Here is a 72089-nt window from a genome sequence, read left to right on the forward strand (position 1 = left end):
ATGCGTAATCCTAGGTGGAGTTTTTTCTATATGAATGTTTGTGTGTGTGTGCCTGGCTTCCTTTGACTGGTGAGTTCAGTGGGGGCAATTACTACGGGTGATCAGTTTGGCTGGGATCTGTACTGTGCCTCACTTTTCCATCTGAGATATTGTCATGATTCCTCTTTTCTCTGCTTTTCAGAGTGAAGGTAAAAGGGATTAAGGTATGAGAACTTTAAAAGTGAAGCTACCTGCCTTTGTATTCCTGAGGAGACTTCTCTGGGCTAGGTCATTTTTTATGTAGCCCATCATTCCAAATATTCCTCTTGAATCATCTTGCTTCAAAACAGCTGTCACTGATATTTCTCAAACTTTCTGAAAAAAGGGAAAATTGGGTGTTCCTCCTGAGGCTTCGCTGAAGACCAGCTGCCTGCTGGCGTCCTTTCCAGCTGCTCAGGCCCTTCACTTTAAGTGCACTCTGGGGCTTAAAAAGGACAGACCCTCCCATTCTGAATTTTCCTCTGAGAGCCACCCAGTGCTGCTGGAAAATTTATAGCTGGCTGGCTTGGTTAATTAGAAAAAAGTCTGATGCTGGAATATTATATAAGTCATCAAGTACTGTAAAATAAGCACCTATCAAGTTTCACAGTCAACTCAGGGAAGCATGTCACTTCTCCTTAAAATGGTTGGCACAGTCATTTTATGCTATGAATTTGAAGTTTGGGATATATCATGGTAATTTCCTGCTGTTCATTTAGGTAAAGATACAATGGTACTCAACCCATGACACGACCAGTCTTATTATAGGCGTGGCTCTGGTGTTTTCAACAGAGTGAACAATTCTGATTCATTTTCTCATTGCGATGCAAAAGATACTTGCAACTTTAATGCTGTCTCTGCTGCCTTTTGGAGCCCTTTTTAGGACTAATCATTTGACTTTGCACTAATGAGATTATACCCAGCAGGGGCAGATATTTTCCTTTTTAATTTTCATTCCTGTTATTTAATTGGCATTACACACACATAATGAGACCAGAAAAAAACACCCTGTAGCAATCTGTTCAATACAAATAACTCAGGCAGATGCAGCCAGATGTATCCATGGTGACCTCCCCGACTTCACACTACCCACACATTAGGGAAGATGGCCCAGAAAACTTAACTCCCTGTTTGCTGAGTATGTCAGAGGTCTACTTTGTCTCTTCCTTCTCCCACAGAAAGGGCATTTACCCAAATCCATGTGTTTCTCCATATTGGGATTTGTCTGCTCAGCACCTGTATTATTTATATAGCCTGGGGTTCTGAGTAGGTACGGGTCCCTGGTATTAGCGCTGACTGCCTGTGGCCCCAGTGTCATAGACAAAGACATTTCTCCATTTATCTCCAGCACCCTTCTTACAATATTCTGAATGGAAAAGGAATATTGGACTTAACGGAAAGCCATCAGAATGGGGGACAAACACGAAAACTTCCTTCTTTTATACCAGATTTCTATATTAAAACCAGACTTCTATTTTCTGAAAAAAGGTATTTTAGGTCATTAGGAGTTTAAGGAGGTCCTCTCTGATCAATCACATGGTAACAACCCTGGAGCTTCCTTCCATGCACTGTACATACCTCCTTTTTCCCAAAGCAGGTCGAGTGACCATCATTCCAATTTCCGTATCCCATGGAGCAAACTGGGTGATTCTACAATGTATCCTAGAACTTTCCTTTGTTTATATAACAAGTGGAACATGAAAGTTTCCATGCCTGAAATATCCATGGCATGAACATGATGTTGTCAATTTTGCCATTGAAAGAGAAATGCACACAGGTGTCACTCTACCTCATTTATGCTGTGTCCAGTCCTGTGTTTCTCTACACCTCAAAGCTTGTTCTTTCTCAGTGTTTTCCATCACAGTGAAATATACAGCATCCTGGTAATACAGAAGCCTAGCAGACATCTTTGAAACGCCCCCACTTTTGTCAGTGTGTTTACTTGTTTTCATTTCCACTGCTACCACCATGACCAAGCTCTCATCTGTAATAGAGGGTCAGGATAATTACCACCCAATTGTCCTCCCTTTAAAAATTCTTGCTATTTCACTATTCATTTCAGCAACTAGATTGTTATTGTAGAAATATCTTCAAAGATCATTTTGCTCTTGTATTTACAAATTTTTCCATTGTACTTTAGCAAAACAAAACAAAAAACCAAACCAAACCAAAACCAAAATCCATGAAATCTTGCCATGGTCTGCACGGGTCTCTGTGACCTGGGATCTGGCCATTGCCTGTGAAGATGCCAACATCTCTTGTTTGGATTACTGCAATAGCTGCTTATTTGGCTTCATTTCACTCTTAGACGGAAACAAAGTGATTAGCATCCCTGCCTGGCTGTGCCTTGGGTCCCTTTTGACTCTCCAGCCACATCTTGCTCTATACTTTCCTTTATTCCCTCTCATCAGCCACAGTGTTTTTTCAGTGTTTCAGCATTTTTCAGCCCTGGAGATTATGTACCTGTGTGTGACTTGATCTGGAACACCCTTCCTCCCCTTCCTCCCCCTTTATCTTGACAGCAGCTTAAACAGTGTTTCTCCAGAGCAGTCTTCCTGGCTTTCAGGGTCACATCATATGCTCTGTTATACAAACTTTTAAGACTGTGGCCCTTGCCTATGTACCTCTTGCTGTAAACATCCACCTGTCAAATGACTCCAATTCTCTATTTTCTCAGTGAGAAGATCCAAAATTTTTTTTTCAAACATGAATCAGTAAACTTTAACAGATATATATGAAACAGTCAATAATCTAGTTATTATATTTAATTTCCATGTGCTACATGTTTAAAATCATATTATATAAAATAATGTGACTTTAGAGACATGTTTTTTGTACTTTCATTTTTTTCCATGCACTTCACATTCATCTTTGACATCGTGTCTTTATCATCACTAAAGCTACTCTTTGAATTCTCTAATGCAGTTCTGTGAGGCTTGTCACCTTCACTTTTATCTAAGTTGTTTGAGATACAGCACTTTTTGAATCATGCATGATGCTGTCACTGGAAATTTATCCCAAGCCACTGGAATCCATTTGTGTAACATTAGAACAGTTTTTATTTTCATTTGTCCCGTGAGTATGTATTTATGATTGCCACACTGTAACCACTCACTGTATTCCTTTAAAAGTGATCTTTAAAAGGCTTGTTTACAATGACATCCAATGTTTGCAATTGTTAGGTCATCCCCCAGGGACAACTACTAAACCTTCATTAAATTCCATTCCTTCTTTATTACCAATTATGTCCATTCTAGGTTAATTTGCGAGAAGACAATTCAGTGAACAGCCAATTTGCTTAATTTACCTGTTTCTTTTCACTATTTAATTTTAGTCGACAGGCTTTTCTTTTGTCTTCCTAACAGCATTTAAGGAATGTTAAACTTGTCTCTGCCTTAGTTCCCTGCTACTTGAACTGGACACTGTTTGCCAATTCCACACCTAACCTCCTTTGTCCCACACCATATCTTTCCTTATGGAACCTCCATTTTCTTTAGGTATCTACTCTCCTCACAGCCATGGGACCCAGGAAACCTGATCCCATCTCTGTTTTAACCATATATCCTTGGGTGAGGTAGGGTGAGGCCAGTTGCAGATCATAAAAAAGAAAGGAGAATTTTACAATTTTGTTATTACCTGGAGAGAACATACCACACCACATAAGGACACTCAGGGGAAGCACTGAGGTCCTTCTTGAGATAGAGAGGGGGAGCAGAACTGTGGTTTCCATGGGAAGGAGTGGGGAGGACAGGGGAGGCCGTCTAAGATTGGCCACCTACATTTGAAAGTGGCCCTCATGAAATTCATGTTCACTGTGATTGCTAAAATACATTATTTGGGGCTGGCTCAGATGGTAATCCGTGCTGGCTCAGACAGTAAAGCGTCTGCCTACAATGCGGGAGACCCGGGTTTAATCCCTGGGTCGGGAAGATCCCCTGAAGGAAATGGCAACCCACTCCAGTATTCGTGCCTGGAAAATCCCATGGACAGAGGAGCCTGGTAGGCTACAGTCAGTCTGTGGGGTTGGCAAAGAGCCGGACACAACTGAGCGACTTCACTTTCACAGGTGGTAATACGTGAACTGTGAACTTTTAGATGTTCAAGCTGGTTTTAGAAAAGGCAGAGGAACCAGAACTCAAATTGCCAACATCCGCTGAATCATTGAAAAAGCAAGAGAGTTCCAGAAAAACATCTATTTCTGCCTTATTGACTATGCCAAAGCCTTTGACTGTGTGGATCACAATAAACTGTGGAAAATGCTGAAAGAGATGGGAATACCAGACCACCTGACCTTCCTTTTGAGAAACCTGTATGCAGGTCAGGAAGCAACAGTTAGAGCTGGACATGGAACAATAGACTGGTTCATCAACAGGAGTTCATCAAGGCTGTATATTGTCACCCTGCTTATTTACCTTATATGCAGAGTATATCATGAGAAACACTGGGCTGGAAGAAACACAAGCTGGAATCAAGATTGCCGGGAGAAATATCAGTAACCTCAGATATGCAGATGACACCACCCTTATGGCAGATAGCCATGATATTTCAGCCTCCTGATGAGTGTCAGAGATGGCCTTTCACTCACCTTGCAGAAATGGAAGCTTGTAAGCTTGTTTTCTCTCTGTCTCCATCTCTCTGTCTCTGTCTCTCAGATACTAGGTAGTATGTGACAATATTCTAATTTTTAAGTTGTCACTTAAAATTTTTCATTCTGTATTCAAATATTCCAAAGGATATAATTTTCAGTATTTGGTAAATGTTGACATCTTAAAAACAAAACTTTCAGATGGCTCTTTTAAAAGTATCCAACAAACATAAATTCCATAATAATTTGATTCTCACTATCATCTTGTTCAAAAATACATGAAGAAACTTTTTTAACAGCAGAAAATCATACATCATTTCTTCTTGTCCTGGTGATCAGGTCTCTATTTCACTTCCTATATTGAAATATAATCTAATGTAATATATTGTTATGTTTGAAAGTCTTCAACCTCATATATTTCTCTAGGACAGAAATAACTATATAAATTTAACTTTAAAAATTTCCTATACTCTTGTGGCCAGCAATTTTGGAAAACTCAGCAGTGGCCACAGTACTGGAAAAGATCAGTTTTCATTCCAATCCCAAAGAAAGGCAATGCTAAAGAATGTTCAAACTACCACACAATTGCACTCATCTCACACACTAGCAAAGTAATGCTCAAAATTCTCCAAGCTAGGCTTCAGCAGTATGTGAACTGAGAACTCTCAAATGTTCAAGCTGGATTTAGAAAAGGCAGAGGAACCAGAGATCAAATTACCAACATCCATTGGATCATCGAAAAAGGAAGAGTATTCCAAAAAACATACTTCTGCTTTATTGACTATGCCCAAACCTTTGTGTGGATCACAACAAACTGTGGAACATTCTGAAAGAGATATGAATACCAGACCACCTGACCTGCCTCTTGAGAAATACATATTCAGGTCAGGAAGCAACAGTTAGAACTGGACATGGAACAATGCACTGATTTCAAATTGGGAAAGGAGTATTTCAAGGTTGTATTTTGTCACCCTGCTTATTTAACTTATATGCACAGTACCTCATGTGAAATGCTGGGCTGGATAAAACACAAGTTGGAATCAAGATTGCCAGGAGAAATATCAATAACCTCTGATAAGCAGATGACATCACCCTTATGGCAGAAAGTGAAGAGATACTTAAGAGCCTTTTGATGAAAGTGAAAGAAGAAAGTGAAAAAGTTGACTTAAAACTTGACATTCAAAAAACTAAGATCATGGCATCTGGTCCCATCACTTCATGGCAAGTAGATGGGGAAACAATGGAAACAGTGACAGACTTTATTTTCTTGGCCTCCAAAATCACTGCAGATAATGACTCCAGCCATGAAGTTAGAAGACACCTGCTCCTTGAAAGAAAAGCTATGACCAACCTAGATAGCACATTAAAAAGCAGAGAATTACTTTGCCAACAAAGTAGTCCATCTAGTCGAAGCTATGGTTTTTCCAGTAGTCATGTATGGATGTGAGAGTTGGACCACAAAGAAAGTTAAGCACCAAAGAATTGATGGTTTTGAACCATGGTTTTGGAGAAGACTCTTGAGAGTCCCCTGGATTGCAAGGAGATCAAACCAGTCAATCCTAGAGATCAGTCCTGAATGTTTATTGAAAGACTGATGTTGAAGCTAGAGTACTTTGGCTACCTGATGTGAAAAACTGACTCATTAGAAAACACCCTGATTTTGGGAAAGATTGAAGTAAGGAGGAAAAGGGGATGACAGAGAATGAGATGGTTGGATGGTATCACTGACTCAATAGGCATAAGTATGAGCAAGCTTCAGGAGTTGGTGATGGACAGAGAAGCCTAGCGTGCTGCAGTCCATGGGGTCACAAAGAGTCGGACATGACTGAGTGACTGAACTGACTGGTAGACCTGTGGCTCTAAAGTGTGAATATATTTCTTTAAGATTATTATTAGGTTAATTTGCTAAAAGACAATTCAGTGAAGAACCAATTTGCTTAATTTACCTGTTTCTTTTCACTGTTCAATTTCATTCGACTGGCTTTTATTTAGGTATCTGCTCTCCTCACAGTCACAGGAGCTGGGAAACCTGATCCCACTGGGTGGTGTGTGGGTGTGTGTGTGGTGATATTTATAGCCTATCTGTAACAGTACGGTCTAAAATAATAGGTCCATGGACATGAACTTAGGCAAACTCAGGGAGATACTGAGGGACAGGGAGGCTTGGCGTGCTGCAGTCCATGGGGTCGCAAAGAGTCGGACACGACTTGGTGATTAAGCAACGGCAATTGTAGACCAAACAACATGCGTTAACTATAAATTATGACCAGTTATTATGCACAAAAGTAGAATTTTATTGGGAATGCATCCCATGATAAAAGTGGTTTGGGAAGATTGTTAAAATGGCTGGCTTAAAAGAACATTCATCCTGTTCCTTTGTTGTGCCAAGGGAAGATTTTCCAAGGATATTTCTCTTTTGTTAAGTAACAAAAGGTATATTGTGAAAGGGGTGAGGACCAGTGTGACTTCCAGACCTGTCTGTCTTGAGAACAGTCTTAGGAATGTACACAGCGAAGTTGTGGATCATACTCCTTAGAATGTCTCTGTGGTACCCTCAGGAGTAGCCATACCTTCCTTTGAAGACCACTGTCATTCAATATGAGGAATGTGGCAAAGGTGTATTTCAACAAAATATCACCCCACTTTCAGGCTCACCCTCAGGAAAAAGGGATGCCAGAACATATTGTGGTCTACTCTGCCCACATCTTCTAGTCTGAAGATGCCCACTATGGCAATTAGGTACCTGAAGCAAAGTGATGATTCTGCCATGGCTGGGAAAGTAGACTCATATATTTTTAACATGGAAAATATCTGAAAAGCAAGTTAAACATGATAGATGACCATTTCTTGGAGAACAACCAAAATTCTCAGGTGCTAGGGAATTAGCATAACTCAGTGACTGCAAAAGTGAACTTATTTTTAGAAATCTATAGAGATTTGTTCTGATACAAAGCAACTGCATTATTATGAAGGGTAAAATGACTCCAGAAATCACAAGATATTCTGAGGTCCAAATGAACACAATATCAGAGCAGATATCAAAGAGAAATCTGAAACAATTTATTATAGCAAGCAGGAATACCTTCAGGAAAGGTTTCTTCCCCCCAGGTTAGCTAATATACAAGCCAAGTGGATATGTCAAATGTAAGACAAATAATGGTCTTAATAGAATTGCACAACTGAACTGTTTTGATGGAATTGGATCAAGGGAACACAGGAGAAGGAATACATTTGTACAGGGTGAAGTATTGTCTTGGAATGCAGTGTGTCCTGAAATTCGGCTTTCAAAATGAGCTCAATTTAATTTTGAGAATAGCCATTTGAATTGAAAATAAGCCTTTAGAACTTGAAGAGGAATAATAATAGCACTGGGTTGAGCTGCAGACAGTCTGGGGCTTTACTGAGGTTCGATGGCAAACTTGGTTTAACCTGCGCTTTTCCAGTTTCCTAAGCTGATCTGGTGTCCCTCCTTGCAACTTGACAGGTCATGCTGGTCTACACTGCCAGACCTCTTCCGCCAGGTCTTCAATTGCAGGACCCACTTCTTGATAACTCTGCTATCAGGCAAACAATTACACAACAGCAAAGATCTCCAGTGACCTTCTGCTTTCACCTTGGTCTTTTGGCAGGTGTGATATACTATTTTAATATAGAAACTGTTACAGAGTGGTGCAGTTCTGGACACTTCAGCAAAATTTTTTGAGGGCAAGGGCAAGGGTTTTTCCTCTGCTTTTATTTATGCTCTGGGTTTCTGATGATACACTTTTATTGAGGAGATGTAAATATCTTTGTTTCTGTTCATTTATTTTCTGACATCTCTGGTGGTGGCGATTTTTTTTTTTTTTTTGGATTCTGCCTCTAAGGAAGATAATTGTCTTGAGACTCTGTTATTTTCTATCCTTGGGGGTCTCTGATAATTGCAAATGATGTCATTAAAAACTTGGAAGGAAAGTAGGTCATTATTTACATTTAAAGGGATATACTTTAAAAAAATAGTAATTATATTTAATAACTTTATGCAGGTTTTAAAATTGAACCAAAATTAAATGAAAGCAGTTTAAAATTCTGAAGTTAACAAGCAAGGGAAAATGGGTTATCTTACCCTAATATGGTTGTATTTTGCAGAATCCAGGCTCTTTTTTGTCAAGGCTGTAAATACTACATGAAAATATCATTGATACAAGTATATTTACCATTTAATTTCATGAATAGTCTAGCTATATGCATGACAAATATATAGTGTCATCATATTTATATTCAAAGTAATTAGGAGTTGTAAATATATGACCTGAATTTTTCCCCTCAAAATTTTGCATGTTCATACCAACAAATCACTTTGAGCAATATTTATTAGAACCTTTCTGTTGCTCCTGCAATAGGTACAGATGAGAATCTCAAGGTACACTGAAAAAACATGAAGAGAGTGGGGGAAGGAGTGGTGAAGATGAGTGAGCAAAACGCTTACTTGGGATTAAATGACCTTCCCTATAAATCAGGAGGGAAGTTGTCAGCTGGGTACTTTCTCATTTGCAGCATGTATAAGTAGCAGGAAAATGAGGCAACGCACCCTTTGAAGCAAAACATTACCTACGATGTAATTCATTCTCACCATAGTGTCTCTTCTAGAAGCTATTATTGAAGATAAATCAAATGAGGCCCCGTCCAGGCCACTCCTCCACAGGCACTTCATATTAGTGGCATCTTTATTTCCCTACCTGAAGCACTCTTGCCTTCCAAGCACCAGGGGTCAGATGAAGTAAGTGTATGCTGAATTAACTCTTCATAGGAAAAGGAAGGCTTTGCAATGTTTAAAACAGAGTGTTTGGGTCATGTCATTCCTGAGGATGGTTGTGAGATAGTTTCAGATTATTCTGGACCCGTGGTTAAATAATCATGCTCTCCTGTTCCTGGAAATCTGATGTATTGGTCTGGAGTCATGGGAACTTTCCCATGGCACTCAGGAAGTCACACCAGTTCTGGCCACCTTTTTGGTCTCATAGCAAAATGTCAGCAAAATGCAGTCCCAAGGACCACATGAAAAATGCCCAGAATGTCAGACTGTCTTAACTTCTGTGAAAGAAAAAATGATAATTTACTGCTAATTTTCAGCTGGCCCTCCCTATCTGTCCAAGATTATTTCCCCTGACATCAAAATGTTTTCTTTCTTACCAGTCAGGCCGTCTTTTCCAGGCAGTCCCCTTGTCATGCCCTTCCCCACTGTAGCCTCTGTTCATTTTTCCCTTCTTGACCCCTGATCCCTTCAGCTGTCCAACTTTGATGGTCCCCACCCATTGCAGGTCAATGCCCAGGGTTTATATTTTACCTCCAACCCTTGGACTGTTCGTAATGCTTACTGACTTCCCCACTGTGTCTCAGTTCAGGATTTCAGGGGAGAAAATATTCCTAGAGAGTTGCAGGTAAATCTTACCATAAGGGGCCAGTAATGAGATGTCATGGTAGTGGCCAAAATTAGATTTTTCACTTCCCTTCCCTTGGTGTCCATTCTGTCTTTTCAATTAGGTCCTTGAATCCTTGTGGTCCTGCTTTGGTAATCCATGAATAGTAGGAAGAGCATCTGAATGACACCTTTCTTCTAATAACCCTTAATACCTAGTCATCTTGCTTGTGTTTTTCTGGTCCTAATTACTGGATAATATATAGTAAGAGCACTCAGGTCCTGAGATGAACAAGATGCTCAGCAATAGAAGAAAATTAAGCACTGGACTTGCCTCCTAGGAACTTTCTCACCCCATTCCTGTGAGTATATGTTTGTGGTTGGGGAAAAATAAGAGAGGGTTTTCATGGGCCCCAACTGTGTTCTAGGTGGCACATGGAGGTCTCGGTGCTGTTCTAAGCATATGGTTGGGTGGGCAGCAGAACAGTATCATTGCTCTGCTACAGGCAGAAAACATTACTGTCCCTCCAGGTCAGCTGCTGGTAGCAGGACCTCTGTGATTTCATGTACTCTTTGGCTCCCTTTGTCCATGGTCAGGCCCATAGGACTCAAGTTTCTGGACCACGTGTTTTGATAGAAGATGATATTAATTGTAAATTCCCTTCTGAATAAGGAATTGGTACAATGTTTGGAAAGGGTGAGGTTAAAATAATACCACAGCTAACACTTATCAAGTGCTTGTGGTGTACTAGCATTTGCATTATCTCATATATAATTTTCATGATGACAGAAGGGAGTGATGAAGTACAGAGTGATTTGTCAAAGGTCACTTAACTGTTGCGAAATGGGATTGGGGTCTGTCACTATCAGCCTAACCCCAGAGTCTGTGCTGTCACTCAGTCACTTCCTGTCCGGTGTACTTAGTTAAGTGGTTGGTCCGGTGTTAAGTACTTAGTTAAGTACTTAGTCCTGTGGTTGGAATTAGTTAAGTGACTCAGACATGTCAGGGCCAACACCTCTGATAGTCTCCTGAGCTTTCCTTCCAAGGTGGCTTCTGTAGTCTTGGCTATCATAGTCTACCTTCAAGGCCGGCAAGGAAAGGGAAGGATGCTTTCATGAGATTTTCACTTGGGTTTTCCTGCCTGACACTCTGCCACATGACTATCTCTAGCTACAGAGGGAGCTGGCATACTGAGTATTTAGTTTTGTAACCTTTATAGTTGAACAAGTGGAAGAGCAGTAGCTTGGGCTTGGTTGTGGGGTGAGACAGTCGACAGTATCTTCTATGAGGCCTGATTTTGTGGAGGGCTCTCTTACTTGGCTTTGGGGCAAGTACCAGGAAGAGGAGTCTTTCTTTCCATGAACATTATTATTCCTTTGGAAGGCTGAATAATGTCCCCACAGATAACCAGGTCCTAGGCTCAGCAGCTTGAACTTGAATCTTTATAGCCCTTATATGGTGAAAGGGGTTCTGAAGATGTGATGAAGGACCCTGAGATGTGGAGACCACCTGGATTATCCACATGGGACCTAAATGTAATTACAAACATTCATTTAAGGGGGAACACAGGGAGCTTTGACTGGAAATAGAGGTGGTGTGATGACCGAAGTAAGATAATTTTTCTAGTCTTTAAGATAGAAGAAGCCACCGTAATTCAACAACTGCAGCTCCCAAAGATAGACAAGGTGGGAAAAGCAGAGTCTCCCCGCCTCTGGAAGGAGTGCAGCGTTGCCTGCATTTTGACTTTGGCCCAGCGAAAATGATACTGGGCTTCCGACCTCCTAACTGTTAGGGAATACATGTGTGTGTGAAGGTACTCAGTTTGTGGTAAGTTGTTTTGGCAGCTCCTGTGTCTGTGTGTGTGAGCGAGAGAGAGAGAGAGACGGACAGACAGAGACACAGAGAGAGAGGAAGAAAGAGAGAAGGTGAGAGAGTGTGACATTCGACAGGCCGTATCTATTGGCATTTCTCTGCACTCAGAACGTGGGTTGGTTGGTGCCTTTGTTTACAGCTCTGGTCCTTAGCTACTAAAGGTGGGAAAGCAGTGGGAAAATTCCATTAGATTCCATTAGGCACCCGAAGCTTCCTGTGACATCTGTAATGGTATAGTCTAAAATAATAGGTCCTGGAACCCTTTCAAAAGCAAGAACTCTCGTAGGTAAGTAGAAGGGATTGGTTATATAAGGTTTTTCCTTTATGCTCCACCTTGGCTCAAGAAGAGATCCATTTGACACCAGGGCAGTACCATGACTGTGTAATCAGTTGTCAGAATGGGACTTTTTTTTTTTTCTCTCACTTTTGCTGAGGTCTTAAAACCTGAGAACAAAACTATAGAACCCATATTTCAAAGTGAGTGTCAGGTCTCCTGTGCAGGACTGGCATAAGAGGTTGACCCAAATCAGTTCTGTAGTTTTATCTGGAGGATACCTAAGTGGGGGCGGGGAGCAGAGAAAAAGGACAGAACGCTTCAGGAGAAAGCTTGTCGGAGAGCTGCGACTCGCTCTCCCATGACCCATGCTGTTCTCACCTCAAGCAGGAGAGAGGGGCTTCAAGAAGTCCATTTACAGGATTTCTAACTCTCCTGTGGAATTTGAGGGGCATAAGGGACACATTTCTGATGTCTGACTCATTTCTGAGGAGGTGGCTGGAGCTGTGTGCTGGCTGTCATGACAGACACGAAAAACTACACGGAAGCCAGTTCTCACTTCTTCCATATCAGAACCAAAAAAATAGCCTGTGTTTTCCTGTGGGGTGTGTGGCCCTCTAATGACGGTGGTGGAGGGGAGCTGACCTGGGCTCAGTTTAGCAAGCCCACATGGATGTGACAGCATAGTGGAGTCTATTCAGGGAATCTTCTAGGGGTCCAGGAGCTGAGAGGGTGGGGACTGGCCTGATGAGGGAGTGTCATCCACGTCCAGGGAACCTTGGCGAGAGGTCACCAGAAGGGGGTCTCCATGTTACACTCCAGGTGCCTCAACTTATAAAGAGCTGGGTCAATATTTGTCCAATGTCAGATCACAAAATAAAAAAAAACCAGCCATGCTAAGATTGTCCTTTCGCCTACTGTCTTCCTCCCTTGGGCCCAGTCCTAGAGGATCAAACACCTTGACTATGGCTGAGAGGTGAACTAGAACAAAGCTGGGGAAAAGAGAGGCAGCCCAGCTGGCCTGCTTTGCCCCACCCCTGGTTTCTAGGCCTTAAAATAGTAATGTGCTAGAGAAGGAAAGGGACTCTAAATTAAAGCAGAGCTTGGGGTTTTGATTTTCATATTAGACTGGGCAATTATTTCCCAAATAAAACTGTTCTTGTGCCTAAAACAAACTGAAAAAAAAATGAAGGGATCTGCCAGAGATTTCATCCAATAGTCAGGGAAGAATGAGTCTGTAGATGAGCTTTGAATAGGTAGTAAATGAAAGGTTCAGTTGTTTTCTGCTTGTACCCTATGGTGTGTGGCTGTTTCATTAAACAGCAGAGCTGTTCCTGTCCAATTTCTGGTATTCCACTGCACGGTAGCTGGGTTGCTTTAGATAGAGACCTACGTAATCTTTGTCTGTGCTGGCTCTTTGTTGCTGCACGTGGGCTTTCCCTAGTTGTGGCGAGTGGGGTCTACTCTTTATTATAGTGTGCGGCTTTTCATTGTGATGGCTTCTCTTGCAGGCTTAGTTGCTCTGTGGCATGTAGGATCTTCCCAGACCAGGGGTTGAATCCGTGTCCCCTACATTGGCAAGGGGATTCTTATTCGCTGCACCACCAGGGAAGTCCTTAGGTAATCTTTTAAAATACGCTTAGCCAATCTTAGGAAAGGTAAGACTTCCATGCACTATAAGGGTGCTCCAGCTTAGCAAGGGTGCACCCCTCCCCTTGTTAGAGTAGACCAGCCCGTAATGCAGGGGTATCCTGACCTGACTCCCTCACCCACATCAGGCTGCTTTCTTCCTAGTTTAGTGGAATGCAGGCTCAAGGCCTTGGAGTGCTTTTCCTCTGATTCCATTAGCGTTTTCAAGGCTAAATTTTCTAAACATTACTTCTGTTCCCCTTTCCACTCTAACTCCATTTTCCTCTCCTTTCTCTCAAATCTCTCTTCCAGTCATTGCCCAAAGTGTTCTTCAGATACAGTAAGGACTTCAGGAAGAATTGGGGATGGGGCAGGGGTCATTTTCAAAGCCACAGCCGGGGTGGAAGATGAATTTCCTTTTTTCACTGTAGTTATAAGGGCTCTTGCTGAAATATAGAATGCACGGTACAGGGTGGAATTGAGAAGGTGGTCTTTGGAAAAGGAGGATCAGTTTTTGGCTCAGCTGGTCTGTGTGTCTCAGAAAAAGACTGACTCCTCTGTTTTCTAGCTGTACTTTTTTTGAGGAAGAAAGATTGATTTAGTGAGTCATGTCTGAAATCCACTGAAACATGCATTTGTAGGCTCAGAACTGTGCGCTGGATTGATCCCGACTTAATGCAGTTCAGCAATGCTTGTTGAAGCAATCATGGTTAAAAGGATACACCAGCAGGGCTGAAAGGCAGAGGGTTGAATGGGTTTCAGCTTTCTTTAGCACTGAGCCAGAAACTCCTCATTTGTTTTCTTTTTCTGAGAATCACCTCATGCTATTCAGACAAGGTGACAACCATGCCTGAAGAAGCTCTGTTAAGCCAATTTACCTCAGGCATGTGGCTGTAGATTTTAGAGGAAAGCAGTGAGTGATGAGAGATTGTTTTCCCAGCTCAGCAGAGCTTTCCAGTGACCAAATAACTGAGCTATTCTCTCAAAAAAGTCCCTGGGTTAACCCAGAAACTCTAGTTGTTCTTCTACCACTCAAGGTTGTGTGACCCTGGCAAGTCATTTAACCTGACAAGCCTTTAGCTGCTTCACTTAAAAATGGTGGAAGGAGGCCCGCATGAGCTACAATCCTGTAGTTTTCTGGCTTTGTTTCTCTTGATGGCCAGTTGGTGTGAATCTGTGGGTGATTTTAACCCTACTGTGAGTCAGGCCTTGTGATGTCACAGACAAACCTTGATGGCTGAGGTGATCTGACCAGCAGGATCTGGCTTTGGCATCTGAAAACATATCAGGGTTTCAGCATCTTTGCTATCCTGCATATAACTGGCAATAAATGACCAAAACTGCATGCAAATTCAAAGAAAGAGAGCTAAAATACTTTCTTTTAGAGTAAAAAAAAAAAGATCTGAACTTCTTGTTTCTATGTATTGAATATTTCAATACAATATTATAGTAGTTCTATTAATTCTTAGTAGAATTATATAATCAGATTCAACTGATTACTTCTAGATAAAATATCAAGGCTGTGTGTATAATTGGCTCTGTTTAATGTACCTTTTGTTGTTTTCAAACATGATTTTGGGTGGAGGTGGATAAGGAAGACTATTTTTTGCCTCTTTTCTTGTGCTGGGTTTTCGGGCATGTGGCAAGAGAGATAAAACGTGACTCCTGTTCTAAAAGAGAGACAAGAGTTGTAGATAATACATGAATGAGAAAGAGTTAGGTGATACAGAAAGGAGATTCTGTCCTAATAAATATGCAGTTCTCAGGTGTGGAAGACCCAGGTGAGGACTGGGTGGTATGTGCCTGGGTGGCAATGTTTAAAGTCTGTCTTACTGCATATGGTAGGGAATTTGTCTTCAGAGCTCTGGTCCTCCACCACTCTGCCTACCAAGAGTATCCATTCAAGTTGGCTCAGTTTGGTCTGAGTCTCTGCATTTTGATTCTCCATGACCCTCTCTGGGTGATATGAGGTGCCCTTTTATGTGTTCTGTATCACTCTGTACTTCCCGAGGGGAGTTGCTATATTCTGATTCTTGATTCAATTCTCTCTTTTCCTAAGTTTTTCTGAGCTCTATCCTGTTTGTTGTTGTTTTCCCAATGACTGGCGTTCATTGACTGAAAAAATTCATCAGCAATTAAAATAATAATCTGCTACTCTTGAAAGACTAACGTTTCCAGGGTAGGTTTAATGATGTTCTCCTACTTGGCCTCTCTGTGGTTATATTCTACTTCTCTCATGGAATCTATTAGATGTTAGATTGAACATATTTGATGTTATTTATTAATTCAGCAGCAAATGATTTTGCATCATCAAGTTGATACATCATTATCAGGATGATTCTGGGATCAGGGTTTAAAGGGATAAACAAGATAGGCCAGGCTCTTGCTGTCCGGGAGAGCAGGAGGAGAGAGACAGAAACTAAATGGCAAGCAAGGACATTTTAGACAGTGCTTTGTGCATGGTGTTCTGGAGATTGACAGGGTTGGTGGTAAGGGTAGGCCTGAGTGGGGAATGTTTGAACCAGTCTGGAAAGATGGGAAGGCTCCAAGCCTTGTGGTGGTAGTGAGAAGCAGGGACAGTTGAGGCAAAGACAAAGGTCCAGAGATAGGGACAGGCTTAGAGTATTTAAGGACCAGAGAGAAGCACTGAGCGGTTGGGGACAAGTGAGTAAGGATGAGTTTAATAACGTGAAGCTGGAGTGGGAGTCAAAGGTGAGGTCATTTAGGGCATTGTAGGCCACGTGGATCAGCCAGAGTTCTGGCAGGAAACGAAAAGCATAATTAAATTGAGTTATGTGGAGAGAGTTTTGATGTGGGCCAGGCATCGGAAAAGCAACAAGGTTAGTGCAGTATGCTGGGGCTGGTAAAGGAGGTTAGCAAGGGGAGAGGACAGCTCCTGACTCTGGAGGGATGCAACCAGATCACAGTGACCCAGCCAAGAAAAAGTTGGGGGAAAGCCGTGTCTTCACTGCCCTCCATGTTTCAGAGTTCCCATAGGTGCCTCCCACTGGCCAACTGAACCAGAAGCAGGCCAGCGAGCCCACTGATACAGGTCTAAGAGTGATCATGCCAGGGCATGGAGAAGAGTCTAGCTCACCCTGCTGACAAATTTGTCTTGTAATCCTCTGGATAATGGAAAGCATTAGGGGATTTTGACAAGGAGAGTGACTGCTTTGAAGAGCTTACTTAGGCTGCTGTGTGGAGACTTGACTGTAGGAGGCAGATATGGGGGCAGACAACTGTTAGGAGACCCATGCTATTACTCATGGCTGCCACCCAACCTCTGCCTAGTAAGATTCAGTCACTATAAACTGGCTCCTGGCCCTTCCTGATGTGGTAAAGCTGGCCGATCATTTGTCCTGGGCCACACTGAAATGTCCCATGCTGGTGTTTTCTGAGGTTCCTGGTCTGTCATGGTGGTCTGGGGTGGCAGTCTGGCAGCTCTGCGGGATGCTGACCATGGCACTATTTCTAGTCTTTAGTTGGTGTGAAACTTGACATGAGTGTCTAGCTAAGGCTGGTCCTCCTCATATAAAACTGTCCCACCGCCGTCCCTGTGCTGTGTGTGGCTCAGTGAGGGGGTATCTGTGGGAGAAGCTTCCTCTTGTTTCTCTTTTAAGGCATCGTGATAATCCTGGCCATTCCTAGGGGCTGTCTCTTTAAATTGGACTTTAGTGAAGGAAAATTGGATTTGAAGAAATTTTCTGAGAAACTTCCATAATAGGGTTGTCATTCTGGGAGGAAGACATATGTGCAAGTGTGTGTGCACATGTGGGTTTGTGGGCAGTAGGGAGGACAAAAGAAGGAGTGACAGAGGGCGAGGCAGTGAAAGGACTCCTTTGATGTGCTCAGCTTATTTTCCAGAATGTTTTGTAGAAAATGTTCTAAGGTGTGCCTTGCCTGAGTTGAGGATAAAAGTGAAATTCCTGAAAAATTAAAAAAAAACCAAAAGACTCACAAAACTCTCGTTCCCGTTTGTGTTTCAGGTGTTGGACTTATCAGTCTGAGACACTGAGATGCTGTCTATGATTTCTGAGGTTGTCTGTAGTTCCGATTTTAAAGAGGATTACCCTAAAAATCTAGAGAAAGAATATTGTTGAGTTGAAAACCAATCTAACTTTTGACTGCATCTTAAGTCTGGGCTATATAGTTGACTGGATGCTTAAAGTCTGAATAGTGTATTTCTATTGCCAAATAGGATTTTGATAGCATGGTAAGGAATGGAAAAGAATGATTTTGGTTTCCCAGTAATTTTAAGAGGATGTTTTTAAAAAATAGGTTACAGTTTTTCAGCTTGAAATTGCTAGTGAATAAATCAAATGCTAATGATGGATATTTTAATACTCTGTTAAAGGAATATTGATCTAAATTGTTCAAGAATCTTTGAATCATTAGTTAGTATTCAAGAGATGGCTATCATGTAATGAGATGGCTTTTAACAAACTCATTAAAACTCATTCAATTGACTAAAAAGAAATTGAATGTGGACTATTCATAAGGCAAGTGAGGGAAACTAAAATGCATAAGATGTAGTCTCTGCCCCCAAGGAGGTTGTATACTGTAATAATCTTGCACTTCAATGTAATCACCTTGGGAATGTATTGTCTTTTTTCAATGAGATCACTCTTGCTAAACATTTAAGAACTACTTTGAAATTGTCTTTGGAGGCATCTTAACACATTTGCACATGTGCACACACACACACACACACACACACACACACACACACACACACAGGCGCAATCATTGTGTGTTTCATTTCTGTAGAACTGTGGTCCGCAAAGTATGGCCTGCCGGTTAAAATCCAGCCTGCTGCCTGTTTGGCATGGCCCTAGAGCTAAGAATGGTTTTGACATTTTTAAATGGTTGAAACAATCAAAACAAGAATAATATATTGTGACACATGAAACTTGTATGAAATTCAAATTTCAGCGTTCATAAATAACATTTTTATTGGAACACAGCAATGTTTATCCATTTATGTGCTGTCAATGGCTACTTGCATGCTACAATGGCAGAGCTGAGTAGTTTTGACAGATTCCATATGGCCTTCAAAGCCTAAAATATTTACTATTTGGTCCTTTAGAGAATCATGTCTTTAGAATCAGATATCTATATATTTATATATTAATATTATTTATAAAGAGCCTTCAGTTAGATCCCCTACATTCTTCCACACATTTGGCTCTGAATAACTTTTTCCAAGTTTTCAAAATTCACACTTTTCATTCATCAGAGGTAAAATATTTTACTACACTTTATGGGCATTCAAGGGAAACTTTTTCAGGCTTTGAAGTAAACCCCAAAGAGTCCCCCAGTTCTTTGGGCAGTGGTGATGTTGTTCCTACAATGAATTGGGAGATCCCTGAGTTTGTTAGGATGTAAGAAGTAGGAAGAAGGAAAAACCACCTTAGTCACAGCTCAGGAGGTCTCAGAGAGGAGTGGAGCAGTGTTGAGGCACAGCAGAAGCGGAGGGGCACACTCTTTGCTCACATGTCTTGCCTTTGTGTCCCTGCTCTCTGCTGTGTTCATTGGGACTCTGCTTCTGAGGCTGTTGACTGTTATCTCTCACTTCTAATATTCCCTGATCTGGGGCTTCTCTTTACTGGTGGTTTCCGTGGTCTCGTTGCTGCTTCTGCTTCTCTGTGGGTCTTGGTTTCCAACATTCAGACATCTTGGAAGGAGGATTTTATTGGGTCTGTCTGTCACTACCCAGAGAAATATGCCTTTGATGTGCAGAGGGCTTCACCTAGGTTTAGACGACTATGAGGGCAAGGAGAGAAAGCAAGCATTTACGCTAATTTGGAAGTGTTTGCCATTGGTCATCTGTTCATTCCTTGGTCCATAAACATACACTGGTATATAGATGTCCACAGAACTATACAAAAAGATCTTAATGACCCAGGTAAACACGATGGTGTGACCACTCACCTAGAGCCAGGCATCCTGGAATGTGAAGTCAAGTGGGCCTTAGGAAGCATCGCTATGAACAAAGCTAGTGGAGGTGATGGAATTCCAGTTGAGCTATTTCAAATCCCAAAAGATGATGTTGTTAAAGTGCTGCACTCAATATGCCAGCAAATTTGGAAAACTCAGCAGTGGCCACAGGACTGGAAAAGGTCAGTTTTCATTCCAATCCCAAAGAAAGGCAATGCCCAAGAATGCTCAAACTACCACACAATTGCATTCATCTCACATGCTAGCAAAGTAATGCTCAAAATTCTCCAAGCGAATCTTCAGCAGTATGTGAACAATGAACTTCCAGATGTTCAAGCTGGACTTAGAAAAGACAGAGGAACCAGAGATTAAATTGCCAACAACCGTTGGATCATCAAAAAAGCAAGAGAGTTCCAGAAAAACATCTACTTCTGCTTTATTGACTATGCCAAAGCCTTTGATTATGTGGATCACAACAAACAGTGGGAAATTCTTTAACTGATAGGAATACCAGACCACCTGACCTGCCACTTGAGAAATCTGTATGCAGGTCAGGAAGCAACAGTTAGAACCATACATGGGACAATGCACTGATTCCAAGTTGGGAAAGGAGTACATCAAAGCTGCATATGCCACCCTGCTTATTTAACTTGAACGCAGAGTACATCATGTGAAATGCTGGGCTGGCTGAAGCAGAAGCTGGAATCAAGATTGCCGGGAAAAATATCAATAACCTCAGATATGCAGATGACACCACCCTTATGGCAGAAAGTGAAGAGAAACTAAAGAGCCTCTTGGTGAAAGTGAAGGAAAAGAGTGTAAAAGCTGTCTTAAAAACTCAACATTCTGAAAGCTAAGATCATGGCATCTGGTCCCATCACTTCATGTCAAATAGATGGGGAAACAATGAAACAGTGAAAGACTATTTTCTTGGGTTCCACAAACCACTGCAGATGGTTGCTGTAGTCATGAAATTAAAAGACACTTGCTCCTTGGAAGAAATGCTATGACCAACGTAGACAGACTATTAAAAAGCAGAGACATTACTTTGCCAACAAAGGTCCAACTAGTTAAAGCTATGATTTTTCCAGTGGTCATGTATGGATGTGAGAGTTGGACTATAAAGAAAGCCAAGTGCCAAAGAATTTACGCTTTTGAACTGTGGTGTTGGAGAAGACCCCTGAGAGTCCCTTGGACTGCAGGGAGATCAAACCCGTTAAATCTAAGGGAAATCAGTCCTGAATATTCATTGGAAGGACTGATGCTGAAGCTGAAGCTCCAATACTTTGGCTAGATGATGTGAAGAACTGACTCATTTGAAAAGACTCTGATGATGGGAAAGATTTAAGGAAGGAGGAGAAGGGGATGACAAAGGGTGAGATGGTTGGATGGCATCACTGACTCGGTGGACATGAGTTTGAGCAAGCTCTGGGGGTTGGTGTTGGATAGAGAAGCCTGGCATGCTGCAGTCCTTGGGCTCCCAAACAGCTGGACATGACTGAATGACTGAGCTGAACTAAACTGATAGATATCCAGGCATCAGAGATTCTGCTCAAACTATAGGTGTCCTGTCCATGATTGAGGTAAACAGACAAATGGTATCAACTTGGCAAATCAATATGGTGAGGAAATGCTAGCAGTGGCCACTCACTGGGGCTGAGTGCAAAGTGTTCTGTAAGGAAGAGAAATGCAGGTGTTATCAGGCATTATCCAGATAGACTGAAAGGAGGAGAGCCAGCCAGTCAGAGGCAAGTTTGAAGTACACAGTGATGTTTAAACTGGGAGCCCAGTACAGCTTAGTGTAAGCCTATTTACTCATCTGCAATTTTATGTCTCTATGACAAAAATTTGATTTTTAATAAGTTCATTGGTGTAGGCTGAGGTCTTAATTTGCTATAAATATATGAAGTTATAAAATGAACCATCCGCATTTCAAAGCTCCAAACCTGACTACTATTTCCTTGACCCACCCCTCTCTCCATCTCTTGTTGTCACTTGCATCTCTTTTCCCACTTTTTTTCCCCCAGCATCAGGCAGCATATGAGATCTTAGTTCTCTGGCCAGAGATTGAACCTGGGTCAGAAGTGTGGAGTCTTAACTACTAGACTATCAGGGAAGTCCCTCTTCTACCATTTTATTTAAATATTTTAAATGGAGTCAGAGTAAACCAGAGAATAATAGAACACATGTTCCAGAGACAGTTTGTTTTGTTCTAGACAAGGTCCAGGACAAACAGAAGTGTCCCCAGCTTGGGAGATCCAGTCCAATGATGCTGCACATGTGGGCATCCTTCATTTCTTCTTCTCTATGACAGCCATATTGTCTGCCTCTCTTGGATGTCTATGGCACTCCACTGTGATATAAACATGATTCCCTCTAGAGAATTTAGATCTTTCCAATGCCAGGCTGACTTAGTTTCCTAAAACTTGGGTCTTCAGCTCTGAGAAGCAAAGGAGCGGAAGGCTGTGACTGTGAACACTTTGACCTTGGCACTGTCTCATGACAAAGTGGTTTTGACTGGGCAACTTGGACAGTATTAAAGGTGAGTTTCTACCAGTATTACTTGCATAATAAGAATTAAAATACTTCTTAGGGTTGTAGAGGCAGGTGTGTGCATTTTGAGAAAGGTAAGGAAAGAGATTCCCTTATGAAATATTTATTGATTACTTTTTATATACTTGTGTATCCCTTTTCACTGTCCTCCTTTCAACCAACTTTGTCTTTGTCATCAGATACCCGTGTTACCTCAAACCGTATGAGTGGACTTTGAGTGGCTGCCACCTTCTACCCCACCAAGAAGTTTCCTCCCAATTGCTCCTGTTCATGAGAGAATACAAAAGAACAATATAAAGTTATCCCATTAGCCATACCTATTTGTGTCTGTAGGGACATGGTGGAAAGCAAATGCTGTGGTAAAGCTTGATGCCTGGCTTGAAGCACAGCTTAACATCAGGATGAGGAAGTTAATTAACCCATCCAGATTAGAGATAGAAGCAGGAAGCACACTTCCAAGTTCCAGACAGTTTTGAGCATCAGTATAATTTTAGAAAGAATAAGATATTTTGAAATTATGCAGTGATCTCTATTAAAGTGATAACAGCTGGTACAAGGCTTAACAAACCAAGGAATTTTATAAAAGGATAAACTGCACACTTCCTGTGAAACCCAGCCAGACGAATAACATTAGTGATTATAGCAAAAGTACTTACTACTGTCAGATCCATACACAACCTGGTTGACCTATTTTTATAGATATATAAAAATAAGCTTATTTTTATCCCTGGTAGCTCAACTGGTAAAGAATCTGCCTGCAATGCAGGAGACTCTGGTTCGATTCCTGGGTTGGGAAGATCTGCTGGAGAAGGGATAGGCTACCCACTGCAGTATTCTGGTCTGGAGAATTCCATGGACTGTATAGTCCAGGGGTTGCAAAGAGTCAGAATTGACTGAGCAACTTTCACTTTCGAAAATCAGTTTAGCAGAATCCAGTGAGATATATTGAACTGAAAGATAGAATGGAGGTGGATAGTAGGAGTCTGTGCAATTTCACTAACCCAGCCAACTGGCAATAATTTGTAAAGTGCCTTCCCTGAGAGCAGGGGAACAAACGTGGCTGCCCATTGGTGAGCCTGCCCACTGCTCATAGGGCACGCCCTTGGCTATATCTGCCCCTTGTGGAGTGTATTTCTCCCATGAGCTTTAATAATCACAGCCATGAATCTGAACCTCGCGACTGGTCTGTACTCTCCGGCCTGGACAGTATATGCTCCAGGATTGCTTCAATATTTGTTTTCTGCCAAAGCTGTGGCCTTGAGGCCTTGCCGTATCTGTCTTGCAGCCCAAGGCTGTTATCTGGGCAGCACATTTCCATTTCTTTGAACATTATCTCTTTTGAATACTCCTCATTGAAAATGAGCCATTTTGAGGCGATTACGCCACAGTCGACATCTTTCTGTGGGAGCCATAAGCAGTTTTGTCAGAATATGTCTGGTTTGAGTGCCTTGTTATTGCCTTTTGTGTATCAGGGACACACAGCAGGACAGTCTTTCACTGGAACTTGAATACAATTCTTTAGTCAGTGATCACTTGAGTTTTTCCTTCCCCCTCTCCCAGCCCCAAAAGGTCGTTTAATTAGGTCTTGTGGTATGAAATCCCCTTTCTCAAATGTGAGTCAAAGCCCGTTACTGCAACTGGGCACAGAACTCCCAGCATTCCCTCCGTGACCCCCTCCCCAAGGGATGGAACTCCAAGGACAATGGGGCCGAGCTCCCCAGATGAAACGGGGCGCCAACAGCCTCTTTCTCTCTGTGGCTCAGTAAGGAGGCCCGGAATTTACAGTGCCCTCACTGCTTGCCGACTCTGTTAGCATTTTTCTTTTCAATTTGGATCTTGGCCTGTGCTGTGCCTCTCTCTTGAAGCACGTGCCATTATGATTCTAAAATAATGGGAAGAGCACTATGGCACTGCTCATTGGTGATATGACTCTCAAACTGTCTACAGATTGCCGAGTAAGTGAAATGTTTTGACAGAGAGAAATACGTGTTGTCAACATCGCTTTACCCACAGTTGAGAGGGGAAATTGAAACCCTGCTTCAGCAGGGTTCAGACGCTGATGGCTAGCATGATCTCCTCAAAACAAATGACTATAGCTCATTTTGTTTTCCTTTATGCCTCATTCTTCTCTAATGAAATGCCCAATTAAAAGCCTAGCTCACGCACTTAAAAAAAAAAAAGCTTAGGAAGAATTCTGGGAAGGAGCAGTGACAGGAGCAATTCCTTTTTGAGGAGAAAATAGTAGTAAACTTGTGTGAAGAAACGGGCTGTGTGGTGACCTCCTGTGTCCTGTGTGGAGAGTTTAAAGGAGACTCAAAAGTAGCCTTTTAAAGATAGAAGGTTGTGTATATTTTCTGTGTGAGTGTGTGTGTGTGTGTGTGTGTATAAGGCAGAGAGAGAATGAGAAGGAAGGAGAGGGAGAGGAGGAGGGAAGGGGGGAGAAAGGAAAGATATGAATTATTTGTGATACATGAAGCAACAGACACTGTAGAGTCTGTATCCCCAGGAGAGTGGTATGTTTGGGACAACTTGTGAATTTATCTGTGGGATTAAGTGGAGTGTTGAACTCTGCAGCTCTGTATTGTCTCCTAGCAAAATGAGGTTTACTCTGGTCCCCTGGCAGATGTGTTCCTGTCAAGAGAGTGTTCAGAGTGGGAATGCGGGTAGCTCCCAGAGCCCTGCTGACCAGTATCTTTGCATTTAGTTCAGCATTGTGGAAGCTGGTCTCTATTTTTTTGCTTAGAGAACATCCTTGATAAGAGAAAATGTTGACAACTTTACCTTCCTTGAGAATCACTAAGGAAACATTTCTTCTTGTCAGTCTTCTTTCGTGTGCTATGTAGCATAAAGAAAAGGGGACATTGCTTTGGGGAATAGCCTTGACTTTCAAAGTGCACTTAACAACCAATATTTTCTTGAGCACCTACCATGTGCAGGAATATTTTAATTGCTAGTCATTACAAGTCATATAAAAACGAAGGCAGTTAAGTTACTATCTTTGGTAGCTAGGCACATTCTTTATTTTTCATGGCCGCAGAGCTTTATTGGGGTCAAATACATACACTCTCCTCCTCGTTCATGAGCTCTCTCTCCCACAGCTCGCCACCACCCAGGGACTCCCACACATGCGTGGGGAACGCATTTCCCCTCTGAAGTGGATCGGCAACCACCATACCAGCCTTATGCTCTGTTTACTGGGTCATAAACCCTACAGTAGGCACATTCTTATTTAAACAGTTAATTACTTAATTAAGGAGGCCATGAAAGGTATACTAGATAAATCCTCCAGGTTAAGTTCCACAAGGGCAGGGTCAACCCTTGTTCATTAAGTGTCCATAGGTTCCAACCAGTACTGTATATTTAATTGGATCCTAATATATGATGGGTGACTCAAACAAGGTGAGCAGCAAAGTAGTATTTTATTTATGTTTTTTTATTAGTCATGTGTATGAGAATCATGTGTATGAGGGGAAGCTCTGGCCCTGCTTTGAAGGGTCTTCCTGTTATTGATGCTGTTTGGAGAGAGAGAGAGATTCTCCAGCTGCTGGTGCTTACAAAGATCTGAGGTGTATACACACATGACATGGTGCGCACTCACCCACCAGCATTAAAGAAAATGGGGGAGGGGATGCCTCCCTCTGTGTCCATACAGACACCCTGGATTATTGGCAATGAGTATCACTCTTTCTTTGATATTCTTTCCACACCCTTTTGTCTGCATGCAACAAAGATCAAGAAGGGTGGGGAAAAGAGAGGAACAAATTTGATTTGTCTCAGTTACCACACTCCTAAGTAAGTGTAAGTCCTCACGGCAGTTAGGCTTCTATAGAAGATAAGGGAAATAGGGGCTGGAGGACAATTTGACCATTGACTATCTCTTCAGTATTGCAAAATACTGCATGAATATAACACTTGTAAAGATAGTCACTGGAATCACCCCATTGAAGTCAAAAGTCATGGGCAGTTCCTGGATACTAGGTCAAAATGAGCTTGTCCTTAAGGAAAAAATTACCCTTCTGAACTTTAAGTTAGTTAATGTTGATGTTTAATGTTTTGTGGAAAAGTTATGATGATAGGAGGGTGGGGTGAGAGAAACTTGAGTGTCAGGAGTCTTTTCAGCATTTTGAATGCCACCATAATGTTTCCTGGATCAGGGTCTAAGAACGAAGCGAAGATGTGTAGCCTCTGGCATGTATATAGTCTATCCCATCTTTCAAGGAACCTTCCACATGAAGAGTGGCCTTGGGTAGACCATCCTGTGAACTGAAAAACAGGTCTCCAGGGCTAGATGAATGCCACCTGGAACTTGAACACGTGGCCAGGTTCTAGGATAATGAGGTAGAGAGAGGGCAAACAACCCAGGGATTTATTCCTGTTTTTTTGTAGAATCATATAGGTAATTTTTTTAGCTACTAGGATGAGGTGATAGAGTACAGAGAAGTTGGAAAATAACCACATTTCCCTAGTAAAAACTCTCTACCTATTGCCAGTAAGAATTTAGTTGACTGATGTGTAAGTGCTTTTACACTTGTAAACTTGATTTGAGATACAAATGAAAGAGGTTTTCAAATGTTTGGCTTTGTTTTTTCTGCCTGAGAAGAACTCCTGGACTTTTTTACTACCCTTTTTGGAAAAAGACAACTAGTGGGCAACCCAAAACTGATACTGATAAAACAAGTATACCTGGAAGAATATCTGAGTTTTAAAAAATGATTCTTGCCTTAAGAAATGTTGTTTATATGTTTCCTGGATTTCTGATAATATGTTTTTCTAGATAAGTGAATTTAGAAATCATTATTATCACCATTTTCTCATAGGAAATCTTTGGGTAAATTGTAACAAGTTCTCTTTTGCTCTTTCCATTTGCCCTTTGCTTGCTATTCAGGGAATAAAAAGAATACAGTTCCAAGCATAACCTTGGGCATGTGACTTAACAGTTTTAAGTCTGTCATCTATGAAATGTCAGGGTTGGACCCAGTGACTCCTGAGGTCCCTGATCTGGATGCAGGAAGAGGAAGGTGAAGCTATGTGTATACTCCCTGTCATGGTTTTCATTTCCTTAGTGGTGAAGAAATACTTTTTCATAGATGCAGGCCTTCAAATAGTGTTTTCTCCTTTTTACTCTAAAGCAAGATTTCAACTTTGGAAAAACCATTCTGGATAAAATGGAACAATTAAAAATGCTATTGAAACATTATTTTTAGGTCTGCATATTATTCCACAAAGCATTATTTTGTCACTTCTTTGTAAAAAGACTTAGGCGGCTTGTTTCTCAGGCTTTCATCAAATATCGTTTTTCCTTCCTATTCAAAATAAGTGGTTTCCTTTTTCCTGGCCAGATGAAAGCCTGTGTATTCTGCTTTTCCTGATATCAACCCGGCGATGGCAGTACCAGGGTTCTCATCACTCCAGACTGTCAATTTCAAAGGCTAGTTTGGAAACAGAGGGATGAAAAACAAGCTTCAGTTTTTCTGTTCAGATCTCTCCAGGACATACTGTGTATTATGTCAGAAAAGCCATTCAGAAGTAGACTGTTTCCTTCCCTGACTTGGCACCAAATCAAGAAGTGGCACATAATGTATTGTGTTTATTATGCATCATTTTGCCGCTGATGCTGGGGCCATCAAATATTGGTAAATTTACAGCCAGGGAGGTCCAGCCATCGTGCCTGAAGTGAAGGACAAAGTATTGTGTTATTCATCTCCAGCTTTGGCCCTTTATGATCAGACAGTGAGCAATATACTTATCAAAGTCAAAATAACCTTCACTTTAGGAAACATACTTGTCCTTAATTGCCGGAATAAGAACGCATAAACAGCTTCTCTCTTGATAATGGAATGGAGCCTGAGTTGATGTAAGTGTTGAGTATTTTGTAATTTGTCCATAGCGGTGTGCTCAATTAAATTTTAATTCACAAATTATGTGTGTATTATACTGGACAGGTAGAAAAATTGGGGGAGTTTAAAATGTGTGGTCTAAATATGCATATCATATTTATGATATACCTGTGCATACTTATGATTTTTTCTTTTGAGTCAAAGGTAAGGCTGATACTTCTATTTCTATGCCCTAGTCCATAGCAGTTAAAAGCCTGTAGGCAGAAGGATGTGAGTTGCAATCTCTAACTCCCTCTGTGATGCTACCCTATGCCTTCTTTTACTCTTTGTAATATAACAGTAACAAGAATAGTACCCACTTCTGAGGTGTTTCAAGAATTAAATGAGATTACATATATGAAGAATTGCTTAGTGTAGTACCTGGTACATTATAAGAATTTGAGGAAAGTTGACCTTTATTATTACTGTTCCCTCTAAGTGCACTTCCCTGATAACTCGGTAAAGAATCCCCCTGCAATGCAGGAGATTCTGTTTTGATTCCTGGGTTGGGAAGATCTGCTGGAGAAGGGATAGGCTACCCACTCCAGTATTCTTGAGGCTTCAGCTGGCAAGGAATCCACCTGCAATGCAGGATACCTGGGTTCGATCCCTGGGTTGGGAAGATCCCTTGGAGAAGAGAAAGGCTACCCACTCCAGTATTCTGGTCTAGAGAATTTCGTGGACTGTATAAATCCATAGGTTCACGAAGAGTTGGACATGACTGAGTGACTTTAACTTCACTTCACTCCTTCCTTTGTATGTGTGTGTGTATACATATATGTACATATATATGTATGTTTGTTAAGGTACGAGATGGTCCTTGGGAGGCATATAGTTTTGAGAACCTGACTGAAAAGACTCAGGAAGCATAGCAAAGCACTAAAAATAATTCTTTGTTGATAAGGCATTTGCTTACTGTATTTATCTCAAGTCGTACCTACCCTGTTTAAAAAGGTGTCACTGTTAGTTTAATCTATAGATAGTGACTGAGCATTTAAAGGTAAGGATGTATATAAGAATGCAAGGGATTTCTGTGTGTTAATTTTATATCCTGCAATGTTCATTGTGGCACTGTTTATAATAGCCAGGACATGGAAGCAACCTAGATGCCCATCAGCAGACGAATGGATAAGGAAGCTGTGGTACAAATACACCATGGAATATTACTCAGCCGTTAAAAAGAATACATTTGAATCAGTTGTAATGAGATGGATAAAACTGGAGCCCATTATACAGAGTGAAGTAAGCCAGAAAGATAAAGACCAATACAATATACTAATGCATATATATGGAATTTAGAAAGATGGTGACGATAACCCTATATGTAAGACAGAAAAAGAGACACAGATGTATAGAACAGACTTTTGGACTCTATGGGAGAAGGTGAGGGTGGGATGATCTGAGAGAACAGCATCGAAACATGTATATTAAGTGTGAAACAGATCGCCAGTCCAGGTTGGATGCATGAGACAAGTGCTCAGGGCTGGTGCACTGAGAAGACCCAGAGGGATGGGATGGGGAGGGAGGTGGGAGGGGGGATCAGGATGGGGAACACATGTAAATCCATGGCTGATTCATGTCAGTGTATGGCAAAAACCACTACAATGTTGTAAAGTAATTAGCGTCCAACTAGTAAAAATAAATGGAAAAAAAAAATAAAGGTAAGGATGTTTATTTGGAAATTGGCACATTTGGGAAGGTAGTAACACTTGTGTCTATGAGCTGCTGTTTGGCCAAATGTAAACAATAAAATACAAAATATGAACTCCAGTGCTCTTCTGGGAAACAGGGAGAACCTATGGAATCTGGTCATTCTTCCTGGCTGAGTCCTGGAGGTTACATTAGTTGACCATCATCCTCTTAGCAGTAAAGTCAGAGTGACAGCATTTGCTTCCTTGGGTTGTCAAGATTCCTTTGTGATGTTGGTGGGTATGTTGTTAGATGGTGAATTAGAGAAATGGACCGAAAAGAGAAATACTGGGAAATAAAATGATCGGTCATTTTATTTACAGAACAGTTAGCCTGAGAGGTTTTTTTTTTTGTTATTTTTACAGTTTTTCTCTTATGTCTGTAGGATTAAGTTTAGGCAAATTAAGTGTTCATGAGCTCTAATTTCAGACAAATAATCTAGTAAAAAACCACAAGACAAGCAGTATAGACAACTCTGTTTGAAATGAAAATTACAGTTTGAATATTTTTATCTCCTCCTTTGCCCTCTTTCTTTAGCCTGAGTAAAACAGACAGGTAGAACTGTTAGAATTTGCTCATGATTCATCACATATACACACATATACACATATACAGTCTAAAAACACAAACCAAAAGTTCTTACCCAAATCCACTGAAAAGTTTCCATCCAAGCTACATGTGTATCACATAAAAATTACTTGGCTTTCATGAGAACCACTATTTGAGAAGAGGAACCATAATGTATATTAATAGGTGAAGAAAGCTTTCTTGGGAAGGACCATAAAACCTTGGAAGTCATAAACTCTGGAAATAGATTTCAGAATAAAAACGCTATGAAATCCCAGAGCACAGGCTAAGTTCGTGTGGGGCCAACTCAGTAAAGTTTTTTGAAACTGACTTGCTGAGTTGTCATCTGGGCTCCTCCACCTCTACCTCTTTCTTTTCCTTTTAGCCCACTTGTTGCTTTCTGAATTTAACCCCTGTGGTTAAATATACAATTTAATGAAATGGTACAATTTTGGCTTGATAATCTTTTCTAAAGATTTCACTATAAATTTTCATGATATGTGTTGGTTAACATTTTGCACTTAACAAGAAACTCTTCAAGTTAGTGTGTTCCCCTTCAGAGGCACAGCTCTCTCCAGAAGTCATGCCTTGTAGACACGTTTGCCTCTCGGGGGCCCGGGGGAAGGCCAGCTCCAGCTCGCCCTGTGTGCACCTTGGAAGTCTAGAAATCATTCCGTGTGAAAGTTAACTTTCCAAATGGCCTCCTTCTTTCCTGACATCACAGCCAGAGCCTGTGTTTTCACAGTATTTGTCAGACCACTGAGGAATGTGTGTTACCCGATTTACAGCTCTGGTCTGTACACACCCACACTGGGTCCCCGCTGGAGTTTCCGCCAAGCTCTGGGGGCCCGACCACGACCTCCCACGGTGCAGCCGCAGCACATGTGTTTCCTGAGCAGACGCGGTGCTGCTCTCCATGTGCACGTTTTCAGGCTATAAATCCTCCGTATTCCTGTGCCTGCTCTCTAGGCCTCCAGCCAGCACTCTAGCGTGTGTTAGAATGCCACGTTTCCCCAGAGCTCAGTCCTCCTGCCCAGACTGTGTGGATCAACCTGCAGGTGCCCAACCGGAAGGGCTGGAGCCCACACAATGCTCTCCTCTGACCAGGGTACCCCAGGACAGAGCGCAAGCTCTTTATGGACTGATGCATTCAGCTGCGCCCGGTGGTGGGGTGTGTGACCACTCTGTTTTGATTATGGAAGGTGGCAATGTGTTCGTTTTGGGTTTGAGTAACAGCTTTTTTTTTTTTTTTTTCTTTTCCATTCCAGTAGGATGATTGGCATTGGTAGGACCAGCAGTGAAACCATCTCTTATAGAAAGACAAGGCATGGCTTTAATAAAAAGTTGATGATTGGGAATGAGTCCTCGGAGATGGAAGAGCAAAACGTCACATGTATTAGTTTTAATCACTCGATTCATTTTTTTTTTTCCACTGGGATTTTAACAGTCGCAACATCCTCAAGTTTAAAATCCTGAAAGAAGAACAAGTCAGTGGGGAACCTGGGGTTGCGAGAAAGAAATAGAGCGAGACAGATGCTGAGTGTAGTTTGGGTAGTGATAATGTGTTGCATCGTAAATACAGGACAAGGAAGGTGGTGAAGGTGGATGAGAGTACAAATTAAGAGAAAGAGAGGCACCTCTGCTTTGGATTGCTCGCTTGACAATAGAGATGGTACTTGGAGAGATCAGAGGGGAAGAAGAGGGTTGGAAGGGAAGAGGGTATCCCAGACAAGATCCTGGAATCACAGACAAAATGTTTATTATGTTTTGAGCAAGACCGTAGAGCTCCTCCCTGCTTCATTCCTCACATCTTCACAGATGGCTTACTCTGTGCCAGGGACTGTGCCCTTGGGATACTAGCTTGTCATCATTAGTCACATCTACATCTTTATTAAATGTTTCCATCAGTCCATGCTTGCTAGGTGCTCCAAGGGAGTTAATGGAAGTCAGCAGCGGCCTCCCTGAATTCTGTGGAAAAGACAAGATGCATATGCTTCTGTTACAGTGCTCGGTGTTTGGAAATGAACAGTCGTGCATTGTTATGCAAATACCAAGGTAATAGAATGTGTGTAAATTACAATAAGTGCAATTACTCACAGGAAAATTTGTTGGCGCTTAGTTATGTTATTGTGTTCACTGCAGATTATAGCCTGTTACTTTCTGTTCCTCTAATATACTTTACCCACTTAAGTTTTGAAATAGAAATGAAATGCTGGGGTATCATCATTTTGCAAGAAAGATATATCTGTTTCTTCTATTGCGTTAGACAGGTTAATATGTTTTTGCATTTTATAACAGGGAACTTTATTAGCATGATGAAATTAATGCATTCAAGGCAATATCTTCTGAACCAGTTGTTACCAGTAGATAAAGTCTAATGTGGTAATTGCTGACTGAATGTTGGATCAGGGTTATTACTGAAGTAAAATCATTCACTGTGGGATGATCAGAGCTACAATATTCTGAATGATAAAAGAGCTGCCTTTACTTGCTAGTTTTAATTAGCTGTTAAAGAGGTGTCCTGGGTGATTTTGAAAGGCTCATCTTATCAATATTGTTATTTAGAAATGAATTACAATATTGTTACAGAGCCTGCTAATGTTTCTATCATTAAAGGTCTATCATTGTTTCTGTTGATTCTGTTATTTGAAGGCTTTGCAGACATGACTTAAATATTCCTTTCAACGCTTTGTGTGTATCTTTTTAAAAAACGCTTTCTATGATCTTAAAATCACCAGAGTTACTCTTTATGGTTGGACCGTTATTGATCTTATTTGTTCATTTGACAATGTCCGGCTTCAGTCCTTTAAGAAGATGGAAGCCTAATTTTATAGGAGGAAATGACTTCTTGCCTTTATCTATTGATTGATTGTGTTTGGAAGTGACTCTTGATCACCCTTGAAAATCTTCATGAGTAGATTTGATGTAATATATAGGCTTTTCTGATATTAATGCTTTGAAATATTAATAAAGTTTCCAGAAGTATCTAATTTGTGATCTGAGGTGGCCCTGGGTGAAATTTCCATATTAGTCAGTTTCTGAGTAAATGTAAATAGGAACTTTTTTAAAAAGAAATTAAAAGATTGTGTTTATTTGTCTGCTCTGGGTCTTACTTGCGGCACACGGGATCCTCCATCTTCTTTGCAGCATGTGGGATCTTTTTTAATTGTGGCATGGGGATCTTTATTTGAGGCATGGGGGATCTAGTTTCTCAACCAAGGATCAAACCTGAGCCCCCTGCATTGGGAATGCACCCAATACAGGGGGCCCTGCACCCTGCATTGGGCACTGCACCACCAGGGAAGTCCCAAAATAGACACAATTTTGAAGAAAAATATTCCCCAAAAGATTAGAGCCCACATTAAATGTCTGTTACTGAATAATCTGTTTGCAAAACCACAGTTCTATAGGTTAAATCGTATTTGTGTTCCCTGCATTTATACTGTTATATCATTTCCCAGGTACAACTGAAGGACTGTGGCCTTTGGATTCATGGTTGTGCAAACCTTGGATTGTGTTAATATCATTTATTTCTTCAATGCTTTTAATGAAGTGTAGCTTATTTATGATATTACCTTAGTTTTAGAAGTACAGTGTGGTTGAGTGGGCTTCGCTGGTGACTCAGTGATGATGAACCTGCAGGTCAATGCAGGTGATGTAGATTCAATCCCTGGGTTAGAAAGATCCCCTGGAAGAGGAAATGGCAACCCAGTCCAGTATTAGTGTGTGGGAAATACCATGGACAGAGGAGCCTGCTGGGTTGGAGTCCATGGGGTCACAAAGATTCACACAAACTTAGTGACTGAGCATGCATAGTGAGTCAATATTTTTTTGGATGATGTTCCATTATAGGTTATTATGAGATAATGGGTATATTTTTCTGTACTACACAGTATATCCTTGTTGCTTATCTATTTTATATATAGCAGTTTGTATCTGTTGATCCCAAACTCTCAAATACTGCTACCATTTATATCAGAGAATGTTTCACCTGTGTTCTCTTCTAGGAGTTTTATAGTCTCACATTTAGGTCTTTAAACCATTTTGAGTTTATTTTTGTATATGGTGTGAGAGAATGTTGTAATCTCATTGTTTTACATGTGGCTGTCTGGTTTTCCCAGCATCACTTATTAAAGATACTGTCTTTTCTCCACTGTATACACTTGCCTCTCTTGTCATAGATTAGTAGACTGCAAGGTGTGTGGGTTTCTTGTAATTTTAGGTCTACCAGGTACCCATATACAAAAAAGATCTTCACGACCCAGATAATCACAATGGAGTGATCACTCACCTAGAGCCAGACATCCTGGAATGTGAAGCCATTTGGGCCTTAAGAAGCATCACTATGAACAAAGCTAGTGGAGGTGATGGAATTCCAGTTGAGCTATTTCAAATCCTAAAGGATGATGCTGTGAAAGTGCTGCACTCAATATGTCAGCAAATTTGGAAAACTCAGCAGGACTGGAAAAGATCAGTTTTTATTCCAATCTCAAAGAAAGGCAATGCCAAAGAATGCTCAAACTACCACACAATTGCACTCATCTCTCATACTAGAAAAGTAATGCTCAAAATTCTTCAAGCTAGGCTTCAACAGTATGTGAACCATGAACTTCCAGATGTTCAAGCTGGTTTTAGAAAAGGCAGAGGAACCACAGGTCAAATTGCCAACATCTGTTAGATCATTGAAAAAGCAAGAGAGTTCCAAAAAAACATCTACTTCTGCTTTACTGACTATGCCAAAGCCTTTGACTGTGTGGCCCACAACAAACTGTGGAAACTTTTGAAAGAGATTGGAATACCAGACCACCTGACCTGCCTCTTGAGAAACCTGTATGCAGGTCAGGAAGCAACAGTTAGAACTGGACATGGAACAACAGACTGGTTCCAAATAGGAAAAGGAGTACGTCAAGGCTGTATGTTGTCACCCTGCTTATTTAACTTATATGCAGAGTACATCATGAGAAACGCTGGGCTGGAAGAAGCACAAGCTGGAATCAAGATTGCCCGGAGAAATATCAATAACCTCAGATATGCAGATGACACCACCCTTATGGCAGAAAGTGAAGAATAACTAAAGATCCTCTTGGTGAAAATGAAAGAGGAGAGTGAAAAAGTTAACTTAAAGCTCAATGTTCAGAAAACTAAGATCATGGCACCTGGTCCCATCACTTCATGTCAAATAGATGGGGAAACAGTGTAAATAGTGACAGGCTTTATTTTTTGGGGGGCTCCAAAATCACTGCAGATGGTGACTGCAGCCATGAAATTAAAAGACATTTGCTCCTTGGAAGAAAAGTTATGGCCAACCTAGACAGCTTATTAAAAAGCAGAGATGTTACTTTGCCAACAAAGGTCCATCTAGTCAAAGCTATGATTTTTCCAGTGGTCATGTATGGATGTGAGAGTTGGACTATAAAGCAAGCTGAGCACCGAAGAATTGATGCTTTTGAACTGTGGTGTTGGAGAAGACTCTTGAGTCCCTTGGGCAGCAAGGAAATCCAACCAGTCCATCCTAAAGGAAATCAGTCCTGAATATTCATTGGAAGGACTGATGCTGAAGCCAGTACTTTGGCCACATGATGCAAAGAGCTGACTCATTGGAAAAGACCCTGATGCTGGGAAAGATTGAAAGTGGGAGGAGAAGGGGATGACAGAGGATGACATGGTTGGATGGCATCACTGATGCGATGGACATGAGTTTGAGTGGGCTCTGGGAGTTGGTGATGGACAAGGAGGCCTGGCGTGTTGTAGTCCATGGAGTCACAGAGTCAGACATGACTGAGCGACTGAACTGACTGACTGACTGAGGTACCCATGCTCCTATACTTCACAAAGTCCATTTCTAAGGAAGTGAAAGAGTTTTCACAGAAGTTTTGTTTTGAAATTTAAGTGATCATAGAAATTACCTACTCTTGTTTATGGCTTACAATCGAGAAAAATGAGACCAAAAGATATTTCTTTAGAGTCAAGTGTCTATTTAATTCAAAGACCCTGCATGAAAATCTAGCCTCACCTAGCAGCATTTGTTTCTATTAACTGCTCAACTTGTATTGTTATTGAATATATATGAATATATAAAGGGAGAAGAGAGAGAGAGATGGAAGTAATAAAGTAAATTAGATGGTAAGTCACTCACTCTTAAGACCAAAGTTCTACACCTTCATATGGAGTTGAACAGATTGTTATTGCCAGTTTATTTGACTCAGTGGGATAAGCTGGTAGTCTTCAGGGGTCGTGGCTTTCTGAGAATAATGTACAGTTTGCATCACAGAAATCCTCGGAGATAATGAGTCCCAATTAGCAGAGAAGAGATTTTCTTGCCACTTAAGGGTACTATTAATTTGAGTGCAAGTGTGTCCATTTCCACTTTAGTAGCTACAATAAAACTGTTGAAAATTCCAAATAACTGGTACCATATTTCCAGTTTATCACAATAATATGTTGGTGCCAGGATTGCCCACCAATTATTCCAATTTGATGTATATATATTTTTACTCTTTCTCATATTACTGTATAGTTTTGCAGCTTGGTGAGATTTATTTGTGGTCTCTGGAGAGATATATTACTTCTAGTCCTCACAGAGCTAGTTAGTGCCTCAAGGAATTTGTCTTTGCATAGCAAAATAATTCCTGGAGGACATTTTGAGGTAACTGCCCTTTTGAAGACATGGGATGCCTTAAGTTGTGTTATCCTGGTTATCTACATCTTCTAAAGTTGTGCTTTTCAACTGTGGGGGTACGTTAGAATCAAGAGAGGATCTTCTATGAAGAGCCAATGTCTGGACCCCACCTCTGGTGACTCTATCCAGGGATGAGGCCCAGGCATTGGTAGTCTTTAAAAGTTCCCCAGATAGTACAGCAAGGGTTGAGAACTGCTCATTGGCACATTATGACTCCTTTCTAGCATTGCATAATTAGAGGAGATCCGTTTATCATGGGAGAAATCACCCATGATGTAGCAGTCTAGGAGCTCTTGTGAAGAAAGAGCTGGAACTGACAGTTTCATTGTAGATGGCCTCAATATGATGGCTCAGTGTGTTAATACTTATCTTCTGTTTTAACCTAATGGCCTAACTATAACTTATTTATGTTTAACTTGACAACAGTAAAAAATATGAAAACCAAATTGACTACAGCAATGTATATTACCCAAAGAAATGAACTTTTTAGTTATTTCTCTTCCTTTAGCATGAGATTCAATCAATGTTGAGTGACTTCTGCTCATGTTAATAGATGTTTCAAGATTGTCATTCACTGAGTCAAATATTTGTTTTATCCTTTTACTAATTAGGTACCAGAACAGCCTGACAAACCAACACATCAGTATCTTCACAACCAAAATTCACTGTGAAAGTGAAAGTCGCTCAGTCATGTCTGACTCTTTGTGACCCCGTGGACTGTACAGTCCGTGGAATTCTCCAGGCCAGAATACTGGAGTGGGTAGCCTTTCCCTTCTCCAGGGAAATCTTCCCAACCCAGGGATCAAACCCAGGTCTCCCGCATTGCAGGTGGATTCTTTACCAGCTGAGCCACAAGCACTCAGCTTTGGGAAGGCCCAAACACTGTGGAAATGAACAAATCATTTTTTTAGAGTTACTTTTGGCACCTCAAAATCTTTGAAACAAAAGCTTTAAAATGTCATGTGACAGGAAATTATATTTCCAATAAAGGAAGTCTGACACTTTTTAATCTTATTGGATAACAGGCATTAGAAAACTGATAGCGATGACTCTAGAGTTTCTAATATAATTACCAAACTCGAGTGCTGTGTTAGTTCTTAAGATAAAGACTTCCAAATCAGAGAATTTTTGATAATATTTGTAAAGGATATAAAAGATGAAGACTAACTAAAAATAACCAGAGAATTATTTATAATGGGGAAAATTAAAAAAGTAAAAGTCCCCAACAGAAGGGAATAGTTAGCAATTATGGTCTATCCATATGATGAAATGTTATAATACAGATTGAAATTTTTTAAAGACAGTGGAAAAATGCTCATGTCATGCAGAGAAAAAGCTGAATAAAACACAGTAGCACTAATATGATCCTCTCTAAATTGCACAGATTTTCCCTTGACTCTGTTTTTCTTCATCCCCTGGTTACTTCGGGGTGATGGCAAAGTCAAGGAGATGAGCAGACTGTCTCTCTTGATCTGGATGCTGACCCAGGCACAGGCATTTGAGGAGCTGCTTTCTCAAGGCCTGGGTTTCCAATTTCTGGTGATTCCTTCCATGCATGATGCTAGAATACCTGGGCTTATTAATGTGGGTATGTAACTAAGAGATTTTCTCTCTAGCAATGACTTGGACCAAAGTCAACTGGAGAAGTAAATGATAATTCAGCTGTCAATCCCTACAGCTCTTTTACCTAATGGGAGTCATCATTTCCACCCACGGTGTCATGCTTTCAGCATAACACACCTCTTCAGTTCAGTTCAATTCAGTCGCTCAGTCGCGTCCGACTCTTTGTGACCCCCTGAACTGCAGCACGCCAGGCCTCCCTGTCCATCACCAACTCCCTGAGTTTACTCAAACTCATGTGCATAGAGTTGGTGATCCTAACCCCTCCAAAATCTTCTCCCAGGGTAAAGCTTACTAGACCAAATATATTTACTTTTACTTCCATGGCTTGTTGGTGTTTTTCTTATTTGTGGTTGATTTTTCTCATATAATAGAAAGTAGTGCTTTTCAAAGTGTGGTTCCCTGGGCCTGCAGCATCAGTGTCACCAGGAATTTAAACTCTAAAAAGTGGTTACTGAGGCTTCCCCGATGGCTTAGTGGTAAAGAATCTGCCTGTGAATGCAGGAGATATGGGTTCAGTCCCTGGTCCAGGAAGATCCTACATGCTGCAGAGCAACTGAGCCTGTGTGCCAGAACTATTGAACCTGTGCTCTAGAGCCCAGGAGCTGCAACTATTAAGCCCATGCAGAAGCCATCGCAGTCAGCCTGCGCACCGCAAGTAGGGAGAAGCCCTTACTCACCACAGCTAGAGAAAAGCCCCTGCAGCAACAAAGATCCAGCACAGCCATGAATAAATAAATTTAAAAAAATGGCTACTAGTTAACTAGAATGTCTTTCTTTCCTTTATAATATTTCTCCCTCAACAGTTTATAGAATATCATAGCTAAAATGTAGGTAGCTATGTTTTATTGCACATTCTTATAGAATTATCACAGCTAAAATGTAGGTAGCTATGTTTTATTACACATTCTTCCATGTGTTTTCCAAATATTAACTCATTTAATTCTCATAATCATATTATGAGGTAGGTGTTATTTTGTCCCTATTTTGTAGGAAAGGAAGCTGAACACAGAAAAGATAAGTAACTCACCCAAAGACCAGCAGATATAAAAAATGCTCATAGGAAAAATATTGGAAGCAAATATCTACCAGAAGCAGTTATTTCTGGATGTGGGAACCACAGATAGCTTTAAATTTCTTCTCTGTGCTTTTCTGTATTTTCCAAAGCAAGTACATAGTACCCTTGCTATCAGAAGAAAACTCAAAATATTGAAAAATATGAAGATAGAACTCTCAGAGAAGACCTGGAATAAGGGTGAGCCAGGACAGGAGAGAGGAGTTGTGATGTATTAAAACCCTTCTTCCTCAGGTCAGGTCTTCCAGGATCCTGGCAGGAGCTGAGCAAGTGAGGAGATAGAGCCCTGGCTGTGGGCATGTAAGCATCAGAACTGAAAACCCAGGAAGGGCATGACATTGAGCAATCTGATCTTTCCAATGTGTTAACAGGTTTCAAAACTTATTATCTTTGTGGATAGGCAGTGGTAAAGTGTGTTTTATCACAATATGTTTAAGAGACATTTGATGGCACAAAACCCAGTTCTCTGAATCCAAGGTAGAAGGAGAGTTTGACCATAAAACAATGCCCTGACTCATCTTTAATTAAGTGTGCAACGTGGGAAGGGAATTAGTGTTTTCTAGTGTATGGGAGGTATGGAGCAACAGCTATAAGTTTTCAAAACAGCCCATTATTAGCAATCTGTACTGAATCGATTGGTAGCCACAGTTCAGTTAGCCCTTAAACAAGCTGAACAATAGCTGAAGTGATTATTTGGGCTAAATTATTGCTGTTATAAAGTGTAATCAGTGTTTTATTACAGCAAAAATAGATTTTTTTTTCTTAATTTCTCTTTTCACTCCACCTCTCCTCAACTGGATCTCCTTGCCAGAGATCTGGAAGAATGATCTCTTGTTTCCCTCCCCACATTGGCAGGAGAGTCTCAGGCATTCGAAGGCAGCAAGACAGGATTCATCTTGTAAAGGTTTTCTATTTTAATATCCCTTAATGACCAATAATAAATTCCGTATAGTTAATCCCCTATTCTCATGAAAACAATCTAGATGGTTTAAAAAATCAATCATTAATGAGCAGTAAGTGACAGCTCCCCAACAACACAGCTGTATTTTTGTAAAAGTGATTAAACATTGTCTGCATTCATAATTGCATGGTTAATAAGAATGTTGAGCACTAAGTCAAGCATTGTTGCTAATGATGACAGATTATGATGCTACAAATGCTTTAGAGTTATGAGGCTAAATTTTCAAAAGCAGTCCCTGGAATGAAATTCACACAGATCCTTAAGTATTCAATTTGCATGGACCATTACCAGGTTTGTGCATGGCATTTGGGAACTTTGCAGTTGAGACTCTTTAGAAAATCTAGCCCATTATGACAGAAAGCATCTGTAATTGACACTAACTGATATCCTTCTGCCCAGCGTTGGTGAAACGTTTAAGATGCTCTCTGTGCGGTTTGATGGAACTCATAGCCCCTTTGATGAAGAGTCCTGAAGGCTGAAAGTAAGGCAAAGAGGATCTCTAGGGGATATAATTCAGCCTCACACGTAGGTGTAAATATCAAGAGTTTTGCAAGGAGGTGAGAGAGTGGGCAAGTCATTTGGAAGGGGGACTTGGTAATCCCTTCATTAATTATTTACCTCTCTCATTTTGGCCTTAAAACTACTCACTAAACCTTGGTAATTCCTGGATTATTATTTATAAGTCTAAGTATTTTAAATCTGAGATTGTCCCATGGTCCACTGGGGATTGATGATTGTGCTGAGGGATTTCAATCTTTTTGAAAATGTGTACAGAGTGGGTCACCTTGTGATTGAGCATGCTCGGTCTGTCTGTACTCTGATCAGGTATGAAGCCATAAGTAGTCATATTTGGTAAGGAAGATTGCAGGCTTAAAAAGGAACTAATGAATTTGAGGATTCTTGGAAACATAACTTTCTGGGATATTGAGGGTCTGACTAATAGTTTGGTAGCATTATGTCTAGTGCAATTATTTACTTATTCCTGTCAGTACAGATATCTTCTCTTGACAATAGCTTGACCACTAGAGAGCCAGGACCATGTGTAGTATTCTGTTGGCTTCAATATAACACCTCAATCAGTGATGCTTTGATCTGGATCAGGAAGCCCTTGTCTGAACAGAGGATTACAGACTATTACAAGCATGTTTGTTTTAAATTTTATTGGCGTATAGTTGATTTGCAATGTCATGTTTGTTTCAGGTGTACATGTGATTCAGTTATACATATATTTAATCTTTATGAGATTCTTCTCCCATATAAGTTATTACAAAATATTAGTAAAGTTCCCTGTGCTATATAGTAGATCCTTGTTGGTTATATAGTCTATATATAATAGCATATATATTAATCTCAAACTCCTAATTTACCCCTTAGACCTAAAGATTATCATACTAAGTGAAAAGTCAGACAGAGAAAGATAAATATCATATGGTGTCACTCATGTGTGGAATCTAATTTTAATAAATGATACAAATGAACTTGTTTATGAAATATAAACAGACTTAACAGATTTCAAAAATGAGCCTTTTAAGATATCTGGGTTTCAAATGTTACTCTGTCACTCACTAGTGACATTCTATTCCTTTTGAAGCCTTACTTTTTCTCATTGGTAATATAGGAGGGTTTGGTAGTTACTTGTTAGGGTTATTGTGAGGAATCAGTGAGATAAGTATTTGAAACTCTTAGTAGAGTGACTAGGATTTAGTATGTGCTTGATAAGAGCTTGGAGAAGGAAATGGCAACCCACTCCAGTATTCTTGCCTGGAAGTCCCATGGACTGAGGAGCCTGGTAGGCTACAGTCCATGTGGTGGCAAAGAGTCAGACACGACTGAGCGACTTCACTTTTCACTTCACTTTCACTTGATAAGAGCTAGTGGTTCCTGTCTTATTGTTAAGGCCACAGGTCTATGTCCTGAATGAGTAAGTACAGCTGAGCCTGGGATCTTTTTAGCAGATCTGGGTGATTCCTTGTAGATCTAAGAGAAATGAGGTACTGCCCTTAGTCCATGTGTTAAGTAGCTTGTAGCTGATGAGCAGTTACTTATATGTTTTGGGCTGAAATGTGTTCCTCCTATACCTAAGAAGGTACAAGCACATTGCAGAGAGGGGAGGGATGGACACCAGCTGAGCCAGACAGACCAGCCCAGAGGCATGGCAGCTGTCATAGTCAGAGGGTCTCACAACTTGGTCCCAGCATCTGAAACCACACCCAGAGCTACTGTAGAGCCATTCAGGACTGGAGTTGGGTCACTAGTGGAGAAGAGCTTTCTGGAGCCTGTGATGGCAACAGAAAGATCTGAAATGAGGTTTGTTCTGACTTCTGCCAGGGACTTCTGCTCTCTTAAAGAGCCCTCCTATTTCCTGCCTAAGCTTCTGGTGCCCATTTCTGTGATCAGGGGTACATCTTCCCCATGCCCTATAACCAATTTTATTATTTTTTCTTCCAATATTTGTTGTTAAAAATATGAGGAAAATAGCGTACATATATTTGTTTCCACCTCTTCTTGTCACATAAATGTGGTCTACTGTGTACAGTTTTTTACTTTACTTTTGCTTACTTAACAATATATCTTGGAGATGTCTTGTAGGAGTATATATATCAGTCTTTTCTTTTTACTGTGTATTTCACTGAGTGGATACACCATTGTCTAGTCAACTACCTTTTTAATTCATGGGCATTTGGGTGGGGTTGGGGGACATTTCTTGATTATAAAACAGAGACTGGATAGCAGTTAAACATCCTACAGGCCACAGTACTTTCCCCCATCCCTTTTCTCCTCCTTGGATTGTTTGCTGTCTAACAAATTAGTGGGCCTGCATCATAAGACAGTGAAAAATACATGCTGAATGGAGTTGACACATGAAGGAAGAATGGGCTGATGTCTTGGTCTTAGTTCTCCTCACTTCTAGCCCAAAAGAATTAGGATTCTTGATCTCTAACTGCAGAAATCTTAAAAATATGTTAGAATTAAAGCCAAAGGCAAAAATGTATGATATTATAAAAATTTTAAAGAATCACATGAGTGCTCAACATTTTAAATGATTAAAAAAAGTGAAATGATGGGGGAGTTTGTGTGGTTCCAGGGATTTAATGAAAACATTGAACTTTTAGCTTTAATGCCCATCTTTACTTTAATGCCCAATGTCTTTGTTTGGCAAATGAAAATAGTACTGGTTGTCACCCACTTCTCTTTGTGAATGTAAATATACTTCTCCTTGCGTATTTAGTATTGCTAAACTATTGGCAAATATTTTGTAAACATGAAATGCTAAAGGGTCATGCCAGTTTGCATGGCAATAGCCAGGAACCAGGTCTTTATACTCAATTGACATAAGTGATCAACAAGATTAGGCAGGATAGTCTATATTGGGGAGGCTTCATAGAGACTGGCAAATGCCAAGATATACACATGTCCTCTTTCTCTGATGAACTAAAGTAACTTCAGACGTGTATTGTTACACATGGACACTGTTGCAGTGGATAGAACTGAGGATTTGCTGCAACCCAGTAGCAACTCTCTTCTTTGAGTAGCCCAAGCAAGGCCCCCTGACCTCCAACCCCGGCCACTGCCCCTCTTATTTATCCTGGTTCTTCCCACATTTTCTCTTTGTTTGTATTGTCCCCAAGCTAAGAATTGGCTCTGTTGCATTCAGTCATAGCAAATCCTATGTGGGGAGCCCACCTTCAAATCCAGTTCAATCTAGCGCTCCATCATTTGGTGCTTCATTGAGACTGGGATAACTGGCCATGGAACCTTGGGGAAGTTTCCTTAACCTCTCTGAGGCTCAACATCATGATCTGTAAAACATGAAGTGTGATATTTATTGCTCAGGATTATTATAAGGATTAAATGAGGTAATGTGAGTAATTAATGGGCAGTACATTTAGGTTCACTCTAAGATGCTCTCTGGGACTCCTCTACCTTTCAACAACACGTCCCTTGTTAGAATTCCCATTAACAATTTATGAGTCTTCAGACTGTGATACCCACCTTGATGCTTAAAGAATGGTTTTGCTTTGTCTTCTTGTGTTGTATACATAAAAAAACTATATTCCATGTTTTCAGTTTGCCTTCTGGGAGTAGAAGCTAAATTTTAATTGAACATCCACTGAGGGTCTAAATAAAACTTAAAATTTTTAGATGTTTAGAGCTAAAAGGGAATGTATGGATATGTCATGTTGTATTTCCAGGATGGTCACCATAATAACTCTCAACCATCATGTTCTTCTATAGTATGAACTTACTACTTCCCTCACCCAGAGGTAAAGTCCAATCCTTCTTTGAATTTAAGCTAGCTTGGAACCACTTCACTCAGTAGAATACAGTGGAAGGGACACAATGACTTCCAAGGTTAGGTCACAAGATATCGTGCACCTTCTCCCTGGTTGATCAAGATTGTTACCTTTTGGAATTCCCTGTCTCCTGTAAGAAATTCAACTTTCCTGAGGCCATTGTTGTGAGTCCAAGCCACATGGAAAGGCAGCCAAACTTGTAAATGAAGATGTTGTCTTGTAAGTGGATCTTCCATTTTCCAATGTTCTAGCTCTAGCCATTTGGGTCTCGTTGTGGAAGGCCCAGATATTATGGAATAGAGAAGAGCTGTCCCACTGTGTTCTTTCCAGTTTCTGACCCACAGAACCCATAAGCATGGTAGTATGATTGCTGTTTTATATTACTGAATTTAGACTAGTTTGCTATACAGCAAAGATGATTGGAACAAGGGATAGCAATTTGACTATCATGTTTTGGAAATCTCCTTAGGCCAAAGAGTATAAATAAATCATTTTATTTAAATAAAGACTTAGAGGTAGAATTATTCTTAAGTACTGGGTTTCAGCCTGAACCTCCATGCACTGTTTATTACATCATGTATCCTCCTAGCTCTGAATGTCAGCTTCCCATGTTTGCATAGTCAACATCTGACTTCTGGTTTCTTTTCTCAAGTTGTATATATTCTAAGAAGTACTTTGTTCATGTAGCAAGCCACGAGGAAACAAATTACATTATAAGCCTAGCAGAAGGATTTTTTTTTTTTTTGCAGACTTTAGGTTGGGAGAGGTATTGAGAGCTCTTAGAGAAGGAACAGAGATAAAGAGATGGAAATGGAGAGGAAGTGAGACCATATGCTGAGGTTGGAGCCTTGCAGAGGAGAAAGTGGGAAGTGGCACAGCAGGATGAAAATTATGAGGCACTGGTGGAAAAAGAAGATTGAAATTGCTGCAACTCTACTGAAGCAAAGAACTGTGTGCTGACAAGAAGAAGGTTGATGAGCAGCTCTAGCAAATCTCTTCCTGTTTACAGATCAAGGAGAAGTGAGGAAAGTGGCATATGGAATAAGAAGGAGCAGAGGGAGTCAGCGTGAAGGAGAGAGAAACCTGCAGGAGGTAGGAGGAGAGACTCAGGAACTCTATGGAAGCAGCAGGGTGAGCTCCGCTGAGGGGAGAGATGGAGAACTCAAGCAGAGAAGCAGGGGAACAGTTGGCCCTAAAGTGTCCAAAAAAGAACTAGGAAGAATTGGAGACAGTGGGAGACGATGAGGGGCATAAAATAAAATCACAAACAAAACGTTCAAAGAGAACATTTGGGATAGAAGTTAAAGCAGTAAAGAGTGTCTGGAAGAGATGGGACAAGTGCATATTCAAATATATTTTGAATGAAAATAGTGAATCAACTTTTGTTAAAGGAAAATAGTTTGGATGACAGTTTAAGTGGCATGACATATTTTGTATTACCTGCTTACAAAGAAGGCTGAATTGTACCTAAGATGTTCCCAGAAGTGAAGTTTAAGATGTCATTTGACTTTATATTTTAAAGATTTATTTATTATTATTTTTATTTGCTGTGCCAGATCTTTGTTGCTTCATGTAGGCTTTTCTCTAGTTACGAGGAGAGGGGGCTACTCTTCATTGTGGTGTATGGGCTTCTCATTGAGGGGGCTTCTCTTGTTGCAGAGCACAGGCTTCAGTAGTTACAGCTTGTGGGCTTAGTAGTTGGGATGCATGGGCTTAGCTGCTCTACACACTTGGGATTTTCCCAGACCAAGGATAGAACCAATGTCGCCTTCATTGTTAGGCAAGTTCTTAACCCTTGGACCATACAGAGAAGCCGCCAAGCCATTTTATTTAAAAAGAAATTAAGCACATATAAACTTAAAAATGGATATCCTGGGATTCAGACTTGGAATACTAAGCGAAAGAAATAGCATTAAGGCATGAAAGCCTATAATTAAAACATAGTGACTAAAATCCAGTAACAGTATTCATTGTTTAACAAATACCTATATTTGATACCAAAGAAGATCAGAAATACAAGGAGGTGCTTTATCTAGCTCACACTCTGGAGCTAGATTCTTTCAGATTTCTGGAGACCTTTTTGCCCTCATTTTGACTAAAATCTGAAGATACCTTAAGACTGAAATGTTGCTGAAGACGATGATGATGATGACATTGATGGTGGTTGTAATAGTGACGGTGGTGATGATGATGATGCTTCCTATTAGTGAGTGGTATAGCTGCCTTTGTTCCCATAATCACTGTTGGGAATAGCCCTAATTCTGGCAATCTCTTAGCCTTTATTGACCAGAGCCTCCTTTTTCATAGAGTCCTTTTTGGTATGTTATGTTAACCTCCCTTTGGAGTGTCTTAACATTGACCTTATTTTTCCGTGGCTTGCCCTGTTTTGACTCACAGATGAATCGTTCACAATCATGTTTGCACCATAGGATTGCTCACTAGGTCAGAGTTAATTTGAACAAAAGGAGTCTCTTGGCCCAATCTGGGTCAGCAGAGTCTCTTTTCCATGAGTTTGGAATGGAGAGGTTTTTTGTTTTTTTTGAATGGAGAGGTTTTTCTCAACCTCTGCATGTGGCTTGAACTCAGATAGTGTAAACTTGGGGTCTGGATGGTGACTGCAGATATGGTGAAGGTAAAAATTAGATCTGTAGGAAGAGGAGTCTGAGGTTGATGGACAGACTCAATGGACATGAGTTTGAACAAGCTCTGGGAAATGGTGAAGGACAGAGAAGCCTGGTGTGCTGCAGTTCACGGGGTGGCAAAGAGTTAGACACAAGTGAGTGACTGAACAAACAGCAAAAGAAGAGGAATCTGAGGCTGATGGACAGAGCAGAGATGAGTATCTGAAAGACCAAGAACATGTTAGCCATGTTCTGGCTGGCTCTTAGTCAACAGTTTTACCCCTATTGGGTTCAGGTGTAACTCTGCCCCAAGATAACATTGTGCCATTATACAAATGTCCTTTTTAAAAGAACCTTTCTGAGAGATTTCTTATAACTTACAGACAAAAGAGCCTTGACCAAAACAATTACTGAGATGAAAATGAATCAAGAGATTGGGAACTTTTCACTAATGTCATTTTGGGTCTTCATTTGTGCTTTATTCTAAGGAAACCTATAGAAAAATTCAAAGCAATATGGTCATTCTATAGACCATGGAGTATTTTGTACTACTACAGTTATGGCTGGAGCTCATAGCAGGGCCTGCCTTGTGGGGGTTGAGGCCTCTGGATATATAAAATGTTTCTCTAGGCTCTGGCCAGAGGCATCTGATTCTCATATTCAAAATTAATGTTGGCAGAGGGATATTTTTAAATCAAGATTTTGCAATTTCAGCTGACCTATCTGCAGCAAACTTAAACATACAACCGTAGTGCCTTGAAGATTGAACTAGTGCTTTTCAATATATTCATGTAAAAGTGAAAGTCAAAGTTGCTCAGTTCTGTCTGATTCTTTGCAACCCCATGGACTATACAGTCCGTGGAACTCTCCAGGCCAGAATACTGGAGTGGGTAGCTATTCCCTTCTCCAGGAGATCTTCCCAACTCAGAGAGTGAACCCAGGTCTCCCGCATTGCAGGTGGATTCTTTACCAGCTGAAACACCAGGGAAGCCCTGGTGCTTTTCTATAACTATTTAATTCTGAGACTATGTCTGGTAGAGATTATGCTTTCTTAGAGGAGAACTTACAGCCAGAAAGGTAGTTTGCTAATTATCATAGAATTTTAAAAGCATCTATAAAAATCATGTTACTCAAGTCTTTTATTATGCAGACAGGGAAATACGTGCAGAAGGGCTAAATTGATTATTTTATGGTCTTGATATGAGTCAGGTAGCCCTAAAGATAAAGTATCCATGCATTTATTCATCTTCTCCTTTCTTCTTTTCTTACTTCCTTCCTCCTTCCCTCCCTCCCTCCAATTATTATTTTTTGAGTAGCTACCACATACATAACAGCTTCTAAAACCTGGAGATGCAGTAGTAAAGTAGTAAATCCTCATAGGGTCCTCCTCTCATGGAGACCTTACCATTGTGGAGCTTATATTTGAGTTGGGAGAACTCAACTCAAATTTATTTACTGAGATAAAATAAACATGTGAATAAATGTATAAAATTATTTTAGATGATGACAAAGCACTATGAAGAAAAAAAAGTAGAAATATAATAGAGAATTACAGTCTGGGGTAACATAGGCTGTGACTTCTTAGAGCAAGGAGGATACATTCAGCTGATCTAGCTATTCTATCCATCTATCACTTGTCTGCCTTATCTATCATCTTTGATTACACAAGACAACATGATGATTTCTATCTAATACCAGAAGGCAGAGATTAAGTCACTTCTCTAATCACAGAGTTCATGATTTTCAATATAGTTTTATTGCCATTGTTTCTACCACCACTTCAAGAGAGTATTGGATTGGGAACCTGCTCTCAAGAATTCATATTCAAGTGGGAAAGAGAAAGCATAAGTACTATGGGATAATACTTCAAAGTACTAATTAGTTTCTTCCCTTCTCCAAAATCCTCACAAAATGCCTTCACTGTATCCCAAAGACTTTTCCTATGGCTCCCACTTTTTCCCTTGGATACTCCCCCTCCCCACATACACACAGATATGAGACAAAACAGAAGCAAATTCTGCAAAAACTAGACCATTTGGGAAGCTGCCGGTCAGTATAAGGGAAAGATCCAGATGCACATTTTAGTGTTCCTCCCCCTGTTCTGAAAATCTAGACTGTGAAACCTCAACTGCTACTGAAGCAAACACCGCCTGTTACCAGTTCCAACTGGCTGTGAGGAAACCTACTCACCACTGACTTACCGGTTTCATTTGTTTAGTCACCAAGTGTCTGACTCTTTGCAACCCCATGGACCGCAGTACGCCAGGTCTCCCTGTCCTTGACCATCTCCTAAATTACCAGCAGCCTTCTCCTTTCATCCAGTGTGGAGTCATGGTTTTCTGTATGAAAAGATCTGATCTACTTTATCTGCTACCCAAGGAGTATGCAAACTCCACAGATGAGAGGATGAAGAGATGGTTGTGACACAAAGGGGAAGTTTCAATTCTGACAAAGAAGGTGCTAGATATTCTCTGAAATCACTTGTGTTGTGTATGGTCATATTGGCTGTCTGTTGTCACAATAATGCCTCATAACAAACCACCCCACATATCAGAGGCTTACAACAGTGAGCATTTATTTAGTCTGAAGGTTGATAAGATAGTCTGGGTTTGGTTCAGTTATTTTGGTCTCAGCTATGCTCATTCCTATGTCTGGTGTTAGGCTTTTGATTGATCTAAGATAGCTCCTGCTGGGATGACCTGGGCCATGGCGATTTGCATGTCTATCATCCATTAGGCCAGCCTATGAGAGCTCCTTGGACTGCAAGGAGATCCAAACAGTCCATCCTAAAGCAGATCAGTCCTGGGTGTTCATTGGAAGGACTGATGCTGAAGCTGAAACTCCAATACTTTGGCCACCTCATGCGAAGAGTTGACTCATTGGAAAAGACCCTGATGCTGGGAGCGATTGGGGGCAGGAGGGGAAGGGGACGACAGAGGATGAGATGGCTGGATGGCATCACCGACTCGTGGGGTCACAAAGAGTCGGACACCACTGAGCAACTGAACTGAACTGAACTGAACTGATGATGGGTCTTGTGTCACTTGTTGAAGAGTGACAGCAATCCAGACCAGTTATGAAAGGGCTTTTTACTTGAATGTGTTATTGGCCAAACAAGTCTCATGACCAAGCCCAGGGTCAAAAGGAAGGGAACTGGATCAAGGAGAGGGAAGAAATTGGGAACGTTAATGCACTCATTAACACCGTGGATTCTATACAATTGAATGTTAAGGGTTACCAGTTTTCCAAGTAGTCTGGGCATAGTTTGATTGGTAGAATAGAGTGGAGAGGAACTGGTGGCAGAGAGCATGGACAGGAACATGTCCAGGGGAATAGGAGCAATGCCCAAATCTGGGATAACTTGGAAAATGGAAGTGGAATTTGGGAGATCCTATCCAGGTTGGCTATGCCATATGTTCAGTTCAGTTCAGTTCACTCAGTCGTGTCCGACTCTTTGTGACCCCATGAATCGCAGCATGCCATGCCTCCCTGTCCATCACCAACTCCCGGAGTTTACTCAAACTCATGCCCATCGAGTCAGTGATGCCATCCAGCCATCTCATCCTCTTTTGTCCCCTTCTCCTCCTGCCCCCAATCCCTCCCAGCATCAGGGTCTTCTCCAATGAGTCAGCTCTTTGCATGAGGTGGCCAAAGTGTTGGAGCTTCAGCTTCAGCATCAGTCCTTCCAATGAACACCCAGGACTGATCTGCTTTAGGATGGAATGTTTGGATCTCCTTGCAGTCCAAGGGACTCTCAAGAGTCTTCTCCAACACCACAGTTCAAAAGCATCAATTTTTCGGCACTCAGCTTTCTTCACAGTCCAACTCTCACATCCATACATGACCACTGGAAAAACCATAGCCTTGATCAGACGGACCTTTGTTGGCAAAGTAATGTCTCTGCTTTTTAATATGCTATCTAGTTTGGTCATAACTTTCCTTCCAAGGAGTAAGCGTCTTTTAATTTCATGACTGCAGTCACCATCCACAGTGATTTTGGAGCCCCCAAAATGAAGTCTGACACTGTTTCCACTGTCTCCCCATCTATTTCCCATGAGGTGACGGGACCAGATGCCATGATCTTAGTTTTCTGAATGTTAAGCTATGTGAAGGAGTGCAAAGGATGTGAAGGAGGCAAGGTGAACTCTGTAGTCAGTGATCTGGAGGATGGTAGTGACCATAACAAGCAGGGAACCCACTCATGCATAGTAGATGAAGATGTGGCGATTACCTGTGAAAGAAGAGGGAAGCAGCAGAAAAGCAACATGGTGGGAGAGTTGTCTGATTAGAGCTACAGGCAGCTGGGAGGAATGATCCTCATGAGCCCAGATGGAGGTGAGGGGAAGGGGAGTGTTGAAGCTCATGGACAATAATTTTGATTCCCCATGTGAATGGGAGTTTTCCTAGTGCTATAGGGAGGGTGTGTATGTCTTGCTGGGTTACCCTGCAGTGCTCTCAAGACACCTTATCTAAAGTGTTATGCCTGAGGAGATCTCCAAGTAGGTGGGGGCATTTTCATGTATCTAGCCCATGACTCCCTGCTTCCCTGCAGTTGCTGGGCCCTGTAGGTCTGATCAATTTCATCAGTTTCGCTTTTGTCCCCGCTGTCCCCCCAGCTCACATTCAGGTGCTCAGATATCTCTTTCTTTTATCCTATTAAATTCAACAAGCAATTGTAAAACCTGACAATCAGCAAGAAGCCAAGCATTCTAAATCTTATTTTTCTGTTTTTCTCATAAAAAGGTCTTTTCAAGACAACCAAAGTGGAAAGTATTTTGAATTACTTTCTTTGACTGTTTTTGAATTCCACTGTTTTTGATCACCACTGATAACATTCAGAATGATTTCTGGGACACAGCACTAGGCTTAAAATAGTGTGAAGGCTTCTGGGGCAACCACCTGATATCAGAAGTGATTTGTTACCTGTGTTAGGGAAGAATCAGATGTCATGTTCTACAAGGTTAATGAGTAACAACTGTTTCATGGCTTGAGCGAGGCCCAGGCTGCCTACCCTAGTTTCTCCCTGCTCTGGAGAGAGCTGCAGTGTTGTAGGTAAAATAAAAATTATTAAATACACACATTACTTTTTCTGGGTCTTAGATCTGCCCCATCCATCTTTGTCTCCTTTGTCCTTGCAAGGCAGCTCCTGGCATTTTTGAAGTCAGCTGAGTCTCTATAAAAGGCCAAGTTGTTTTTCTGCATTGCCAAGGAGACCAAAAAATAGAACCTGGTTAGCAAAACAAGTTCTTTGTGGGAGTGGGTGTTGCTTGAATGGGAAAAATCTGAAACTATGTAGATTTCCTGCTTCTTCCCGGAGGTGACCCTCTTCTGGGGTTTTCTGAGGGGCGGTCTCCAATCTAACATTAAGCAGCCATTGTGTAATCACTAGTCATGAAATAGCTGTGGTTTTATGCCTTGTATTTCGCAAAGGTGTGGTCTCTGGGCCTGAAGCAACAGATTCACTCATAAAAATATCTCTGGGTGTGGTTCCTGGGAATCTACATTTATTTTTTAAGCATGCATCCTAGGTAATCTCATACACCCTGATGGATAAGAATCCACTATCCTAGGGGGTAAGTGTACATTCATTTGTTATGATTTGTGTACTTCAAAAGAACATTTCACAGTGGCAGCAAATTAAAAATAGGATTCTTGCTTGTGGCTATGTCAAACAATCTACAGCATATTCTCATAGCCACTTATTGTTCCATTGTTGATTGAGATGGTGGGGTGTGGTGAAGATGACTGGGTGTTCGCTGACAATTCACACTGTCCTTTCCATGTGACACAGAGTTGCTGCATAGCCACAGACCCCTTGACTCACTCAACTTCACAAGTGGCCTAACTAGTTCTCCCAGTGGAAAGGAGCTAAAATGATGTGGGTCATATCATCTCCTTTGGCCTGGGTGCAGGGGTTCTGAATTACCATGTACCTGCTTTAGACTTTTGCCTCAGTGAAAAGTGATTATTTCAACTGCGGTGTTTTGTTTGCTCATTCTTGGTTTTCATGGACTCACAGCTATGAAAAACTTACAGTTCTTTTACTTGTCCTCGGTGCAGTTATTAGGCATAATACCATGTAAGGCTGCTGAAAGAATGGGATGTAGGGTGTGGGGGACAGAGATCTAATATTCATCAATTATGCATTTTTTTGCCAATTTAGTTTTAATGGAAGTTAGCTAATTTCACTCTCTCAATAATTTTTCTGAGGTACCTAGCCCGGTGCTCATGGGTGTCTAAAGTTTTGTTAACTGTAAATTTCCATAGAGAGTTTAAAAAACTTGTTCAAAGTCAAAAAGTTACTTGGTGATGGAGATAAGGTTTAAATTTTCATCTCTTTACTCCCAACGCCTATGATTGTTTCTTGGTGTTGAGGTGTTGAGGAAAATGGGCCAAGGGACATAAGTAGTTGCTGTACAGTCTCGTGTCCAGTTATTTGGGGAGCAAAGATGCAAGCTTGTGAGTAGGACAAGGAGTCCTTCCTCTAATCCTCCCCCTCTCCTTCCCTCTTGCTACATTTATTATCTATTATGTGGCACCTGGTATCCCAGCCTCTGCACTACAGTGTGCCCCATCTTGTAGGTTACAGTCTAACAGGCAAGACACAAGCAGATAAACAACTAGACAAATAATCTAATGTACATAAATGATAAATACTAAGAAGATCAATGAAATAGGGCAAGAAGTAAGTAGCACTCAAGCTTCTGTGTTTGATGAGGTGGTCAGGGAAGGTGACATTTGAACAGGTGACACCTGAGCTGGTGACATCTGAGCTGCAACCGGAATGAAGAGAAAGTTTTCAAGGAGGTGGGGTGGGGAAGGGAACAGCATGTGTGAGACCCGAGGCGGCAGCTGGTTTAGTGTTTTTTGAGCTGAGAGAGCCTCTGGGTTGGAGTAAGCCAGGGAGGGCGGTAGGTATGTGGTTGGAACGTTCAGGAGAGGCATGTGGGTGGTCTGTGTAGTCTAGACTTTGTTCTGAGTGAGGTTAGAAGCCCTTAGAGAATTTTGATCAGAGAAGTAATGGGATCTGACTTAACATTTAGAAAGAATTGTGGTAGATACTGTGTATAGATTAGATTTTTCAGAAGCAAGGAGCCCAGTTCAGTCTATTGCATTCAACTACACATGAGAAAACCCAAGATGAATGGTATCAAAAACAAACACTTCATTCTTTCACTTTCTGTTCTTATCTTTGGATTTTTAAAAAATTTCCATTCTTTGTAAATCTCTTTAAATTTCTTAACTTCTTCCTATGTTCAAGGTACTGTGAAAATTGCCCTTTTATCCCTTTCTTTAAACCTTTTCCTGCCATCTAGATTTTTTTTTTTTTGTCAAACCAAATTACAGGTTGTTCCGCTTATCTCAACAGAGGTAGAAAGAAATCAATAGCTTTGGTTTTTTTTTTTTTTTTTTTTTGATAACACACACCTAGCTGCAGATCTGAAATGAAATGAGCTGGCATGAGACTGATGGCAGGCCAGCCTGCAGGCTGAGACAGCGCCCTTTCTCAATGACAGCAAGCTGATGACAGGAAGTGCTTGGGACAAAGGCTTGAGTTTCTAATCAACTTCAAACTGGACCCTTCCATTTGGGTAGCACTCAGTGTCTTCCCATTGAAATGGGTGATTGGATCAAGACTATTACACATCACATGACACTAAGAGCTATTAATACAGGTGGAATAATTGAACACGCAGACTTATGTTGGAAGATGTAACTACTTTACACATCATTGTAAATTGTTTTCCAGGCTATACTGGCATCCTTTCAGCCATGAAAACATTCAGATGTTAAAAAAGTAAAAGATGTTTCCTGAACGTTTAACCATAAAAGTAAATGAGATTGCTTTAGACTGCTCTGGTAACACTCGAACCATCCACACATGGAGATTATTACCTACCCTGTGTTTGTTTAAACGTTGGTTGATGTTGTTGTGCCAGCTCTGTTGTTTGTTAGTGTAATCCTGCTTCTGTGCAAATGAGTGAGCAGCCCAATACCCTACAACATCATTTTTTGGGAACATTCCTCCACTAAGGAACTAGTCTCTATTAAATATATTACAGTGATTTTATGTCTTCTTTCTAATTTGCAATATTCTTGGGTTTTGAAGCTGGATTATGTTCATGTATAATTGCTCTCATATTGCTATGGGGGGTTGAATTGTGGGAATGATAGAGCATGCAAAGGCTAAATCTGGGAAGAGTTTTAGGCAGATCAGCTGCCTTTGCCTAATTTTCTATCAATATGTACTTGTCCAAATCCTTGCTTAAAGGTCAAGCTTAAATTTCACCTCCTCTAAGAAGTTGTACTTGAGTCATTTAGCACTTGTCTGTAATCACTCTCCTTTCTCAGAGAAAAGCGACAAGAATGGATATTTTCTTAGCAACTTCTGTGTTGGATCCTCGCCTATCTCATCTGATTTCCACACAAGGCCTCCGTGAAATAGGTACTATTATTCAGGTTTGGCATAAGGAAATGAACTGACATATCCACAGTCACATAACTAGAAGGTAGGACAGTCAAGATGTGAGCTCAGGTCTGTTTGACAGTAAAACTCACTCTCCTATGCTGTGTGACTTCTTAGAACTTTCAAAGTGCTTAGAGCAAGGTATACATTCCTTAGCACTGTCTTGGGTACTGTTACTTGGTTATGCAGTTGCTTCGTGTGGGTTTTCTACTACCAGCAATGGTTGAGTGTCCTTGAAGGCGGTTCCTAGAAACACAAAGAAGACATAGCTTCCACCTCATTATTGTTTGGCAGGGTTTGCAGATATGAAGAGAAACATATTTTGTAACCCGTTATAGGGAGTGTGATGGAAGTCTACAGAGAATACTGAAGAGACACAAAGAATGGAACGATGATCTCTTTCATCTACCTTGGGACAGTGGGGTAACAGTCTATGGAAACAGAAAAGATTTTGTAGAGGAATGACCCTTTAGTTCTTTGGATGAGCAGGTATTTGTTAGGAACCATGAAGATTTGACTCAGGGGAAGGGGAACTGGGAGAGGCTCAAAGGGGAAAACTTCCCAGCAATGAGAAGCCAATGGGCTGGGGACCACAGGTGAGCTGCAGAGTGGTGAACAGATCAGTCTAGATGGATCATGCATCAGGAGAGCAGGGCAATGGGACATCCAAAGAACAGGCTAGAGGGAAAGGAGAACAGGGGCAGGACATGGGTTTCATTAGTCTGAGTTTTATTCAGTGTTTCTTGTGCCATAGAAAGATTTTAAGCAGGGGTATGGTATAATCCCACATAGAATGTCTTTGGTATACATATGTGGTAGGACAATTACTTGAAAGGTATTTGAATAGTAGACAGGAGGGCAGACTACTGCCGTGATCCTGGCAGGAGATGATGAGGACTGGGACTAGTGAGGAGTGTTGTGGGTGGAAGGAAGTCATGGATACTCAGGAAATCTAACTTTCTTCTGTGGACTTCCTGGAATGCTTTCTGTGGGCAGGGGTCATCTCATACTCTGTTAGCCTTTATAGTACAATCCCACACATGTGGATTCCCTATTTCTTACACCTGCAGTGCTAAGAGCTGCATTTGCTATAAAATAATGAGTTGGAGTGAAGATACCTCCAAAGCATGAGAGTTCTTTAGCATCTGAACTGCCCCCAGACAGGAAGTAAAACTTTGCCCTTCTTTCTGCAATGTCCCCATGTGGACGGACTTCCCTGCTGGCTCAGACAGTAAAGCATTTGCCTACAATGCGGGAGACCTGGGTTCAATCCCTGGGTTGGGAAGATCTCCTGGAGAAGGAAATGGCAACCCACTCCAGTATTCTTGCCTGGAAAATCCCATGGAGAGAGGAGCCTGGTAGGCTACAGTCCATGGGGTCGCAAAGAGTTGGACATGACCGAGCAACTTCACTTTCACTTTCCCATATGGACAAAATTATCATCCTCATTAGCTGGTATTAGAAGCAATGAATCGTAGATGCAAATAACTTTAGAATTAAAACAACTTTTAAAGAAAAGTCAGGAGGAAAAATCAGAATTATTACCAAAATAATTTTTCTAACAGGAATCTGGCTATTTATATTCTCATATAAGTGAAACTGAATTATATTAGCAAGTGTTAAAGCAATTTAAGTGTTTCAATTTCTTTATTATGTGTCCTTAAAACCTATAATATTTGTGGTGGGTTGTTCCACTGCTATAAATAAGTGTTGACAGTTGTAAATTTACAGTAATAAATTAATAACACAAGTAATAAAAACAAACCCCAGCTCCTAGGATGCTGGCTTAGCTATAGAACTATCAGGAAAACACAGATCCAGTGTCTTCTGATTGATTTTTCCATTTGATTAGACTAAGATGTCTATAGATGAAATTTTAACAGTATTTTTCTCAGCTGTGTTTTTCACTTATTAAAGCTATTCATCACACTTCTCTGCCATTTCTATATATAGAGGTCTGTTTTAAAGGTGAGCCAAAAAATTAAACAAATGCACAGCATCTCTTATGAGGGCTCTGACAGAGTTTCCCATTCTATGTCCTGTGCCACTTTTAACTTCAGGAAGCTGTTTGCCTTCTAGGTTCCAATTTCTAGGTTTCTTCTCAAGATCTTTGACAGCTTAGTAATTGAATGTTTCCTTGCTTTGGGTCTTCTATACTACTTCATCTCTTGAATCTTCTTAAGAAAAGAGTGTTCTATCTTATTCATCTTTGATCATCTTCAGTACCTAATAAAATGTCTTGGCACCTAGCAGTTGTCATTTCATCAATGCTAAATGTATATCCTTCTGGTACAGGGAATGTTTTTTTCTGGGGGGCGGGGGTGGGTGTGGAATTGGGTGACAGAAGGAGATACTACTAAACCAAGTCTCTAGATATCATTGAGATGGAAGGAAAAATCCCTGGCATTACTTAGGATATGTTCAATTTTATGTAGGCTGAGTTCACCAAAATAATCACTTTAAACAAAGGCATTTTGGGGTGATCTTTTTTATCTTTAACAAGAGAACAAGTCCATACTTCCATTTGTTTACTTTTCAGTACATTTACCTTGAAGGGTATAGCATCACTTGGATTCTGTGTACAGTGGACTGAGCAGGAAGACTGCTTCAGGGTGTGGCATGAACCATACCCCTGCTTCCATGGATGCAAGTTACACCTCCCCAGACTAGTCTGGTTTTGTTTGGTTTTCCAACAGGAATTACGGTGCTGTTCTTTGCTTTGTGCACATAATCACACCCCCTGCCTACATAGAATTCAGTTTTATCTAGAGCATAAACACCTTTAATTTTAAGAACTGTGTGCTCCCTCTAGTTCAAAATACCCCCAGTAGAGCCAGAAAAAAATGGCTTTGGACCCCAGGCTTCCAGACATGTTTGTGGGTTTAGATGTCCTGTTCCCAGCAGGCCTCCGCAGGCTCCAACATGGCTGGCTGGGAGACATTTTGGCATGATCTTGAGGATTTTTGACTTAAGCCCTGAACTGGGAGCAATTATTATTTTTTTAACAATAACATCCACTTAAACTTTCAGACTGTGAAGAACTAGTCTTTACGAACTTCTCTCCTGAAAAGTGAAATTCTACAAAATCTTAATCATACGTGCAGATAGCTAAACCCTGAAAACCGGCATTCACAGCTCCGGTGATTACATTGTTATCTCTACCTCTAGCAGGTCACAGGTCACTTCCACGGTCACCTGGATCATTCTGCTTCTTCACACTCATTGGACACGATTCTCCATCCTCTTATCTTGGAAGAAATACTTTCAGCTTTTCACCATTGTGTATGATGTTAGCAGTGGATTTGTTATAAATGGCCATTATTATATTGGGACATGTTCCCTCTATGGGTTCGATTCTTGGGTCGGGAAGATCCCCTGGAGAAGGAAATGGCAGTCCATTCCAGTGTTGTTGCCTGGAGAATCCCATGGACAGAGGAGCCTGGTGGGCTATAGTCCTTGGGGTCGTAAAGAGTCAGACATGACTGAAGTGACTGAGTACACATGTTCTCTCTATACCAACTCTGATGACAGTTTTTATCATGAGTGGATGTTGAACATTATAAAAAACTCTTTTCTGCATCTATTGACGCTATTTTACAGCTTTTATTCTTCTAACAATTTCATAATGTGTTGTATCACATTGATAGATTTGGAGATACTGAAAAATCCTTGAATCACAGGGATAAATCCCACTTGACCATGATGTAATATCCTTCTAATGTATTGTTGAACTCTCTTTGCTAGTATTTTGTTGAAGATTTTTGTGTCTGTGTTTGGTAGTGATTCTGGTCTGTAATTTTCTTCTTTTGTGTGATATCTTTGGTTTTGGTATCAAGGTGATGCTGGCCTCATAAAATGAGTTTGGAAGTATTCCTTCCTCTGCAATTTTTTTGAATAGTTACAGAAGAGTAAGTGTTAGCTCATCTCTAAATGTTTGATATAATTCACCTGTGTAGCCATCTGGTTCTGTACTTTTGTTTGCTGGGAGTTTTAAAAGTACTGATTCAGTTTAATTACTGATAATTTGTTTGTTCATATTTCCTATTTCTTCCTGGTTCAATTTTGGGAGATTATAGCCTTCTAAGAGTTTGTCCCTTTCTTCTAGGTTGTCTTCTATGGCTAGCCTCTCGCCTAGAAGCTCTGGGGGAAAATTCCTTTCTGGGCTCATTCTTGTTGTTGGCAGAAACAGGTGATTTTTTGCTGTTTCTGGACTAAGATCCTCATTTTCTTACTGGCCATCAGTCAGGGTCCACTCTTTGTGCCCCTCTTCCCTTGTGGCCCCCTCCATCTTTAAGCAGCAGTGGTACATTGAAGCCTTCTCCTGCTTTGGATCTGTCATACTTCCCCTTTACTTGCTCTTCAGCCACCAGCCAGAACACATCTTCTGTTTTTAAGGATGCATGTGACCACATTGGGCTAACCAGACAGTCCAGGGTAATCTCCCCATGTTAAGGTGAGCAGGCTAGGAGACATAATTCCATCTACAATGTCCTTTTTGTCATGTAACAAAACGTATACATGTGTGTGATATCTTAGTGCCACAGTTTCTGGGGACTAGGGCAAAGTACTTTTTAAGAGTTCATTTTAGAAATTCTGTTTTATCACAACTGTCAAAAAGGAGGCTTTCTATAAAGGCTATCTATGGGCAACAGTCCATTAGCAAAGCACTGTCCTTTGCACATAACATGAGCTCCTTTTAGGTCTATTTTAGGGCATAGTTTCTGAAACTGAGACATTCTATTAGATTGATAACAAAAGAAACCAGATAACCAACAATAAGAGGACAGAAATTTAGGACATGTTTCATGTACATGTAGATATTTGTCTGTGCACAGGAGGCTCATCTCATGGTTGCTCAGCTACATTACGGGTGCTGACAGCACTATGTGTTACGTAAATACCTTTGAAAATATCATAGCATGATACAGCATTGGATCAGAACAAGAATGCTGATCATTGTCAACTTTTAGGTAGTAAGATTATATAGTGGAAACTACCACTCTTTGAGATAAAGCTTCCTTCCTTTATTTATTTTTTTCCAAGCTAGAAAACACTTATAGGAACAATTCATGCCATAAAGGACTATCACTGTATACATGCCCCTATCACCAACTTCCAGGTGACATGCAAGAGAAGCTATTTAACTTTTAGTCACTAATTCAATAAAGAATTTCAATAACCCAACAAAATTAATTAAATGGGAAGTACTGATGAACCACTTGAACTTAATGCCATTGATCTTAAAGTTGCTAAATAAGAAGATCAAACTCATTTTCACACAGAAGAATAAAGGGATTACGATTTAGTATTTGATCTCAAAAATGTTTAGTTAGTGTTACAGTTGATGGAAACTGAGGAAATAAGAGATTGTGAACCCACATATCAAAAGTGCTCTAAGACAGATACAGATAATAAGTATCTATGTTACATATTTTATACAAGGTGCCTATTTTAGTCATTTTCTGTTTTATACATTGTCCCTCCCCAATGTCTATATTTCAGGCTTGTTGGTTTTTTATTTGTTTTAGAGTATGTAATTTTGTTGAAGAAAAACATGCAATGATTTGGCATGGGAAAGAGATGTTATAATAGTAAATAGATTTATTACTAGTAAATAGTAACTAGATTTATTACAATTTAAAAATAAGTGTGAAGAGGTATAATATGGATGGTTGTATATTGAGAAGCAATTTCCATACATAATTTTTTATGACATTGTGAGATATTATGACTATTGGTGAGATGCAGTTTTCTGCAGACATTTCTGGGTCTTTAACATGAGAATGATGGAATCTTCCCCCAAGTTTTCCCCCTGAGACTGCTTGTAAGAGCAAAGTTAGTTGGTGCTTATTTAATGCGCTGAGGTTCTTTGTAGGGCAATTTTAAAGCACTGCTTAGATTTAATTCTGGATCAACTGTATTCCTGAGTTTGGGAAATCAAATTTTAACATGAACTTGCAGATAGCCCCAAAGCTTTGCTCCTAATTCATATTCCAGCAGCCTTCACTGTAGCAGGAAGCAGAATCAAGCTGTTGCCATGAAGATTGTTTCAAGAGCTCAGAAATCCTCCAGGGATCTCTTTATCAGTGCTTTTCAAAGAAGCCTTTATTCCTCTCTTTCCCTGTTTTCTGCAAAGGGAATTGTGTCTAATACTTGAAGACACAGTGAGATCAACAAGGACCTGAGGACTCCTCCAGGACTATGATCTTCAGATACTGATATCTACTCTTCTGATCCCTATCCTTTCTTCCCTCTCTACCACATTGCAACAAGTACTATTGTTTTGTGAACTCTACTGTTTCATTTTCAAAGGACTGTGCTCCCAGGTGAATTTGTGTTTGTCTTGTTTTAAGTCTTCTGGGTAAAAGGCCATCAACCTCTCATTAAAGTAACATTTTTGGACTCTGTTATCTACTTGAAGTTCTTAATTGATATATAGTTTTTATTAATGGGCACAACAGTGTCTTAATCTAAGTAAAAAAAGTTGACTTTTCTTTCAAATATGTTATGCTAAAAATTTTTTTTTCATTTGAAAGGTAAAGAAACAGTAAAAAAAAAAAAAAGGTAGAAAAAAGCATGTACTGATATTACTAATTATAGATATGAATGTGCAGGCAAAGGCAGTACCTAGATTAAATGTATTTTCAATAGAGTTAGGAATGAAAATCACCTCATGTGTTTCATCTTATATGAGGTAGCTGGGGAGTGATACTTTCCTTTTGAAGGAAAAATAGAAACTTTGTAACTTCACAACATTCTTTGGGAAGCATAGCTATCCTGTTTCATGGGGGACATGGAGAAAGGGAAAATAAGGTAGATTTTTAAGAAAGCTAAAGGAGGTGGACTTTCTCAGTCATATTGTACTCAGTCCAATAGATCTTATGGGGAAGGGAATGGCAAACCAATCCAGTATTCTTGCCTGGAGAATCCTGTGGACAGAGGAGCCTGGTGGGCTGCTATCCCTAAGACTGCACAAAGTTGGACATGACTGAAGCGACTTAGCATGTGTGCATGCATTGAAGAAGGAAATGGTAACCTGCTCCAGTGTTCTTGCCTGGAGAATCCCAGGGATGGAAGAGCCTGGAGGGCTGCCGTCTATGGGGTTGCACAGAGTCGGACACGACTGAAACGACTTAGCAGTAGTAGCAGCAATAGGTCTTAACATTTTCTTCTGAAAAGAATATTAATCTTGATCTACTTGCATTATCAGACTAGGCTGTGAGTACATGCTGACAGAATATGGATGTATGTGAAAGTAAAATATATATGAAGTGTATTATGTACAATATATGTATTAATTTTATAAGAAGGTATAAGCTAAACTTGTATTTACTTATGAGCTAAAACATTAGAGTTTAGGAATTCCCTGGTGATCCAGTGGTTAGGACTTGGTGCTTCCCAGGGCTCAGGTTTAATCTGTGGTCAAGGAACTAAGATCCTACAAGTTGCATGGCATAGCCAAAGAATAATTAAACAAAACAAAACAAAACAGAATTCAAAGACATTATAGCTTATGTGCTTAGTCACTCAGTCATGTCTGACTTTTTGCAACCCCATAGACTGTAGCCCTCCTGGCTCCTCTGTCCATGGGAATTATCCAGGCAAGAATACTAGAGTGGATAAAACTGTCCCATGAAGTATGGATTTATTCTCTGAAGTAAGGGTGTTTTCAGTGACAAAGCTTGAGAAACTGATCTGTGTGCTGGAGCAATTAGTGTTTGGATAAGAATAAATAATAATAATAATATATTTTAGATGGTCTAAAAAGGAAAACTTACTTTCAGGTGTTCAGAGGTACTGCATAGATCCAGGCTTATAGTAAGGTGATCATTTTCTTATTTTCAATTATTTGAAGATATAAAAACAAATACTATTATTGATTATGTGTTATATATAGGCCAGAACTTTACATAGTGAAGTGGCCAAGACAGACAGTGTTCATGGCCATATGGAGGGCAGACCCTGGCCAAGCTTCAGGGAAGCAGGAAAGGTCTAGCCAGGTGGATGGAACATAATGTCCCATAACATATAGAAATTGGCAAGTGGGAACAGGTTGTTTCTTAGCAAGTCAGAGGCCTCATGCTAGTCTAAAGGAGGTAAAAAAATATATTGACAGGCAGGTGGAACAAAATAATGAAATGTCCAGAGAGAAGCTTGCTTATGGTTCTTAGAAACCTGCCTTCTTGAGTGGGGTTGGGGTGGGGCTGATGGCAAAATTGATTTGATATACAAGCTCGTGAAAGTTATCTTGTCAGAAAAGGGGACTAATTCTAGAGCTCAGAATAGGAAAGGAAATATACACAGTGGTCATGAATATAGCTTTAGGTAAGGAGCTATGACCAAACTAGACATCATATTGAAAAGTAGAAACATTATTTAGCCAACAAAGGTCCGTCTAGTCTAAGTTATGGTTTTTCCAGTAGTTATGTATGGATGTGAGAGTTGGACTGTAAAGAAAGCTTAGCGCCAAAGAATTGATGCTTTTGAATGGTGGTGTTGGAGAAGACTCTTGAGAATCCCTTGGACTGCAAGGAGATCCAACCAGTTAATCCTAAAGGAAATCAGTCCTGAATATTCTTTGGAAGGACTGATGCTGGAACTGAAGCTCCTATACTTTGGCCACCTGATGTGAAGAACTGACTGGAAAAGACCCTGATGCTGGGAAAGATTGAAGGCAGGAGGAGAAGGGGACGATAGAGGATGAGATGGTTGGATGGCATCACTAATGTGATGGACGTGAGTTTGAACAAGCTCCAGGAGTTAGTGATGGACAGGGAAGCCTGGCGTGTTGCAGTCCATGGGGTCACAAAGAGTTGGACATGACTGAGTGACTGAACTGACTGAAGGAGTGAGGATCACCAACTCAATGAACATGAGTTTGAGCAAGCTCCAGGAGTTACTGATGGACAGGGATGCCTGGCAAGCTGTAGCCCATGGGATTGCAAAGAGTTGGACACAACTTAGTGACTGAACAACAACCACAATGAGAAAGAAAAGTTTCTAGCATCTCCAGTTGTTACGCAGGTGCAAATATTAATTTTCTGTTTCTGTCTTGAATGGATATGTTACCTATTTGGTGGCATAACACACAAACACATTCATAATAAGTGTCAATACATACTCTGATGCTTTAATCAAGGTACATACTAAATAATTTGAATTGGCAAAGGAATTTTGGGAACAGAATCCAACATTAAGCTTGACAGGAAATGAATATTTGGACAAGGAATTCTGGAGCATTCTACTATGACATATGTTCAGATTTAGATTGTGAAAGTTACCTCAGTCATGCCTGACGCTTTGAGACCCCATGGACTGTATAGTCCATGTAATTCTCCAGGCCAGAATACTGGAATGGGTAGCCTTTCCTTTCTCCAGGGGATCTTCCCAACCCAGGGATAGAACCCAGGCCTCCTGCATTGCAGGCGGATTCTTTACCAGCTAAGCCACAAGATTTAGAATAAGCCTACTCTATTGCTCAAACCAATCTAGGGATGTAACACCAAACTTGTTAGAATGAGAATATTAAATGGAAAATCTCTGTATCAGGATGGAATTCGGACCTTCCGTGTAGAACTGTGGGATAAGTACAGTCAGCAGTGACCTGGCAGTACAAGGACCTGGCTTGATGGAGGGAGAGTGGGAAAGTCCGACACAGCAAGGACAGAAGTGCAGTTAGAAGAGCCCCGGAAAACAACTTCCCTTTCAAGCTGCACTGGTAGTTGGCATGCGCTTGCTTACGGTAGATTTGAGCTTTGTGTAGCAATCAGGATCGGGACACAACACCCCGCTTTCCTTGCCCATTCAGTTGCTGTTCTTGGGGTTTTGCAGGCTGCCTGCTCACATGAGTCTCCATTTTTTCCATGCCTGGCAATAGCTGCTTGGAACCTCGCCTCTGGCAGCTGATGATTTCAAGTATCCAGACCTGTCATGATGCTCTCCAGGAGAGGCGTCAGGCTGTCATCATCTATTAGGCAGCCCCCAGCTGACACACAAGGGCTTTCACTGAGTGCCCTTCTCTCTCAGGCTTTTGAATTGCATCTTTTGATAGGAGTTGAGATAAGAAACAAGTTCAGAATCCAAATCAAGGCCTTCAGTTGCTTTCCTAGCCACTTGGCCTAATTTCTTTAGTCACTTTTTTGCAGTCTGGGCTAAGTTGCCTAGTTTTGACAGTTTCAAGACCTTAGATGCAACCATTGATTCCTTTAGAAGGACTTCTCCATGGGTCATGAAAACTAAGCAGCTAGGCACTTTCTTCTTATCCTCATCATTGCCAAGGAAATGAAAAGACCATGATTTTAAGTAAATTAGGTGAAGCTAATCTTTCTTACTCTGCATCCAGCTCAAGCCCCCTTTCGTTCTTCAGCAGAAAAATGCCAGGCTCTGCCTCTGAGGTGTTTCTCTTGCCATGAAGGATGTGAGACAGCCATACTCTGACCAGCATCTAAGACAAATCTTGACCTTAGCTTGTGGGAGTTAGGGAGTTTTACCCAGTTTTCTACTTTCTGTTACTTTTCTACTGACCTGTGCACCTTTTATAATAACTAGGATTCCAATTTGTTAACAATTTTGATAAATTGATTCTTCTCTCCTGTTTTTTTCTTGGTGCCCCTATCTTTGCTTCTTACATATGCATACGTCCAGAATCAGAGTCCAACATGCCTGTGTAGTGAGTATTTATACCTATCATTTATCCATTATGCCTTCTTTGGTAACCACATCCCAAATCGCTTTAGGAGCCATGCCTTCCCCAATCGCAGAAGTGGCATAGATGACCCAGTGTTTTTTTCTGACTTCAAACAACACATATTTATTACTTCACAGTTTCTGTGGCATAACCTTGTCTTAAGTCATTCATATTTGCTAGCCCTTTACATGGGTTCAAGGCTAGGCATGTGACTCAAGCAGATTGCATTAGAGTGACAATAAAAGCTCTTTTGTAGACTCTGTCAAGAAACATAGCCTTTAGTTCTTGCAAGCTAAGGTCTAAGGAATTGTGTGGTATGGAGCTGCAGCAATCATTTATGGGCATTGAAGGTGACTGTGTTAAAAAATGTAGCTAATATACAGAGAAGAGGAGAGTCAAGTGGAGGTGACAGATGCAGACCATCTTGTGAATTTGAATTCACAACAAGGATTCATTTGAATCCTTCCAAGAATCCATGTCTTTATTACTATTATTTTATTGAAGAATAGTTGGTTTACAATGCTGTATTAGTTTCTGGTATGCAGCCAAGTGATTCTGTTATGTGTAGATATCTCAACCATCTATCTTAACCCTAATCTGAGTCAGTTTATTTTCTGCTTTGTTTTAACAAGTTTGTCTTGGTTTTCAGTATCTTGAATTAAAAAAGAAAAGTAACTGAGCATTTCAATCTAGTGCTTGGACTTGGCTACTTGCTAACACATCTTTGTTGATATAACCTGTTGCCTGGGTCTTTGGTTGACTTCACCCACATTCACGCTTTCTGTGCTGGGTTCATACTCTTCTGGGACAGCCTCATATTTCATGTTCAATCCTGATGCTTTTTTATAGTCTGGATGAAGTTCTGAGATATAATAACTGTGCTTTTCCCCTTAAGTATTTTAGGAAAGCTTAATGACTCAACAAATAAGTGATCTCTTCAATTACTTTGAAAGTGAGGAGGCTTCAAGGAATTTCACATACCTCACCCCTGGGTACACAAATATATTAAGGTCAGTGGCCCATTAGTTTTTCTTTTTCTATCATGGATATTGTTATATCATTTTATTTTCTCTGATTGTGATCTTTGTGACATTCTACTTTCCTGGAAAGTAACAAGATAACTCCTCATAAAGAGAAGAGATGATGAAAGAGATTTCTGTAATAGATTTTACTATAATGGGATCAGAATGGCAGGGAAAGTAAAGAAGTAGTTAGAGGTAATAGAGCCCATGGTTCTTACTACCATGCATCTTGTGGTTTTCTGAGAAATTAAAGATGACCTGAGAAGTGGGATTCAAATAACACATTTTGAGATCAGTAATAGTCTTAGTGATCTTCTCCTATAGACCATGGACTGTGCGAGAATGGTGGTTGGTTCTGGGTGTTGTGTTGAAGTTCAATCTGTGTTTCAAGCTCAGGGCCAACCTTCAGCCACTTAGCAATAGTAACTAACTTTGACTTGTGGTATTCAGTACCTCTTTTACCCCTGGTGGCTTAGATGGTAAACGATCTGCCTGCAATACAGGAGACCTGACATTCGATCCCTGGGTTGGGAAGATCCCCTGGAGAAGGGAATGGCTACCTACTCCAGTAACATTGCCTGGAGAATCCCATGGGCAGAGAAGCCTGGCGGGCTATAGTCCATAGGGTTGCAAAGAGTCAGACATGACTGAGTGACTAACACTTTCACACTATACCTTTTAAATTGGAGCTTTCCCCAAAGTCTGCTTTTTTTATGACTCACTCTGTGCTGAGGGGAAGCAGACACTTCATGAGTGAAAACCAAACCAAATGCTCCACAGCTAATTGGGAAATAACTGAAGTTTTCGCCTTTCTTTCCCTGATTGATTCCAACTCTTCTTCTCTTCCTTTCTACTGAGGTTCTCCCCATTCTTTGATTCTGATCTGTTTATGTAAAACATTTTGGCTTCAGTGCTGAGGAAATAGCTAGGAAAGAAACTTGAAAGATGAGGGACAGACAGGGTTCTGGAATAAGAGGGGTGACAAAGGCTTGATACTCTCAAATTGGGTAGTCTTCATAGAAGAGCTGAAATATGAACAGTTTTGCAAGAAGAAGTGTCATCATGATTTAAGTAGAGAAAATGAAAGGGATCACTAGGAAAATGAGTCAGCTGGAGAAGGTAGTCCACCTTTGTTTTGTAGAATTAGATTCAGCTGCTAATCAGAAAGATTAGACTTAATAATATTAAACAAAAAAGTTTATGAAACATTAATATATTAGTATGTTAATGTGACACAGTGAATACTAGTACAGTGCTTTCTGGTCATCAGGAATCCAAGCTCCTATCATTCTTCTCATCTGGGGTCACAGCTTTCATTCTCAAAAGTATTACCTCTTGGTCCAAAGTGCCTTCTGAAACTCTGGTCATCAAATCTGTTTTGCAGTCTAGAAGCAGGAAAAGAGGCAGAAGGGGAAATTTTTCTTCCAATCAAGTTGCTTTTAAGCAGTTTTCCCAGAATTTCCACATAGGACTTCTGCTTGTCTCATTGGCCAGAGCTTAACCACATAGCCACACTTTGCTGTCAGAGTTTCTGTGCAATGTGGTCTTTTAACCGTTTGCATTGCCATCCCAGGTAACTAAGGAAAGAGGAGGAAATGGCTCTAGGATAGCAACTTGCATTCTGCTACAAAAATCCTTGAAACCTATGGTTGCTTGTTAGGGGATGCACTAAGTTATTAGAAGCTTTATAGAGTTTAAAGGAATATGGTTGTTCTTATTTTCAATTTAGGAATTGGTAAGAAAGAGTCTTAATAAGAATTTTGGCCTTGAGTGTAATAAACTGGGTATAAGAAGATGGAAACTGTCATTTCTGAGAAGGGGTTATGAGTAAAGTAGGGAAGAATGTGAAGATATTTTAAAGTATTGGGAATTTAGATATGACAAAAATGGTCAAACAGATTTTACAAAGGGATGAGTTGCCCACAATAAAAGATATGAATTTATTTATAATAACTCTTAAAAATTTGTGGTAGGTTTCAAATGTATACTTCTGGTATTGGACTTGGGAGGTATTTTCAGGCCAGGAAGAAAGCCTGAAATAAAGTCAACAATGAGTAATATTTAGAAGTAAAACCTGTGCATTTTAGTGTTGAGGTTGACCATCTGGTTGACAGGCAAGTCATATAAAGTAAATGAATAAAGGGGAACACTTGTAACACAACAGGGGATTTTGGAAATTTTAGGGAATAACCTAAAGGGGCAGCTACCGCTTGACTGCAACCAGTTATTACCATCAAAGAAATCAGGCTTAGGTCTTCTACTTTTTCAAGAGGAGATAGAAATCCAGATTTTTATATAACCTTTCAGATTATAAATAATGGTGCAGGCCAAACAAATATGTCTGAAGGCTGGGTTTGCCAATGGATCAGTTTTGCAACTTCTGATCTAGTTCAGCATCTTTATTTTACTGAGACTGGGAGAGATCTAATAACTTGCCCTCATCAATGATAGACCCCTGCCTCTTGACTTCCCATTGTCTTCCTCTTGATAGAGCTAAGGAAGTCACATGGAACTCTTTGGTGGAAAGGAATAATCAGGGGAATTAGGCACTTCACACAGGCTTACAGTTAACTCTAAAAGTGCCTAGTATAGTGCTTAACAATCAGGGGCATCTATCAATGTTAGCTCAATTTCTATGTGAATTGTTCAAATCATGAAAGTTAATGAATAAAATAGAGGAAAAGGAAAAAGAAGCAGAAAAGTAATTATCACACCTTGGGGAGCCCCCGTAATTAACCATGAAAACAAGATAATGAATTAGCAAAGATGGCATCCAAGGAGCAGTCAGGAGCAGCCTAGATTTCTATGTGAATCTCTTGCCTTTACCTTTGCTCTAATTACAGCTTTAGGCTGTAAATGTTTTAATTTGAGGGTAATTTCCGGCCCTTTAATAAATTTCTTTCCAATTATACTGCCACCTTAAACTTATAGGCTCATAAGAAAATGTGGTCTTGAGAGAATATTTCTTCTCCCCTTAGTTGAAATTAGATAGATTGATTAATTTTGGCTTAAATTTCTAAAAATGTGCAGTTGTATCTTGAGATTATCCCAGCATTAGTGGTTAAGTATCTCTGAAATAAGTAATTATTGTCACTAAAAGACAAATTTATCAGAAGAAATGTCCTTTGAAAAATTCCCTTTTTAGTATAAATATGTCCTTACGTGTCACCATAACTTGCTGGATTATCTCAATGGATCACAGGGAAATAATTTTTGAAGTGACCAATTCTATTTTGGGCTTTCATATGCATAGTAAAATACATTTTAAGACACTTTTTAAAGTTCTTAGGAGAGAATCCCTGGAAACTAGAATTTTTGATTTACTGCTCATGTTAGAATCTTAACTATTGAATACAATGGAAAGACCTTGGGGATCTGGTAGATTCCATAGGCAATTTATTTCAGAACTAACTGCTTTTGCAGTGGATTTTGCTTATAGTAGCAATGGCCTATATTTATAATTTGTTCTCCTGGCAATTATTGCAACAGAACTGAATTACCTACAAGGTCAGTGGTGCTGGACAAAGTTTATAGACTGGCAACTTTTTCGTATTTGATTGGATTTATCATTACAATGCCCCAGCTTAACAGCGCTGGAATGTAGTCACTAAAAAGAGAAAAATGTCTGTTCATCATCTGATGTTTAACCATGACTTTATGCTTTTTTTTCTTTTCTTTTTCATTCCAAGACACATATAAAATGCCTACAGATCTCAACAAGAAAATGGGATTCTTCTCTGCTATCAGCTAAAGCTGCTGTGACCATAAAACTAAAAAATTACATTTTTGTCTCCTTGCCTATAAAGAATGTCCACCAGAGCAGGTCCAATATCTTATCTCTCTATCCAGACAGTGCTTGTTGCTAAATATACAGAGCCTGATTTTACAGTCTTCACTCAACTCTGGCTTTTACAATTTTCCATGGGCTGTGGGGGGGAAATTCTTATGAAAGGTTTATAAAGGATGTGCAAATGGGCTATATTTTTGCAACTTGCATTGTCACCCTGGATCTTATGAGAGTCTTTTGAGTAGAGTCAACCCAGTCCAGGGCCTCTTAGATGGCTCAGCTGTGTGCTCCAAGTCTGGAGGATGGAGGAAAGAAAGCATGACACCATCACGTGGATGGGAGTTTCTGACATTGCAGGGGCAAAAATCCTGAAGATCAAAGGTGCCCTTAATCACAGAGCTTTGAAAGCTATTTTCTGTCCACTCCAAAGGTCTCAGTGGACAGAAAAGAGGCTTTTCCCATCTCTGCTGCATCCTAGG

General features: G+C 40.5%; 1 long non-coding RNA gene across 1 annotated transcript; it reads right to left on the reverse strand.

The window, feature by feature from the left end:
* Positions 1 to 32298: 32298 nt before the first annotated feature.
* LOC133061325 (uncharacterized) lies at positions 32299 to 49975 on the reverse strand. Its single transcript, XR_009693978.1, has 3 exons — positions 49849 to 49975; positions 44416 to 44531; positions 32299 to 32364 (listed from the first exon to the last, which is right to left on the reverse strand). It is a non-coding gene; the product is annotated as an uncharacterized LOC133061325 (long non-coding RNA).
* Between the last annotated feature and the right edge of the window lie 22114 nt (positions 49976 to 72089).

Source organism: Dama dama, chromosome 9 (assembly GCF_033118175.1).
Source record: "Dama dama isolate Ldn47 chromosome 9, ASM3311817v1, whole genome shotgun sequence".
Classification (NCBI taxonomy): Eukaryota; Metazoa; Chordata; class Mammalia; order Artiodactyla; family Cervidae; genus Dama; species Dama dama.